The sequence below is a fragment of the Mizuhopecten yessoensis genome, unplaced genomic scaffold (genome assembly GCF_002113885.1).
Source record: "Mizuhopecten yessoensis strain PY_sf001 unplaced genomic scaffold, ASM211388v2 scaffold10603, whole genome shotgun sequence".
In the NCBI taxonomy this organism is placed as follows: domain Eukaryota; kingdom Metazoa; phylum Mollusca; class Bivalvia; order Pectinida; family Pectinidae; genus Mizuhopecten; species Mizuhopecten yessoensis.
In genome coordinates, this window is record NW_018408629.1 from 1,753,117 (window position 1) to 1,804,291 (window position 51,175).

Genomic DNA, 51,175 nt, shown 5'->3' on the forward strand with positions numbered 1-51,175 from the left:
AGGGTAAATAACGTCCATTATTATTATTATAATATTAAAATCTTTTATTATATACTATACGGCAAGGGTGGATTTGCCCCCCTTGTTCAGGATTTTTTTTGTACATAAAAAACGACTTATGCCATATTAATTTGCTTACAGCCCCCCTCCGTGACACATACAAATCTTCGCCCCCTTCCCCCGTTTCAAAATTTCTGGATCCGCCCCTGTACGGGTGGAAAATATCTGAAATTACCATTTGACTATTTGCAGCACAGAGAGGTGAATTTTGTTGTGTAGACTCGAGCACCAAAACCAGAAAATTCTTCTTATTTTGGATAGTCCACATAATGCCAATGTATGAGAAATTTGCAATTAACCGTAATACACTGACTGGCTGTTAAGATCTATATTTTATTATATTTTCCTCGAAAAGAATTTATTAACAGAAATATGCAATTAAGAGAAATATTTTATTGACAGAAATATGTTATTAACAGAAATATACACCCAAATATGCAAATAAGTTAAAATAATAAAAGAAAAAAAACTATTAAGTTATTAACAGATCTGTATGCAATTTAAGTGGAATCCACTGCACAGTGACAAGTGTAATATAGGTAAACATGTGGTCGTGATTTAATTGTTTTTATTTAATTTAAAAAATATATCTATCTACTCCAAATAATGACACGGTACTTGTTATTGTAATGACTCATTTGTTTACATTATTATAATTTTATATGATGTCACATGTTTGTGAGAGGCTGAGTATGAAGCTATATGTAATAAAAAAATAAGTGAGAAGACAAAAATGTTATATTTAAATTGTTACCGTTAATTTCATATTATAAATTTATGAGATTATGTGCAATAAAAACAATAATCTGATTATTAATATCTGCTTTCTTATTCTTATGATTAATTTTGAAAACATAGAGCAACATGGCCTAAAGTATACACGGGACGTGTCCAAGAAGGTTTAGGATATTTATATTGCTGTCCAGGACCCGGGCCGGAACCAGAGAGTGAGTCAACAGGGGAACCATCATCATCACGGCATGTGTACTTGTCAGCTTGTACATGTGGGTGCAGCTCACTGCATAGCATAGTATACATACAAGGCACATTGATTACAAATATATTGTGGACAAGTATTGACATACAAAATAGGCGAATGTTTTCACAAGAGGTTATCACCAGAACGGCACCTGACCGGTGAAGTGAAAGTGAAACCACAGACTAAAAACTGAAAAAATCCGACTCGGCTGCTTCGAGAACATTATGTTATTGACCACGAATAATGCTTTAGGTATTGCTTTTTTTCTATTTCAGGTGTGGGAATATAATATTAGAATAACACACATACCTCAAACAGTTCGTTTAATTCATGTTGTGTGAATTCGATGCTTAACAAAATTTCTATCGACAGCACTCGAGTGTTTACCAATGGCGAATAGACGGTACGAGTTATCGGCCTTGATATTGTATGACACCCGGTGAGGGCACTGCGAAATCATATTTTCCCGCCACTGGGAGTCGGCGGTCCCTTTACTTTAGGTCTCTGCAAATATCGAACTTTCTTCCGATGTGATTAATGTATACACAAATATCCCATACGTCAATACCTGTTACAAAGAGGGGGAAACGAAGACTTTAAATTTTGCTGACGTGAAGACTCATTGTAGTAACATTGGCAAACATTTTTTCGGAAACATTACATGGTCAGTGATTAGTTAGACTTTCTTCTATCAAGACGGAAATGAACAGTAGGTGTTGACGTTGTGGGTGTATGATGAAGGCAAACTGGTCAATACCGTAAAGTACCCAAAACGGGACACTTGTAGGAAAACGGCACAAGAAACTCTCGTGAAATGCAAATAAGTACTTTAATGTATGCAGTTTTCTTTCGATGATACTTTTATGACAGTTCAACTGTATATACGCTTTAAAGGTTGATGATTATCGTTTCATGGACAATTTAAAGGTAAGAACAATCACCAAAGCAAAACTTTCCTGTGCGACGCTATTAATTTTGATATCATTTTCCAAAGAGTATTTTATCAAAACTAATGCTAGTTTGGAGAAGAGATTTAATCAGAACCCCCCTTGAGCTATTTATTCTTTTCTACTGATATTGATTGTTTATCCCCAAATATCAGTCAAAATACCGAAGTGTCCCTTTCAAAGTACAGTAACGCCGGTTAAAGGTACTCTAATAGTAATTCGCGTTCTATTTATAGATCCACGAGCCCGAAATACCAATGTGTAATATAAATGAAAGTGGATAGTAGCTATTTATGAAAAATGAACAAACATTTTTGGAATTGATAGTTTAGTATAAAGAACATTAGTATTTATCCAAAAAGTGTCCCGATTTGGATACAGTGATATTAATCCCTTATGCTTAGAAATCAGTCACAGTTTCATCTTTTCTGAATATTTTGATGTTTAATTTGACTTAAACTAGTACGATATAATTGAAATTTGAAAGAGGCTTCGTTAAATGGTTCTCCATTATTATGAATACACTTTGATGTGTTAAGTTAACCTTAACTGGTATTGATGCTATGTGTTTGTTCAACACAAGAACTTATCAGTATCTCTATAATATGATACAGTGTGACATATGTACGTTAGGAAATTCGTTCAGTTCCCGTTTCCCATGGACATTTTCTAATTAAAATCGAAAGTCTTAAATCTCATTATAAATTAGTTTTATAGGCGCCCCTCCCCTTTTGTCGTTTATCTTACCAGGCTGTGGCGCTTTAGTACTTGATTGTCTTCACTGGTATTATAATATGGAGGAAACACAGTTGGTCCAATGATAGAATAAAAATGTGATGTGTTAAGTACAGGTGCGTGTTTCAAGGATATAGCGGAAAAAACAGACAATGGATCCAATTATACAACATGTAATTATATATTAACGTGATGGGATGAAATATCCTATGCACCAATAAGTTAATTGTTTTACAGTTACAGTGACAGGACATGAATAATAGTATATTGTTCTGATCCCTGATCCGACTCTAACGATCATCAGTTGGGATACAATTAATATTCCCCTTTCACATAATGAACTTGTCTTTTTATTACTCTAATTAGCTAACGAAGAATAAATAGGCCACGATGACAAATTTTCCATATTAAACAAAAACTCTACAGCAAGTCATTTATACTCAATATATACTCACTAAATAATATATTAAGCAAAACTACTGGTACTGGCTTTACCTTAACAATATTCTGCTCTGTATTCAAATTAACTTAGCGGGAGAGAGACACGAAAATGTACATCGGTGTCTACCTGATATTTTTGTGGATCGGTTCAAAAGCAATGGGCCAGGATATTCACTGTTTCCATCGTTTTGCTTCCAACAAGTATTTATCACAAGTGTTTCTGTCGTTTGAAAGCATCGGTTTTCAACAGTGTTCAAAGCTGTGTTTATTACGGTCGCACTGTCTTATTCTGAGCTACAACATTCGAAACTCCTCATGTGGACTTGGAACAGAGGAGGCTTTGTTATTAGACGCTTCTGATGAACACGTCATAACAAGGAGACTGGAACTATTGCTATATCAAAATGTTTTGTTAAAAGCTTGTGCTAGCCATTCTTGTCAGCTAGAAACAATATGTATTGAACTATCCAGCGGTGAAGCTACATGCTTACCGACCTCAGAATTGTCAAGTTCTAAGACGGTTACTACTACCCATCCATTAGTTGTAGACCCCGCAACACGTGTTGTTTGTGGTGAGCCTCCGTCCATGGTAGGAGCGAACTCACCAACGTCAACTGACAGAGAAATAGGATCAAAGGTGAACTACACGTGTAAATTTGACCACATTGTCTCAGGAAACCCAGAAATCACGTGTCAGTCCGACGGACAATGGTCAATTTCATCGCAAACGTGCACTTATTGTGATCCCGCTTATTTCACATTTGAAGAGAGTCTCAATTTCTGTTACATGGTGGAGTACACGATGAATGTGAATTATGCTGGAGCAAAAACTCAATGTAGTAACATTGGTGGCAAATTAGCAAAACTGGACACTCAGGCCAAAGTGACGTTTATGGAAACCTTAACTTCAGCAGTAGGCGACACTGCCCGTTTCTATCTGGACGGAAATGACCAATTAGTTGAAACAGTTTGGGTGTTTGATGACGGCTCTGCAGTCGATATGAGTTTGTTTGCTCCGGGAAGACCGTATCCTGATGGATCCAATAATGATTGCATCGCTTTTTTTAAAAGAGAAAATTCTTTAGTTGATCACGATTGTAGTAAAACAAAACATTTTGTGTGTGAACAGGTATAAAAACTATATGGTATTTCAGCTTGTTTATTGTTTGTGAACCGGTAAACATATACCCTATGAGTGATTTTTCTGAAGGCGTGTATTTGGAACCTATGGACTTGTTTTCCAAATTAATAAGGTGTTAACCAGTTAGTGGTGTTTTGACAGTTTGAAATTGCAGGCTGGTATTGTTCAATATGATTCAGATTTATGTTTCCTTTTGACCTTTTTTCAGAATTGATCGTCAAGGGCTATCCGCTGAACGTACTGTTGTGAAAAGTTTCTTGTTGTCTTCATATATGAACAGTTACATGATTTTAATCATCATATTGGCTAAACCAACGTGCTAAAAATCTTAGACATTAAATAAATGTTTCCATTATGATTATTAAACACGCAACAGACACAGGTGGATTAAACCAAAACAATTTTAGAGGAAAAGTCGATGAAAAAGTCGAGGAAAACCAAAAGTTAGCAACATCTCCTATACAATGGACGCACTTTAATCTTTACCCCCGAAAGCTGCCGAAAGAGTTGGCATGCAGGGATGTTGTAGTGTTTGGACCAAGGGCTGGCGCAAGATTAAATCTCTGGACAATAAAAACGGGACAATTATGGGTATAAACACTATCATCATTTTAAGGAGCTACTTTTTAATAGAAAATATCTAATAGAGAGTGAAGTAATTGTAAATAGCATTTAGACATGTATATATGTATGACATATAACTCCAAATATTGGCACGAGAACAGTGCTCCTTGATCTGACAGTACTCCACTCAATAAATACACGAAAAATGATTTGACAATCGACGATTTTTTTCGTAATTTAGCCGTCATATTAAACATATATGTCAACGGCGAAAGCCGAGACTTTTCTGGGGCGTTCAAAAAGTGCCAAAAGTTTTTCCAATATAAAGATTAGAAATTGATACATGCATAATTCTTAAAACAATTGTATTTATTAAGTTTGAAAGAAGTAAATTTTTACAATTGCTCGGCATACAGGGCACATCTTCTTTTTCACCGCTTGAAAACATTTCTTGCCCAAATTAATCAAAATATTATATTTCTTTAAAAGCCTCCCAACACAAATACATTTTAAAAACTTAAACAAAAATAATGCTATCAAAAAGATGGAAAGTATTAAATACAAAGGATGTTAATCAATTTCATAATCATTCTGCTTTTAAAAGTTATTGCATATACATTGCATTGGGTACCGTTCCGGATCCACCATTGTTGAAGAATAAATGGTAAACATTTAAGCTTGTTCTACTAACACATCAGTCAGTGCACACTTTTTCAAAATTTGGTTCTCTCAGAAAAAGTGTCTTGATTTAGAAAAAGATGCAAAGTTATAATTCAGCGTCTTAAAATTCCTTGCAGTTAAATATTTACAAAATATAAAGACCGGTGCACCAAACGTTTCACATATTTCTGACCTATACAATTATTTCAATAGGGAGGACAACAATGTTGCCATTTTCATAATATGAAGCTCAGATGTGTTCAGTACAGGTTCCTGTAGCATGGGTATAGCGGTGAATCCGACAATAAGTCCAATAACTTAAATAAGTGAATTGATATACATATAACTATACATTAACAAGATGGCATGACATATCCTAGGCATCAATAGATTTTTTAACGTTACAGCAGCAGCACATGAATTATGGTATATTGAACTGACACCTGACCGCCCTTAACGAAAATTGGGATATAATTTATATTGTCTTTCCACAAAATGAATTTGTGTATTTATTATTATGATTGGCTAACGAATAATAGATAGACCACGAAGATCCATTTTCTGAATTAGAAAAACTATTCAGCAAATCATCTATACTCAATATGGGAGCATTTAACTGAATAATATATAAGGCCGAACTCATTTCGTATATACTGGTACTGGCCGCGCCTTGACAATATTCTGTTCTGAATCATCGAAACGTTTTTAGCCAATTTCATAATATGAAAAGGCAAAGCCTTAAAAGAGCGTAGCTTTTGTTGATCTCTGATATTTACTGATTCAGAATACAACTTTCAGAATGGGATAAGATAAACTTTGTTTAAAGTCGGCTAGTCGAGGAATAACAATAAAACACAAGTTCTAATGAGATTAAGACCGACATAACAATAGGGAGACCGGGGCAAGTTCGGCCTTTTTTTATAATAAAGTCTGTTGTGGGAAATATGGCAGCACGTCCGTGTTTGAACATTATTTAACTTTCCCTGTCGGAAGATCGGATGGCCGAACGAGCCCCGCCATGGGGTAAGTTCGGACAGGCATTCGGGTATAATTATGACGTCATAAAGCATGCAACGTCAGATTTTACCGCCAAATTTACGACTTTTTATGTGTTAACTGCATGGGCCGACCTTGCCACAGTATTATTCGTCGAACATGTTCGGGCCCAAATTGATATTTCAATAATTTTTTATCGTACGACAATATTGTAGTGAGTGATTGGCTTTGCTTTTACAAATGTATGTATATCATTTGAAGCTGTCGGTGTGTTACACGTTTGACTGTAAAAAAGTAGCAAAACGTTCGCATAACTAGAAGCGAGATAATGATTTTCTTCTTCCCCCTGAAAAGTGATTTTCTCCTGTTAAGTCATTTAACATTAGAGTTTTCCTCGCCATTTTTTTCGACGTTGAATGCCCAGCCAACTAAACTGCTAATATCCTTAAAGTTGTAAATATTAGCTCAAAAACAAAAAAATATTAGGGATGGCCAAACTTGCACCGGTCTCCCGTATGTAGATTTTTTTTTATATCATTGATGATTGCTAAAGCTAAAGTAGATATTTGTTCTTGTGCGTAACCAGAGACGTACATACAACAGAGACGTAAATACTACATGGCTTAATATGTCTCTGGCGTAACGGATATGATGGGTTGGGTGGCGCAGTAGATAGTGCGCTCGTCTTCACCAAGATGGCCGGATTATATCCCGGTGACCTGCCCGACCACGCGGGTTTTCTCCGGATACTCCAGCTTCCTCCCATATTAAGAAATAAACCCTCTGCGTGCTTCCGTCAGGGCACAAAAAAGAATGATTGAGGTAAGCTGGGGGAAAACTGTTTGTTAATTGCTATAGAAAAAGTGCGTATTACATATTTGACGATAAGTCTAAAAGTATAGAGATGTTAGTTAAAAGAAATGAAATTAATAAAAGAAAACATTGTGATACTTTGATGTGACTGAAATTGTCTTTATATCGATATGAAGTCTCAATTACTGTTCCGTGCTGAAACACCGGATTGAATTTCAAATTTTGTAACTGTCACCGAGGTTTGACAGGTAATGACGCCAAATAAAATTACAATTTCTGTCTGTAACTAGTTATAAATCGGCACACGCTGTGAAAAAGTAATACGTTGCCGAAAAAGGGCGTTGCACTTCGGTTGGTTGTCTGGAAAATTATTGTTGATTTCGTCATAAATGCATTTCCATTGCTTCTTTTATAAGTGGTGATGCATACATAATGTAAAGACTATATCCAGACTTTCGTTCACATTCTCAACAAATGGAAATCAAAAGCTGATGAAATTTTAAATGATCTCTTTTTGAAGATATCTCCCAGCAGAAATATCAATAGAACCGGGTTGATGACAAAAAAATCGAGAGTAGGCTTCTGTAAAGAAGAGAACAAAAACTCCGCATTTTTACTTTTTGTGCCTGTGGAAAAAACTGAAATAAAAAAGTCTTGAAGCACCGACAAAAAGATAAATGCAACGGACATCAGTTCCAGAATTTTCCGGTTATTTTTCATCCTTCCAGAAATAATCGATGAAGGCCGATGGATTGTGACGTGCGTGTGACGTCATAGTATGATATTCTCTGAACGAAGTTTCATGCCTGTTAGTATCACATTTTATGTGATAGACATTTTTCACTCAGAATGTATATCATGTTTTATCTGAAGATTGTTTTCAATATATGAAGATATTCATGTATGGGATGAAACACAATTGTCTTTGCTTCAAGGATACACTTCCTGTTTCCCCACTGGACGTCTACTTCCAGACGAAATCAATTAAAGGCAACCAACGTGTAGCAAGGGGAAGCAACTCTGTTTACGCACGCATGTGTTACCATTAAAGAGCTTCGCTTAGCAGTGTTCAAAGCAGTGTTTATTATGATCGTACTGCCTTATTCTGAGCTATAACATTCAAACCTCTACGTGTGGATTAGGAAAAGAGGCGGCTTTATTATTAGATGCTTCTTATGATCACGCCATAATAAGGAGACTGCAATTGTCGCTATTTGAAAGTGTTTTATCAAAACCTTTGTACTGTTCCCAAATGACACACAAGCGCAAGTATTGCAACCAAATATATTTCAAATCAAGTGCAGTTATTGCAACCAAATACATTTCACATCAAGTGCAGTTATTGCAAACCAATGTATTTCACATTTGAAGAAAATATAAATGTCTGCTACATGGGAAAGGACACGACGATCACTAATGCGAGGACTCACTGTAGTAACATTGGTGGCATGTTTGCAAGACTTGACAGTCCGGCTAATGTGACTTTTTGTGGAAACCATTGCACCAACAGTTAGTTTATATCAAGACGAAAATGACCAGTCGGTGGTGACGTTTGGGTGTATGATAACGGCACATCGGTCGATGAGTCGTTTAGGAAGACTGTTTTCTAATCAATCAGATTATGACTGTCTCGTTTTCTTTAAGAACTTCTATACATTAATAGATTACCAATGCACTAAAAACGTTTTATAGCAAACATTAAACCTGTAAAAATTTCGTAGTCATTTTTTGTGAAGACATAGATGTAAAATTTAAGTGATAATTCAAAACGCATGCCGTGTTATTTCAAAATTCAAGTAACAAGCTATAAATTACATGATATTGAGGGGTGTGTTTGTTCATATATTGAAGAATTGTGTAAGTGTTGCTTTGGTTGTGTAAATATGAAACTAAACAAGCGGATCGAGGCCATAAACTGTTTGTCAAATATCCTGAAAAAAGTAGACTTGATATTTGATAAACAGTTGTCCGTTGAAGTATTCAAAATTGTATTTAAAAACAATACGTTTTATTTTGATTGTTATTTTACCAACAATGGAAAGGGGCAACAATGTATACAAAGGAAGCTTATACCTATACAACGCTTGTTCTTTGAAATGTATGTTTGGTGTTAACTTTGCAAAACAGCTCTTCTTATGTGACTTCTGGATGACTTCTGTATCATTTGGCTTCAACATAATTGATAATCTGTATTTTTCCTATCTGTGTAATGCATCGCTTCCCGATCTAATTACACAATTGATGTAGTAAAGAAAAAAATGAGTTTTTTGATAATTTCGTATAGGTTAAAGGACAGACCATTGTTCCCGATTTGCAATTAAAGCTTACTAAATCTCACAATTAATTGGATTTCCTATTTTTTTTAAATCCCGCTAAGTACCTAGGAGTAACTTTCCATACGGTCCAGCATCAAAGATATTTACCGTTTTCTGAGATAATAAGCAAGAAACTTGTTAAACGAATTTTAGTTTTTATCTGAAAGTAAACAATATTAAATGTAGCAAAAAAATGCTATTCAAAAAGCAATAGAGAAAGGTCGTGTCATTCTTAACTGAATGAAAACTAACACCAAAGATATTGAGACATGCATCATATTGTTTGTTAATAATTATAACATGAATGTAAAATGTTTATGGTTTTGAAAACAGTTCCGAAACAGAAATTGAATTCATTATGTCAGTATGTTTATAATATCTTTGATTAAAATATTTGTAATTTTTGTCTTATTTGAATGTCATTTTCACTTCAACATGTTAAGAATGTGAATTAGGACTTCTTATAAATCAAAAATATTAAGGGTTAACAAACACATGAATCAATGTTCTAAAGATGGTTTTATAAACCTATTTCCTACTCACACGCTAAACTGTGAAGATCCTGTTGCAAGAGAAATAAAAGGAAAGCCCTAAAACCCAGCTTGAATACAAACTAATATCACAATGTGTTAAATGTCTGGTACTCATTTCATTGTTAATGAAGTCGTTTTGATAATTTATTGATTTGCTATTGATCACATGATGTAACTAAAGGTGAGTGACATATAGCAGTCCGCCACAAGATTCCAAGAAAATAGCCTAGCAGTCAGCTGTATGAATTTGTTATTTACTATTTTTCGTATTGTTATGTTTGATTCCATAACTGTTTTCAAAGGAATTATACTTAATTTTATTTATTGTGCACCAACCCATCTGAAAGGAGACATATGTATAACAATATAAGACGGATCCTCCTCCTCCTCCTTCTCCTCCTCCTCCTCCTCCTCCTCCTCCTCCTCCTCCTCCTCCTCCTCATCATCATAGTCATCATCATCATTATCGTCGTGTCACCATCGTGATGAAAAACTTTATACACTGAAACTGAGTTGGGAAAAAAACCTCCAAAAAGGAAAGTGTGCCATCAAATAAAACAACAGTTTTACCTTTTTTGCTATTATGAAATATTTCTTTCGGTCTTTTATGAGGGAAATATTCCACATAAATAACATACTGTAATATATTTTAGAGAATTAAAGTTGTTCGAAACATGAATATTTGAAAATAAAATAAGTAACAAAAAGATATTTATTTGAAAGGTTACAAGCATATATGTAAAATGCCTGGAAACACTAAAACGTAAAACCCTGTTTAAAAAAAGTGACAACAAAATAAAATGCAACTAACTACGGATCGATATCACTCACATGCACCTTGTGCAAAGTCATCGATCAAATATTCACTAGTGATACGTGAAACAACAAACAGCGATAGCAAACAAACACATACTATCATTATGGACTTCGCAAAAGCTTTTGACAAAGTGTTGTCGTCAAAATTACAAAATATGTATTGCGAAATTCAAACATATAAACCCTCCTGTGCTTAATTTTGTTGAAGACAGTTAATTAGATTCATCCGCTAGTAATTGAAAATTAACTATGAATGACTTGGAGAAATCCAACCACTGAATAAAATATAAGATCCACCCTTTTCCAATATTATTATTGGCTGGAACTACTTACGTTTCTGTTTTGTCCCAGTGGTAGCAATCAAATCAGTTCAAATTAGCTTTAGCGGAGAGAGACATGGGTGTGGATATTGCTGCTTATGTGATATTTCAATGGATTGTTTTTAGTTCAACAATTGGTCAAGATATTCACTGTTTCCGTTATTTTCCTTCTAACAAGTTTATATCAGGGGTTTTTCTTACGCTTGAAAGTATTGGTTTGCAACAGTGTTCAAAGCAGTGTTTATTACGGTCGCACTGTCTTATTCTGAGCTACAACATTCAAACATCTACATGTGGACTAGGAACAGAGGATGCCTTGTTGGTAGATGGTCCTCCTCCTTTTAAACATACTATTAACAGGAGATCGGAGCTGTCGTTATTTGAACATATCTTATTAAACTCTTGTGCTGGACATTCTTGTCATCTAGGAGCGATATGCATAGAACTAAGTAGCGGGGAAGCTACATGCCTACCGACCTTAGAATTGACAATTACTGTGAAAGTGACAACTACTTATCCTATAGTTGTGGACACCACAACACGTGTTGTTTGTGGTGAGCCTCCGCACGTCGTAGGAGCGAACTCACCAACGTCAACTGACAGAGAAATAGGATCAAAGGTGAACTACACGTGTAAATCTGACCACATCACCAATGGAAATCCAGAAATCACGTGTCAGTCCGACGGACGATGGTCAATTTCATCGCAAACGTGCACTTATTGTGATCCCGCTTATTTCACATTTGAAGAGAGTCTCAATTTCTGTTACATGGTGGAGTACACGATGAATGTGAATTATACTGAAGCAAAAACTCAATGTAGTAACATTGGTGGCAAATTAGCAAAACTGAACACTCAGGCCAAAGTTACGTTTATGGAAACCTTAACTTCAGCGGTAGGCGACACGGCCCGTTTCTATCTGGACGGAAATGACCAATTAGTTGAAACAGTTTGGGTGTTTGATGACGGCTCTGCAGTCGATTTGAGTTTGTTTGCTCCGGGAAGACCGTATCCTGATGTGTCCAATAAGGATTGCATCGCTTTTTTTAAAAAACAAAATTCTTTAGTTGATCACGATTGTAGTAAAACAAGACATTTTGTTTGTGAACAGGCTTAAAAACTATATGGTATTTCAGCTTATTTATTGTTTGTGAACCGATAAACATATACCCTATGAGTGAATTTTCTGAAGGCGTGTATTTGGAACCTATGGACTTTCTAAATTAATAAGGTGTTAACCAGTTAGTGGTGTTTTGTCAGTTTGAAATTGCAGGCCGGTATTGTTCAATGCATTTCAGATTTATATTTCATTTTGACCTCTTTGCAGAATTAATCGTCATGGGCTAGCCACTGGACGTACTGTTGTGAAAAGTTTCTTGTTGTCTTCATATATGAACAGTTACATGATTTTAAGCATCATATTGGCTAAACCAACGTGCTCAAAATCTTAGACATTAAATAAATGTTTCCATTATTATTATCCACACAAAACAGACACAGGTGGATTAAACCAAAACAAAATAAGAGGAAAATTCGATGAAAAAGAATCAAGTCGAGGGAAACCAAACATTTTGCAACATCTCCTATACATTGGACACACTTTTAATAACTCAATGTTTTTGCTGTAATATCCGAGAACCAATAAAGAACCATACCACACTTTTTTTATTGCTTGCGGTTTTTTCCGACGATCGACTATAACTGGGAAGGGTCAGGTTGGTATAACCTCCGTTGACTTCTGGCCTGCTGGGCTTGGTCATATCCTAAGGATTAACAGAAACCGCTGAGAGAGTTGGTCTTTACCCCCGAAAACTGCCGAAACAGTTGGCATGCAGGTATGTTGAAGTGTTTGGCCCAAAACAGAATTGACGGAGGATTAAATCTCTGGACAATGAAAACGGGACAATTATGGAGATACACACTATTATCATTTTTAGGAGTTACTTTTCAATAGAATATATCTAGTAGAGAGTGAAGTAATTGTAAATAGCATTTAGACATGTATATATGTATGACAAATAACTTCTAAATATTGGCACGAGAACAGTGTTCCTTGATCTGACAGTACCCCTCTGGTCTGGGACGTTCCAAAAGCGCCCAATTTTTTTCCAATATAAAAATTAGAAATTGATACAGGCATCGTTCTTAAAATAATTGTATTTATTAAGTTTGAAATAAATAAATTTGGATAATAGTTCGGCACACAGGGTACATCTTCTTTGTCACCGCTTGAAAACAATTCTTGCCCAAATTAGTCAAAACATAATTTAAATATATTTTATTTAAAAGCCTCCCAACGCGTTAAAACTTTCTGAAACCTTAAACACAAAAATAAAATGCTATCAAAAAGATGGAAAGTATCAAATACAAATGATGTTGATCAATTTCATAAGCATTCTGCTTTTAAAAGTTATGGCATATACATTGTATTTGATACAAATTTCGGATCCACCATTGTTGAAGAAGAAATGGTAAATATTTTAGCTTGTTCTACTAACACATCTGTCAGTGCACACTTTTTAAAATTTCTGTCCTTTTGAAAAAAAAAGTTTTTTGTTTTAGAAATAGTTGGAGAGTTAAAATACGGCGTCCTAAATTTCCTTGGGGTTAAATATTCACACAAAAAAAAAAAAGCCATTTATCATTTCTAACCTATACAATTATTTTAATAGAGTACAACACATTTGACATTTTTATAATATGATGCTCTGAGTTGTTAAGTAAAGGTTTCTGTAGCATGGGTATAGGAGTAAGTCAGGACAATTAGTTCATTTACTTTACTAAGTGATTTAATATACATATGACTATATATTTTCAAAATGGCATGAAATATCCTTTGCACTAATAAGTTAATTGTTTTTACAGTTACAGTGACATCACATAAACAATGGTATATTGTTCTGACCCATGATCCGCTCTTAACGATCATCAGTAGGGATACAATTAATAGTTTACTTTCAAATGATGCATTTTTTTATTATTTTTATTATCGTGATTGGCTAACAAATAATAAATAGACAACGAACACCCAATTTCCAAATTAGAAAAACTATTCAGCAAGTGTGTTATACTAAGTATGGAAGCATTTCACTGAATAATATATTAGGTTGAACTTATTTCAAATATGTACTGGTACTGGCTGGGCCTTAACAATANGGGGGGGAAACAGCAGCATTAATATTACTTTACACAGGACATTACTATGGATCGTTTCAACAATGTGCCGGGATATTCACCGTTTCTATCATTTTGCTTAACAGTGTTCAAAGCAGTGTTTGTTACGATCGTACTGTCTTATTCTGAGCTGCATCATTTAAAACTCTACGTGTGGTTTAGGAAAAGAGTAGGCCTTTTTATTGAACGCTTCTTATGGACACGCCATAATAAGGAGACCGGATTGGTCGCTATTTGAAAGTGTTTTTAAAAAAACCTTGTACTGGACATTCTTGTCGATTGAAAATACCAATGCAAATCTTTGCTGTTGAGAAGCTACATGTTCACTGACTTCAGATTGTACATCTAGTGAGAAAGTGATACCTATTTATCCATAAGTTATAGACACCACGTCAGGTGTTATTTGTGGTGTGCCACGTGCCTTTGCAGCAGCGAACTCATCGATGTCTGCTAGCAGACACAAAAGGTTCCCAAATGACCAACAAGCGCAGGTATTGCAACCAAATACATTTCACATCAAGTGCAGTTATTGCAAACCAATGTATTTCACATTTGAAGAAAATATAAATGTCTGCTACATGGGAAAGGACACGACGATCACTAATGCGAGGACTCACTGTAGTAACATTGGTGGCATACTTGACAGTCCGGCTAATGAGACTTTTTGTGGAAACCATTGCACCAACAGTTAGTTTCTATCAAGACGAAAATGACCAGTCGGTGGTGACATTGTTGGTGTATGATAACGGCACATCGGTCGATGAGACTTTGTTTCGTTTCGGAAGATTGTTTTCTGATCAATCAGAATATGACTGTCTCGTTTTCTATAAGAACTTCTATACTTTAATTGATTACCAATCACTTAAAACGTGTTATAATAAACATTAAACCTGTACAATAATTTCGAAGTCATTTTTTGTGAAGACATAGATGTAATATTTAAGTGATAATTCAAAACGCATGCCGTGTTATTTCAAAATTCAAGTAACAAGCTATAAATTACATGATATTCAGGGGTGTTTTTGTACATATATTGAAGAATTGTGTAAGTGTTGCTTTGGTTGTGTAAATATGAAACTAAACAAGCGGTTCGGGGCAATAAACTGTTTGTCAAATATCCTGAAAAAGGTAGACTTGATATTTGATAAACAGTTGTCTGTTGAAGTATTCAAAATTGAATTTAAAAACAATACGTTTTATTTCAATTGTTATTTTACCAACAATGGAAAGGTTCAACAATGTATATAAAGGAAGCCTATACGTATACAACGCTTGTTCTTTGAAAAGTATGTTTGGTGTTAACTTTGCAAAACAACTCCTCTTAATTGACTTCTGGATGACTTCTGTATCGTTTGGCTTCAACATAATTGATAATCTGTAGTTTTCCTATCTGCGTTATGCATTGCTTCCCGATTTAAATACACAATTGATGTAGTGAAGAAGAAATATCGTTTTTTTGATAATTTCGTATAGGTTAAAGGACATACCATTGTTCCCTATTTGCAATTAAAGCTTACAAAATCTCACAATTAATTGGAATTCCATTTTTTTTTTAAATCCCGCTAAGTACCTAGGAGTAACTTTCCATACGGTCCAGCATCAAAGATATTTACCGTTTTCTGAGATAATAAGTAAGAAACTTGCTAAACGAATTTTAGTTTTTATGTGAAAAGTAAACAATATTAAATGTAGCAAAAAATGCTATTCAAAAAGCAATAGAGAAAGGTCGTGTCATTCTTAACTTAATGAAAACTAACACCAAAGATATTGAGACATGCATCATATTGTTTGTTAATAATTATAACATGAATATAAAATGTTTGTGGTTTTGAAAACAGTTCCGAAACAGAAATTGAATGCATTATGTCAATATGTTTATAATATCATTGATTAAAATATTTGTATTTTTTGTCTTTATTGAATGCCATTTGAATGTCATTTTCTCTTCAACATGTTAAGAAAGTGCAGCACGCTCTTGTAAAGGAAATGCATGTTATAAACGTATGTATATTTATACTACGCCTTATATAATTATTTTTACTTTTGGTAGATTGTGTAGTATATTCTCAAAATTCTTTTTGTGCCTTTCCTGGTTAAATACGATATAAAAATTGATGTGCTATTGCTTTTTGTCCAAATTGAACAGATGACAAGTACCTTGTTTATAAATACTGTTTGTGTTTCAAATGAAATTATAAGGATTGCCGTATTGTTTTCTAGTTAACTTTATCTAACCTGATATTGTGCATCCAGATGTTAACATTGACCGCTTCGGTAAGTTTTGAAAAGTTCCCGCGGTTCGGGATACCCGTCACATTTACTCATTCAGGTATTCGTTGCAAGTTTACACTGTTTGCAACGTCTTAATGATCGACAAACCCCCTTGGAAAGACATTTTCCCTCCTCCTTCATACCTGTGTCTCCGGTTCTTTTCGGTAAAAATCAGTTGTCTCCCCCTATGGTAATTTAGTATCATGCAGAATAGCACATGTTAAATTATGACGTCATAAAATACTGAATACTATTATCAGGCCATAAAAAGTACAAACATGTATATGGCGAATACTCATACGCAAAATATGCCTTCATTTATTAATATGACAGCTGTAAGCTGAAAAGTTATTAAAATAATAAGATTAGAGAAAAGCAAGCATCCCCAACCTTGGAAATGAAACAGACAAATCTCTAACACTCAAAGAGATTACAAGTAAGTTTTTTCGTACCGGGTAGGACAACCAAATAAATCAACCTTCAAGTAGGATATTTCTCTGTCATACCCTCAAGTGAAGATTTTACTAAGTACTCCAGGATAATTACATAATTGAAATATTATTTACATCGATAACATGTCAATGTTATTTAAAAAAGATGTTACGATATTACAATACATTTTTAAATCTACAACCCTTATAACTTTTCATCAATAAAGGCTAAGTTTGTTTTGAACAAGAACAGGAATTGAAAACTTATTTTTGCGAGCTTTCGGAAAAGTCTGTTTCCTTTGTCAAGCAGAGAGTGTAAAGCATTGCTTGACTAGGGCTAGACTATCTTTGTTTTACACTTATTGCTTGACAAAGGAGACAGACGTTTACGAAAGCTCGCGAAACAAGTTTTCAATCCTGTTTGTGTTCTTACAAACTAAGCCTTTATTATTCATACCAAACTGATGATTCATATTTCGAACTTTTCATCGGTTTGTTTATGAAAACTCAAACCCCATGTGACTAAGACCGACGCATGAAAATGGATAATGTGTCATTGAATATCATTCAATGTGGTAATAAATGAGCTTGGCATTATACATACCTGGCTTGGGTTACGTTTTGATGTCAACGCTGTGGCAATCGGGTATGAACCAAGTTGATGTGGTGTTTTTTTTACCGTTGGTAGCACTAATGGACGAAACGGTCATATTACTAGTACAATGTTGTTAGTTTTTTTTCATTCTGCACCGTCATCTTTCTTTTGAATATGTGTATCATGTTTTCATGTTTCTATTGAATAATATAGGAGCGGTTTTTCAAATCACAAAATCACACATTTTAAAACAAAAGTCTGTGGTAGACAATGCAATCTATCTGCTAATTATACAAAATAAATGGAGGGTGACATTTAATAGCTTTCACTACTGAATAAAATATACGACCAACCATTTTCCAATATCATTATTGGCTGAGCAAAGCCGAAATTATTAAATTATTGATATGTATCATTTCATTTGTTTACATTGGGTAGGGCTTCCGATAGATAGACCGACAAGCGAGTCCTTAATGGACGAAACGGTCATATTACTAGTACAATGTTGTTTTATTTTTCATACTGCACCGTCATCTTTCTTTGAATATGTGTATCATGTTTTCATGTTTCTATTGAATAATATAGGAGCGGTCTTTCAAATCACAAAATCACACATTTAAAAAGAAAATGTTTGTGGTAGACAATTCAATCAATTTAAAACCAGTCATTTTTACCGTTACGTGACCGACAGATTCTTTTGATGTTCATTAAAGGATTAGACTTGTCTTCTCGTCTCATCCATAAGGTGGTGAACACGTACTGGGCCTTCGATTTTACTATGACATATTCCAGGGGTGCAGAGAGCGTAAGTGAACGTAACCCCTGGAGTATCGAGATCATGTGTCACTGCGTGTAGAATTAGATCGTCTGCGACATCCAAATAATCCAGTTTTTATGTAAAATTCCAACGCATTATTGCCTTTTTTGTTGTTGTTTCTCCCGTGATAAAACATAGGAAGCGTTTAAGCAACTGTATAACTGTGTTCTTATATCAAATCCTGTGGTCAAATGATCTCCTATAGTTACTGCAGGGTGTGTGTAATGATCATAACAGGTGTTTCTGAATCAAATGAATGATTTTTGGAGTTATTCTGCTGCATAAAAAGGAAAAGATTAAATGTATGGGTGTATGGTATCAAATATCCTCCGGAAACTTTCGCGACGTATGTAGTAGATTGTTTCTTCAAGTAAATGAAGCTCATAAAAATTCCAATCTGCTGACTGTTCGACTTTTTCTTCAAAAATATCTACAGTATACATATTAACACCCCCCTCCCCTTCTTTAATTATATGGTAATTAATACATGCTACGTCCTTATTTTGATATTTCACCGCGGAAAAAAAGGGAAAACGTATTTATCGTCTTTTCGCCAGGGGCGTTTCTAGGATATTTGAAAGAGGGGGCGGAGAATCAAATCTTTATCCGAACGGAGCGAGGCGAACATTTTTTTGGACCTGTTTTTTGCTAAAATAATTGTGAAATGCACTAATGTAACGGTTTTTTTTTAAAAAAAAAGGGGGGGGGCTTTTTTTAAAAAAAAAAAAACGCCCATTACGCCCTCACCTGGACCCGCCCCTGTTCGCAACGGTTAACATATATCGTCTTTCGAAACAAAATATTGCATATTACATATTTTATATTATACAGTGATATTTAACGGGTCGATGAAAAATGAATGTTTATGTGTGTCAACGTTTTTATTTTTGACTTTTTATTGCTAGTCAAAGATGCCAATTCATTTACTTTATCAATAAAATGTGAATTGAGATATATAGTGTATTTTTATTTTTTATTTAACTTTAAAAGCCGACCACAGTTGCACGTACCTACTATTAACATTGACCTTGTTAGACTTTCAGTTGCTGGGTACGTTGGATTGGGATATAACGTACCCAGCGACTGAAAGCTGTCTAACTTGACAAGATCAATAATAGGCCTAATAGTAGTTGTGTGCCACTGTGAGTTGACAGTACATTATTGTTCGATAAGAGTTGTTCCCCCCTGAAGCAGCATTACTAAAAAAGCATGCATCATTGAAATGTTTACACTATACACTTAGACTTATTACACTTAGCCTCATATGCTATTTTGATGTATGAACCGTATTGAGTATGGCAGAGACGTGGCCTTATACCGGCGTTTCTGATTATGTCTATAATATGTAAGCTAAATGGAAATGAATTGACAGTAATGAAAACTTAGATTCCGAGATTGAAAAAGGTTGCTCGGATGAGATTTGCCTATCTACATTTTGTATCTATCCATCTATCTATTCTGCAACACTCTCTTTCGAGTATTATGTGCAGCGTACGCGTCTGTGCATGTTAAATGGTATTCCGTGGTGACCGAGAAATAACAAAATATATCAATTTGTCTTAGACTGTATTCTTTTTTAGATAAATGAAAGTCTGCTAAATAATCCGGAATGTTCCTTTTTCCCTTTTCCAGTTTAGAACACACTACGCAAATTTTGATGACGTAGAACACAATCCATGTGGTTTCGGCATGCGCCATTTCTCACGACTGAGTCGGATATAATATCGTAGCAGCTGTATATTTTCATCTTCATGAACTGCTTTATGAAAACAATATTGGATCATTTAAATACAAACATTAATATATACAAATAACTATCGGTAAGTGTGTTAAGATAGCCATAAAAGCTCGGTATATCATTCGTACAATGCACAATACGGTGAGCCGGTGTCTCTGAACTGATTAAGAGAGAGAAAAAAAGGGGGGGGGGTCGTTTTGATTGATGCAATTTAACATGCCTTTAATGCAATAACAGGGCTTTAAGTTGACCCATAACATTTATCAATTTCAGAAGTCAAAGATAGTCCACCTTCAAACTTAGGGGAACAAAACATGTCAAATAGCCGTGTCCTTTGAGACCCAAGGGTCGAAGGCGGGTGATTTTAAGGAGTCGAAAAATATTCTCAAGTGTCTGTTTGTTGAAATTCCTGAGTTCAATTTAATTTTATGTTGGTGACTTGGCACTTTATGCAATCATTTGTACTTCATTCTTGAATTTGTCCAGAGATACAGGCATATGTCGGGTCCAATACACTTTGCCGATTGAGCTACAGGGGCTTGTATAGACTTACATGATAAAAATAGCTTGAAATGCATATATATATATATATAAGTCTATACAAGCCCCTGTGTTTGAGCTATATAGCTGTAAAGACATATATTAAATAGCTCTATTGACCTATCTGAAATAGGTCTTTTTAGCTATTTTCAAGTGATTTTCTTTTTTAAGGAAAACGAAACAAAGTCACTATTAAAAGAAGATTGTATCATGAGGTTGATAACAAAAGATATTAAATGTAAGTATTCTTTTTCAAAAATAATGATTTAAAAATTCAGAAATTTTACATTTATGAAAAATGAAAATAAACATGTTACTATGCTTTTTGTAGTCAACATTACCATAATCCTTATTGTTTATGGGACTTTGCTTTACTTTAATGAAAATGGAAATCTGAGAAAATATAGCTCAATACAGCTAGAATTTATAGGTGGATATAGCTATATATAGGTCTTTATAGCTATATAGCTCAATCAGCAGAGTGGACTGGACCTGTATATGTGTTGGATAAATGAAAATTATAAAATTGTCTTCCTACCTTAGATACCGGAAGGTATGTTGTTGAAATTAAGCATAATCATGGGTGAGGAAAAATAAGTTTGTCAAATATTTCATTCTGAATGCATGTGACTTGTGAAATTATCCAAAAAAAGTGTTGTTTCCCTTACTCTGTTGTCGGTCGGAAAGGGCATTTTAGGAATTCAAGACATTTCGGTATACATACCAAGTAGTTTCTTGAAAGTTACTGAATGAAATTATAATTTGTAATTAAATATAAATTGTTTGGAGGAATTTTAGACAAAAAATTGTCTTAATTTGGTTCTGCATTCCAAAATGTCACGGTGAAGTGACTTGAGCATGTATAGCTGTAGTAGATCCCGACTCTTCCGGTAAGTCGAGCAGCCCCAAGTTTTCTAGATGATCAGAGGGTCAGTTGTTGAGGGGGTATATATATACGTATATACGTACCAACTGTGGGCACCAGGGTTTGAAATTGAGAACGGAAAGAAGAGTCATTGCACATATACACTGTACTTGCAAACTTTTTGAAAATGTCCATGGAGAAGATTCTGCATGCTCAAGATTAAAACCTCAATGTAAAGTGTTTGTACCTCCTAGAGCCAAATCACCCTTTACATGACATATTTTTAGTTGTTCTTTCAGATGAAATCATTAGATCTTATAATATAGGAATAGTTTAGCAAATTCGTTGGTTGAAAATGCTAAATTTAAGGGAAAATAGTGGGGAGTTGGCATGTACATGATTGCAGAAGTTTGAAAAAATGTTTCCGCACCTGGGAAAATATACATACAGGAAAATAAATCCTGAGCTATCTTTGTTTTAATATGATGTTTTCTTTTTGTCCTTTACTCCGTCCTGATACTGTGTGTTGATAGTGAGTTTCCTTTTTTGTGTTATATTTATTTTCATCCTCTAATTAGTCTTACTGAATGTGTTTTAATTTGTTTTTGTAATATTATTCTTTCGTTCCTATTAGTTCCCTATCCAAAATACAGCAGTATTGAAATATGTATTTGGTATCATTAACACTTAATTTAAATATCTATCAGAAGTACCAAAACATATTTCCTTTTTGTATCAAAACCTCTTATGGGTGCCAATGCAGAATGTCTACAAAATTGATGATGATGTTCCAAATTAAACAGACCAAGATTAGATTGATGGTCGTATTTGAGTGGTGGTCTATTGAGTGAAGACAAATGTACTAAAGCACAAGTTATTATTTTATATTGTAGCCAAATCATGTCAATTTGATGGTTGAAAATTTGCTAAAAGTACAACAACTTAGGTCTTCATTTTCATAATCCTGTGCATTTACCTCAATTGTAAACCATCAAGTATCTCGAACCATTAAGAATAACGGTTCTGATGACGAAACGCCTCATGTGCTGAAACTAGTCAACATAGCTTGGATTAAAGTGGTTATACCCAGCATGACGTTGTCATGGTCATCTTTTCCTTTTGAATATTCATTAAGAAGAACGTTAACTTAGATGAAAGAATCGTCTAGCAAAATGACATTGACCAGGTCTAGATCTGCTGACCATAGAAAGAGCTCCTGCTGAGACATAGATGGTAAATGAAATATATTTGAAGGATAACCTCAAGATGATGTAATTTGGAACATCATCAATTTTGTAGCTAAATAAATATTTCAATACTGCTGTATTTTGGATAGGGAACTAATAGGAACGAAAGATTAATATTACAAAAATGAATTAAAACACATTCAGACTAACAGGATGAAAAGAAATATAACAACACAAAATTGGTATTCTAATAGGATTAGGTGAACTACTATTGTCAGTCTGTATGGTATCCATTGTGGATGATTTGTTCCAACAAGCTTTAGGGACTTCGGGCATTAGAAGGCTTAACGCTCAGCAAGTTAGGAGTGGGACGACTGGTTCGCCCGTTGTCAGTATAATGTGACCGGGTGGGGTGTCCTGCTGGGTGTCTTCGGCAGTATGTTTCAGTGGGGTAGCACTATAAAGTCGGCATCAGTTCCGCGCTATCACAAGGAGACAAACACGAACATATCGCAGCCTCCCAAAATACACACACATACACTACAAGCATGCATCTTGCACACAGGGGAGGCCGTCCTTAAATGACCTTACCTGTTAATAGGACGTTAAACAAAATCAAACAAACAAACAAAAAGCATTAGAAGGCTGCCTTCCTCTACTGAACAGGGACAGACTTCCAATCTTCATATGCATAGTCTAGTTTACCAATCATGCATCAATGCATACATCCAGGCAATGATCAGTACAAAATAACAACACACACTCCTCTCTAGTTGAGTAAGAATTTGTAACGGAACAGAATATTATTAGATGAATAGATCAATGAGTTTATGAGATAAATCCAACTGCCTTCACTTTTGTTTTTTTAATATGTGTTTGATGGTTTCACAGAAATCTAGATAATCATGGCGGGACGTTTCTTCAGAGGATCTGACTCAGAGTCGGACAGTTCCAGTGATAACGATGAGCAAGCATTCGCGCCACCGAAAGATAGGCCTGTTCGGCCTCTGTAAGTAGTTGTTTTGATTTTTAAGTCTGATTAATATCTATAGAGATACAGGAGAATAAAAAGAGATCGAAAGTGGTTATAAGCATGTAATGTAGAATGTTTTCAAGATTTATGGTGACAATTTGTTAAGTGGAAAAAAATCAAACATGAACGATTCTAAATTTGTTAGTGTAAATATGTAAATGATGACATGCTTTTGTTCATAGTTCCGTTTAAAAGTGACTTCAGTTCTTTGAAGCGAAGGAGGGCTACTACTTAGTTTCGTTTAAAATTGACTTCTGTTCTTTGAAGTGAAGGAGGGCTACTACATAGTTTCATTTAATATTGACATCAGTTCTTTGAAGCAAAAGAGGGCTACTACATAGTTTCGTTTAAAATTGACTTCAGTTCTTTGAAGCGAAGGAGGGATAATTGTCTCAGAAAAAAAATGTTCAGTGAATGTGGAAATGTTTGAATGTGGAAATGTTTCGCATGTTGAATCAAGAGTTTTTGTTTCCAGTGCTTTCCAGTTGAGTGACGATGAAGAGGAACAGACTCGAGTCGTACGCAGTGCTAAAGACAAAAGGTACAATAATTGCTCTTTCAGCAAGTGTGAAAAATCTTCTCTCAAGCTTTAATTTCACAAAAAATAGACATCATCTTTTCATGCTCCACGCCCACTGGTGAAGCATATACTGTCGTCATTTTACTGGTGTCATTCTGTCTGTCCATCTACATTTGAATATTTAAATCTGTAATGATATGCAAATGATACACTATTGACATACAGATGCTAGGTTAGAGCACAAACAGTAATTGAAAACTTTTTAGTGAGCTTTTGAAATGTCTGTTTCTTTTTGTCAAGCAAAGAATACAAAGCATCAGACAATATACTTCGAAAATATTTTGTAGGTATGAGGAACTGCGAAAGATCATTAAATTAATAGGAAACCACAAAAAGATCAAGGATATGTCCAAGGTTTTGTCAGGTGAGTGTAACAGTTTTATAAAATATATAAGCTTGTAGTGATTGAACACTTGGTAAGACCTTGTTCTACTACCACTATTTGCCCAATGAGATTTTGGCATTATATGGGGAGAAACATATCAAGGAATTGTTAAGAAAAACAAACAATTTAGTAATATTAGATGTTTGCGATAACCAATGCAATTGGTCTTATAAAATTGAGGTTTCAGATAGCTGTAATTTATTAATGCCCTTTGCTGGGTATTCAATATTTAATTCACTACATTTGTGTCCATATAGTAATGGTGCAAAATTAAACTGATTTTATTTTTTTGTGGTTGATAACATTAGTCATCTTTCAATTGGGTGTTGTTCTGTTAAATCTAATTGCAATGAATATCTTTTAGTTTTTAAACTGTAAACTTTGAGACCTGCAAAGTTGAAAACCTAAAGAAAATACTGTAAATTTGCTTATATAAGGGCGTTACCAAATGTTAGCAGATTAGCGCATTGAAGATTTAGTGCATTCACAAAATATGTAATAGAGAACAGCATACATGAAGTTCAATTTTAGCACAATATTAAAAGCGTGAACAGCATTTATACAAGACTACCGCCAAAATATGAATGTTTACAGTAATTGACATTGCTTGATGTTAATTTCAGGCTTTGAGGACTTGGGTCGTGCCTATGACAAAGCAAAGAAGGTGGTTGATAAAGAAGGCGGGACTCCAAGGTTCTATATCCGGTCTCTGTCAGAGTTAGATGAATTTGTTAATGAGGTAACTTTTTATGTGTACATTTGAAACACAGTGTTTTTTCTGGAGGACTTTTTTGGGCCAAAAATGGTCTCTATTCCCAATTGAAACTATTTCCTACTGATGCCTAATTCCAAAATTTTGCAGTTTTACTGTTTTCTTACCAAAATGAGACAAATGATTGTCTCATGTTGTTGTGATTGGTTGTAGTGCTGGGAAGATCGAGAGGGCAGGAAACAGATGAGTAAGAACAATGCCAAGGGTCTGACCACACTCCGGCAGAAGCTCCGCAAGTACAACCGTGACTTTGATGACCAAATAACTAGCTACAGAGAGGTAAGTAACCAGTCTTGTTCATAAATTCTAACATTACGAGTGAACAATGTATTTCTGTCATTTCTATGCAACACTGAAATCACAATCAAAGATCATACCGTCCCAACAGAAAGATTGGTCACTAGTGGAGTTGGGTTTGGTTAAGGGCTATTTTAACTGAATATGAAAAAATAAGTAGTTTGCATTTTCCTTAATAATAAGTTGGAAGTGAGTTCAAAAATGTATTAGAATATAAGTGAAGTACTGCTAATGGGGGTCACAGACCCGGGTCTCAGCATTTTGTAAGATATGCCAATCTTACCACCATCCATTACATATTAAAAGTAATTTGATATAAACAATACTAGGCTAGTGTGGATTGATTCCCATCGCCAATACATACAATTTTATGTCAGGTGCCCCCTCTCGTATATAAAATCTTTTGAAGAAATTGAAAAATGTCAAAGTCGTGTTGTGACAAGCCATTTCAACATTTCTACACTTTGTATATGTCTGTTACAGCACCCTGATGAGGGCGATGAAGATGACGAAGAAAAAGGTAATGAACCAGAGTACATCTATATGAATTTACCAACCTAATGAAAATGGTTTAAAATAACTGAACCTTTATTAAGATACCACCTGTAATTAATAACACATAAAGGCTTTGACAGTGTTGAACCCTATTTAAATTTTCACTTGGAATGAATTGTTTCATAAAAACATTGGAAAAGTGCATGAATTATTGTGAGAAGTGGTCTAGAAAAACTTTTGCTGAGGAATGTACCTTTTTAGGTGTAGAAGCATACCAGTACTGTATTAACTGTTCCTTGGTAGTTTTGTCTCCAAGAACTATCCCAGTTAAAATTGTCCCTCGATCGAAATTTAAGCTAATATATCCTTTGAGCTCGGAACATAACAGGGGTCAAATATGTTTAAAACCTTCAAACAACTTCTCAATAAGCAAAAGGCCAAGGGTGAGGATATTTGGCCATTAACATGTTGGGATGAAGGACTACCAAGTTTGTTCAAATGAATGACCTTCGCCCATATTCAAGGTCACGGAGGTCAATATATGTTTAAATCTTTAAATGGCTTGTTCTGTATATCCAAAAGGTCCTGGGTAATGATATTTTGCCAAAAGCATACTGGGTTGGAAGACTAAAATCTTTGTTCAACCTAGTGTCCTTGTTCGACATTCAAGGTCACAGGCGTCATATGTTTAAATCTTTTAATAGGTTCTTATGAATCAAACACTGATATTCTGCCTGTAGCTGTATTTTAGTCCACTTTTAAGATTACAAGTGTGAGATTAATATCAGGTGAGTGATTCAGACCCATTGGGCCTCTTGTTTTGATGTCATGCTGATTTGATGCCAATTTTGTTATTTGTAATATTTCAATATGAAGTCCAACAGTACCAAACTCAGATGACACATGTGATGTTATTGAATTTATATTGAAATCATATCACCTTTAGTAAACTTGTAGTTATACATTGAAACAGACGACTTGATGTTTCACTAACCGTTTTTTTTTTTATCAAACATATCAATGGTCTGATTTCCTGTTTTGTAGTTGTTGAGGAGAAGGAAGTGGATACGGAGGAAGTGGCTCCAGCTCCTGTAGTACCTGAAGCCAGTCCCGTCTATCAGAAACAGGAGGTATGTGTAACATTGGCTTGTTAAAACAAATACTTAAATAACCTGAGTAAGACAGGTAACTGTAAATAAGTCCTGGGCATGTATTCATCAAAACGTTTTCATGCTCAAGCTCGGATCTTCTGTTCTAGTCCGATTATTTGTTCCAATGATAAATTAATAAAAAAAAACACATTTTATCAAAGATTTGGAAAAAAATTGGGGAGACTTTTAGTCAAATACACTTTTCAGTGTTTACTCTTAATTTGAACATGTCACATGGTTTAAGGAAGTTGCAAGAAAGTTGGTTTGAGCACAGAATCCATGCTGTTACCCAGTAGAGGTATGTTTGCATGAAGGTCTTCTTCACCTTTAGCTCATCTGGCCAAGTGAGCTTATATTATGCAGTGGTCCGGCGTCAATATTTTACTTCAAACAACTTATTCTTAATAACCACAAGGCCTAGCGTGATGATATTTGGCCAGAAGCAAACTGGGATGAAGGCCTACCTGTAGCTTTATTTTAGATCACTTTTAAGGTTACAAGTGTGAGATTAATACCAGGTGAGCGATGCAGGCCCATTGGGCCTCTTGTGTTAACATTGTATTTGTCAGACAAACAATAAGGCCCAGTTGGCCTCTTGTTTATATTTATAACTGCCACATTTTAAGGTCAACATTAATTGTAATCAATATACAATTTGGGCAGTCGGTGATAAATCATAGTTTGATAAACTGGGAATTTAAGTAATGCAAGTCTGAGGAAGTGGGATTCTACTATGCTACAGAAACTTTCCATGGGAAAGGGCCTTATGATGCTCCTAAATTCACTTTAAAAAACCTCTGATCTTTTATGTGATTTTTCCATTATAATGAATCTCTGTGTGATCTTTCCTTCAGAGAAAAATCTCTTCAAAATTGTTGTTGTTTGTATGTCATTCTAAAATCAAAATGACCGTGAAGGTTGACAGACAATTAACCTGGGAGTGGTGCACACTTTAGAAGAGTGTTCTCTTGTGTTGTTATTTAACTGCCACATTTCAAGTCAACATTTGAACTAAGTAATTTGGCACTGATATCAAATACCTTTTGTCAATGTTTGATAAAGGGTTGTAGATTTGTGCAGACAATAAGTAGAGGGATAATTAGCTACTCTGTGTTACTATACCAGATGTAGTCAGTCCCCTTCTGACAAGTTCTAAATTCCTTTTCACTGCAACTTTACAAATGAAATGTTGTCACCAAATCTTGTGTATTTTATATCTTATTCCAAAGTACTAGTAGTTTGATTGCTTCATTTTTGTTATCACATGTTTCATGATGATTCCTCTTTTCCTTATAATTAAGGGCCATGCACCAGTGCCTGTTGACTTGGGGAAAATGTCTCGTACAAAAAGCGTGATTTTGGGAAATGATTTTTTGCATTGATTTCGGAAAAATACTGTAGAACCCCACTATCTTGAACTCATGGGGTCTTGATTAATTATTTGAGGAATACATGGTATTTGACAAATCCAAGGTTAGTTCGACATCATCATGTGTTAATCAGGTGAGAAGGTGACTACCTGTTTGGCGAACAGATAGGATAAAAACTCTAAAAGGATTTTGGCAATCGGTGATTAATCAGAGTTTGATAAACGAGGAATTTATGATGAAAGTAATGCAAGTCTGAGGAGGTGGGATTCTACTAAGCTACAGAAACTTTCCCTGGGAAAGGGCCTTATGATGGTCCTAAATTCACTTTAAAAACCTCTGATATTTTATGTGATTTTTCCATTATAATGAATCTCTGTGTGATCTTTCCTTCAGAGAAAAATCTCTTCAAAATTGCTGTTGTTTGTATGTCATTCTAAAATCAAAGTGGCCGTGAAGGTTGACAGACAATTAACCTGGGAGTGGTGCACACTTTAGAAGAGTGTTCTCTTGTGTTGTTATTTAACTGCCACATTTCAAGTCAACATTTGAACTAAGTAATTTGGCACTGATATCAAATACCTTTTGTCAATGTTTGATAAAGGGTTGTAGATTTGTGCCGACAATAAATAGAGGGATAATTAGCTGCTCTGTGTTACTATACCAGATGTAGTCAGTCCCCTTCTGACAAGTTCTAAATTCCTTTTCACTGCAACTTTACAAATGAAATGTTGTCACCAAATCTTGTGTATTTTATATCTTATTCCAAAGTACTAGTAGTTTGATTGCTTCATTTTTGTTATCACATGTTTCATGATGATTCCTCTTTTCCTTATAATTAAGGGCCATGCACCAGTGCCTGTTGACTTGGGGAAAATGTCTCGTACAAAAAGCGTGATTTTGGGAAATGATTTTTTGCATTGATTTCGGAAAAATACTGTAGAACCCCACTATCTTGAACTCATGGGGTCTTGATTAATTATTTGAGGAATACATGGTATTTGATAAATCCAAGGTTAGTTCGTCATCATCATGTGTTAATCAGGTGAGAAGGTGACTACCTGTTTAGCGAACAGATAGGATAAAAACTCTAAAAGGATTTTGGCAATCGGTGATTAATCAGAGTTTGATAAACGAGGAATTTAAGTAATGCAAGTCAGAGGAAGTGGGATTCTACTATGCTACAGAAACTTTCCCTGGGAAAGGGCCTTATGATGGTCCTAAATTCACTTTAAAAAACCTCTGATCTTTTATGTGATTTTTCCATTATAATGAATCTCTGTGTGATCTTTCCTTCAGAGAAAAATCTCTTCAAAATTGCTGTTGTTTGTATGTCATTCTAAAATCAAAATGGCCGTGAAGGTTGACAGACAATTAACCTGGGAGTGGTGCACACTTTAGAAGAGTGTTCTCTTGTGTTGTTATTTAACTGCCACATTTCAAGTCAACATTTGAACTAAGTAATTTGGCACTGATATCAAATACCTTTTGTCAATGTTTGATAAAGGGTTGTAGATTTGTGCAGACAATAAGTAGAGGGATAATTAGCTTCTCTGTGTTACTATACCAGATGTAGTCAGTCCCCCTCTGACAAGTTTATAATACCTGATGCAGTCAGTCCCCCTCTGACAAGTTCTATTTTTTTTGTATGAGTGTGGTCCCTTTGGGTGCAGAGGGGCAGTACTCGAAAGGAATTTTGATGCCACATGGTAGGTGTGGTACACTGGGGTGACTACCTGTTTGGCGAACAGATAGGATAAAAACTCTTAAAGGATTTTGGCAGGCAGTGATAAATCAGAGTTTGATAAACGAGGAATTTAAGTAATGCAAGTCTGAGGAAGTGGGATTCTACTATGCTACAGAAACAACCCCTGGGAAAGGGCCTTATAATGGTCCTAAATTCACTTTAAAAAAACTCGGATCTTTTAGGTGATTTTTCCACTGAACTAAGTAATTTGGCACCGATATCAAATACCTTTTGTCATTGTTTGATAAAGGGTTGTAGATTTGTGCCGACAATAAGTAGAGGGATAATTAGCTGCTCTGTGTTACTATACCAGATGTAGTCAGTCCCCCTCTGACAAGTTCTAAATTCCTCTATACTTCAACTTTACAGATGAAGTAGTCACCAAATCTGGTGTATTATACAATACTTCTTATTTAAAAACTGACAAATCTCTTTCTCCATTGTTATAACAATATTATTACTTCACTATCAAATTCACCATTTTTAGCTCACCAGGTCTGTATCACCCTTAGGCCAAGATCATTCAATTTTGTATAAACGGTGGCATTGGCCCTCCTGGGGGAGAAAGAGGTAAAACCTTTAAAATCCTTCTTCTACCGTAGGGATAAAGGTATTTTATCGAAATTTTGTCTAGAGCATCCTTGGGCCAATGGGACTAAATTTTGTATAAACAGTGAGTGAGGCCCCTTTAGGGTGCAGAGGGGTGGGGCTCAAAAGGGGAATTTGAGGTTAAAATCGTTAAAATCCTTCTCCTTCTGTACTGTTGGAGGGATTTTATCCACATTTGAATTGGATTATCCTTTGGCAAAGGGGACTAAATTTTGTATAAATGGAGGGTGTAGCCCTTCTGGGTGCAGAGTTGCGGGGCCCAATGGGGAATTTTAGGTTTAAATTTTTAAAATCCTTCTTCCTCTGTTCAATTTGAGGGATTTCATGCGATAAGAATAATTTTGCCATGGTTGCTTTATTATCCAGGTGAGCGAAACAGGCCCTCTGGGCCTCTTGTTTTTAGAAATATTCTACTTGTTGATCTCTGTTTCAGGGTGTTGATGATGAAGATGATCTACTTAGTGACTGGAGTTCGTCAGAAACAGACTCATCGTCATCTGATGATGACTTGGAAGTGGGACCAGGAGGTTACACTCTTGCCATGTTCTTGAAAAAGTAAGGAATGTAAAATTATATTTATCTCTTTAAATATACAATGTGCTTTTGGTAAAATTGTGATAGTGTAAGCCAATGTCTGGTCAGTTCGACCAAAATATTAAACTTAAATTTTGTCAAACCTGTTCATGATCAAATTACTCAAAAGTATAGCTACTAGATTAAATGGAAGCTCAAACATAGCAAACAGTCAAGTGGCAGATATGGGACAACGACCACAGTCAAGTGGCAGATATGGGACAATGACCACAGTCAAGTGGCGGATATGGGACAATGACCACAGTCAAGTAGCAGATATTGGACAATGACCACAGTCAAGTGGCAGATATGGGACAATGACCACAGTCAAGTGGTAGATATAGGACAATGACAGCAATATATATTCATAATCTGGTAATAAGTAATGTTAAGTAGTTCTTACATTTTTTGCTTATCAATTTTCATTAAAAAAATAATTTGTTGCTTCTTAGCCAATTCAAATTCACAGGAGGTTTACTGTAAATAATTATTATGTCATAAAGTGAAAGACCTCTTAAAATGAAAAAGAACAACCCAGAAACTCTTTATTTTTGGTTCCATTGAAATATTGAATTTCTGTTTATTTAGGAAACCTGGTGAAGAAGGCGCAAAGAAAGAAGGAAAGAAGGAGAGAGCGACAAAGAAAGAGTCTCGACCCAAATGGCAACCTGTGAAGAAACCAGCTTACTCTGCAATTAAGGTGATTTATTTATAGTTCATGTCTCCAAAATCCTGAATGCCTTTTAACTTTGTTCAGGTAAAGCACAAGTATTACATAATTTATATGTTGCATAAAGTCTCGGTACCATTTTATGGATCTTCTCATTTTCAGTTGATCAGACGTTTCAAAACCATTCAACTTAAATGAATGGTGGCCATAAAAGTCATGTTCAGTTGATCATGTGTTTTCAAAACTGTTCAAGGTATCTTAAGAAAGGGTTTTCCAAAATGAAAATGAATGGTTGCAATAACGTTTAGGTAAAGTGATGAAATACAAATTTACATGATGTTGATATTTGTTGTAGATATGAACAGGTTTCACAAAATCACTCTCCCTAAGGTTGTATTTGATGAATGAATTAAGATAAATTACAAATAAACAGTCATTCTTACAAAACTATGTAAATGACATCTGTATAAATTAACGTATAATACTGATTTTAGCGCACTCAAATTTGAATGTATTATCAAATTTCAATAGATTAGCCCCTTAATACATTGGCAAACTCAGAAAATATGAAATAGAAAGCTATATATAGAAACTTTTCTTCGCTCAGTCTTAATTTAGCTCAATATTTGAAGCGTGAAAAATGTTTAAATAAGGATACTGCTAAAAAATTATGCTTTATACAGAATTGGTGCCAAATCTATGAAGACACTTGTGATTTTGAAGTCATTTATTGCACATATATGATGAAATAAACTATTTTGATATATTATTAAATAATTTTTTCTCTTTTCCAGGAAAAGACTATTATGTTTGCTAAAGAATCTGACATTACACATGAAGCTGTCGTTAAAAAGCTGGCAGAAATCATTGCTGCCCGAGGAAAGAAGGGAACAGACCGTAGTGAACAGATTGAGCTGCTAAAGGAACTCATGGCCATTGCGGATGGGAAGAATCTCGGACCAGCGATTAGCGTAAAAATCATGTTTCACATCCTGGCAGCTATATACGATTACAACCCTAACATTGCCACCTGTATGAGGACGGAGATGTGGGAAGTGTATGTATACATTTGTTTCACCTTTGAACCTTGCTGATAATTAGTCAGAACAAAATGACCAGCCACATTGACCTGTGCCTGAAATATTCATATTGGGCAGTTGTATATATTTTCAGGTATGCCAACCTGTTCGTTGTTCAGGTTATTGAGAACCATATACACACTAGTGTTGGGAATCAGTACAACATTCAATATCGATGATCGGATCTTCAAAATCATTTGATAATTGACAATTATTGTGTAGTAGGGCGAGATAGTGATAAAGAAACTTGTTGTTGCTAGGGCTCGAACCAGCGACTCTTGGCTCTCCAGCCCGATGCTCTACCGCTGAGCCTAAGGGAAATTATCTACAGCTGACGCTTGTAAGGCAACCTCATCAATGCACTTTTTTTACAATTGTTTGAAATGTACATGTACGCCCAAAATGAAGATTTGTCAACACGAGTACTGGCCATGGTCACATTGTGTCATCACATTCGAATCAGGTCCAGCATATTGATGTATAGTACTTGCTATTGTGTTTATTATAAAAGACATTAAGGTGAAAAAAAAATTAGAAGTAGACATGCATCAGTAACTTACCACTGGACGTCTTAAACGTGCATACCACTTCATCCAGACGGACGCGACCGTTGTGATATTGGTAAAAATGACAATTGATATTGAGATATAGAGAGAAAGGTTAACATTTGAAATTTAGTCAAATTGAGCGAGTAGTTGGCTATATAACTGGAAAGCTGGACAAAAATGATTTTATTAAAACAGCAGCCATTTCGCCATACACATGCACATCCTCTGCAATACTCCAGGGGTTGCGCTCACTTATACGCCCTGCACCCCTAGATAGGTCATAATCAAATCCGTATTACCATTTGTAGAAGATAAATCGATCTGCTCAGTTACAGGTAATAGATTTTTTTCTCGCACCTTTTAGTTTGAAAAAACTATTCACTTTTGCTTAAGATTACAAGTATCTCATCTGGGGCCTCAACTAAATATGACTCCTACACTACTAAAGCTACATTTGAATGTTTAAGTGTAAAAATATAGCGCGTCCTTACAAAGAAGACAACGTATTTCACAGTGTAAAATATATTTTATCTACAACATCAGATATCTAATTACATTACGTACATCAAAACAATACATGTAAAGACAAAACAGAATACGTATAATGAATATTGTCAAATTTGAGGTGTTCAAATGCGGATGAATACCTCGGTGTGTAAAAAAACCAGCGAAATGTCATGTAAAGGTACCAGACAGTTTGGACAAGATAGGAAAATCTAGCATGTGGAATGATGTGGGATATCTCTGTCTGAGGTGCGAGAAATTAAAGTCTCGGTAAGGTAGAAAACATCCTTAACTGTAAGTCTTTGATTTGATTTTACAGGTGTCTTAACTTCATTAAAAAGTTGTTGGGTGTCCTTGTCGAAAACCGGGACATCGCCATTGGTGATAATATTTTGGAGGAGAGCGAAATCCTTGATGTGAGTATTCTGATAAATTTAAAGCTACATTATAATATTTCAAAAGAGAAAAAAGTACTTGTTAAGGTAAATATGCAAGATTTACATCAGTACCAAATTTGAACAAATTTCATAATTATGTAGGCTTGGTCCATAGCATTGTGCAAAAAAGATTGGTGCCAGGTGCCATCTTGGATTTTGACAGTTGAAACTTGTTATCACGATTTCTCAAGAAACATTTGTAGGTTCTCCTGTCTCCTTAGTTACACAATAAAATCATGCTTCATTTTAAGACTGATCAGAAGAACATGATGGTTATGAGGAGGCCAGCTTGGATTTTGATTGTTTAAGATTGTTATAAACTGTTGTTACTTCTCAATAAGTACATGACGGATCTTTGTCGAACTTCATATGTAGGTTACCGCTGGTCCATAATTGTCATATGATTGTGAGACTGATTAGAAGAACAAGATCACCATCTTGGAATTTGTTAAAATATGGTATCATTATTTCTCAGAGATGCTAGAGAGAGCTTTCTCAAATTTCATAAGCTGCTTTCTTTCCCTTGGTCCTTAATATTTGTATATGATATTCACTTTTGGAACTTATCACAAGAAAAAGATAGTCGCTGCTAGGCAGTCATCTTGGAATTTTTAACGAATTACGTTTGTTTAATATCACAATTTCACTTAAAGTAATGGAGGAATAATTTATAGTTCCTATCTCAACTCCTCTTCACCCGGTTCTTCGTTATTGAGCTAGATTGATACATTTGGGATCTCGTGTATTAGAGCAGTAATTAAAATGAGCTTTTAATGGCTTGTAAAGTCTTTATTTATTTTTTTATCAAGTAATATATGAATAATGAGTCCTCGGAACAAGTAGTATATAGAGAGTAAATGTCACTCTCAATTGTGATTCAAAACATTGATTGTGCAACTATATTTTACCCTGAAAACTTCAGATTATTTCACACATATGCAAACAAAATCGCCATGGTTAAAAGTTTTATATTATTATATTCTATTGGATAAAAGAGCATTGACACAACATTAACTGTAACTTGTTTTTACAGCAATCACCGTACCGAGTACGAGGCTGTATTCTCACTCTAGTAGAGAGATTGGATGAAGAGTTTACCAAGATGCTACAAGCCTGCGACGCCCACAGTACAGAATATGTAGACAGGTAGGGGTTAAACTACAGGCATACAATGCTCACAGTACGGTATATATGGTAGACAAATCACATTTTGAGTTGAAGGAAATTTTACTTTTGTATGTTCAGCAATGCAATAAATGAGATGCACCTATGAGTTGAAACAACATTTTTGTTCTGTATACCAGGAAATGTTCGCTGCAGTTTAATTTTTCGCCTTTTTCGCCCTCCGTAATGAAGGCTAATTTATCATAACACCGAACATTTGTAAATAACATAATATACAGTTATTAAATGTGAAAGGCGAATTTAATATTGTGGGAAAATGAATTTTACTGTCAAAAGGCGAATTTAATATTGTGCGAAAATGGATTTTTTACCGTCAAAAGGCAAATTTAATTGTGCGAAAATGGATTTTACAAGGTGCAAATTTGACTGGACAATAATTTCCTGGTGGACTTTATTTTATGATTAAGGTTTTGTCCTTATGTGTTGACCCTTTAATTTATTCATTTTCGATTTACCACCCACAAAAAGTTAGTTACAAAAATACTGATCAGCTACATGTATGTCAGGTGAATTTAAGTGCTCTTAAAAGTTCACCATATCGATGTAGATAGAGAATTATCATAGCAGAAAAATAGGAGATGAACATGGAAGTAAACAATGGTGTTTGTAGATTGAAGGATGAGTCGATCATGTGTGAGATACTGGAAGAGCTACAGCAGTACCTCGAGTTCCGATCAGAACCCACCGAACCGTGCCGGGCGACGTCTGCAGAGCTGTGTCGTATCTACCTTCGCAGGGTGGAGCACACATACTACAAGGTATAGCTCTTGTAAACATGGTATAAGGTGACTTTCATCTACAGAATGCAGGATTTCTTCACTGTGACATAATAAAGGGACATTATAGGGACCAACATTGATCGGTTGCACCCATTGGTACACTTCTGGTGTCCATATTTTCATTCTTTATTGTACTGTTTGCCTTTTTGATGGTGTCTCCCGAGGCACTTTTGTAAGCCCATGGTCAGATGTGACCTGATGTCATGCTACTCTGTCCACAACGTGACCTAGGAATACAGTGGCTGAAGTGGCCACAACACAATTTTACATTCCTCAACAACAAAATACATTAGACTCTTTTCATATGTGTGTATTAAGATAGAAATCAAAATCCACATGATTGTACAAGTATTTTGAATTTGAGTATAACCTGAAGTCCACAGAGCAGATTTCCCTATCTTAGTTACAATGAAAGAGCCTTTGTTTCAAAATATCCTGTTGGCATTTTTTTTTTAATTTCATTGTAATGATCTTGTTTGACATCATGTTAAAAATTAATTTGAAAATGTTACTTCGAACATTATCATGAATTATAACAGTATATTTAACATAACTTGATTAAGATATTTGTAATGCAAATATATACAACTGTGTTTACTTACTGTATTATTATTAAGATACTTGATGAAAATTGTATTAAACATCACACTGATCAGTACTAATCTTTCTAAATAAATGTTTTTCAGTTTGATCGTACCATCTTTGATGAAGCATTTGATGTAAGTACATAATTTCTGTCTAGTGTAGAGTGGTTGACCATTCAAAATTGTATAAAATGAAAAAAGATCTCGCCATAATTAGTTTTAGTTCCTAATTTAAGATTTATTTCCTTATAATTCATGTATTTATGCCTCCACAACATAATAGATGGGGCATTAATGTTTTTCCTTTTCCAGCAGTCCATATGGCATGTAATTCAGACTTTGAGATTTAATAGCCCTATTACTCCAATACTATTGTTTAAAAGACATCACACGTCATTTATGGATGCATTTTGAGGAGTAATACAGCAGTCATATCAAGTAAAGGTCACTGTGACCTACATTTTCTGCTTCACTGACTTTGAATACACAGTTTAGCTCCATTTCTTTGGTTAGACACTGCCTTTAGCTTCAATTCCATCAGAAGCAGGGAATATTTTCTAATTAAAATAAATTAAGTCTGACATTTTAAGCCTATCTTGTGAAATGTTCACCTCGCGCATTTTCTCATATTGTTATATCCGATATTGTAGTTGATTTGGATGTAAAACTCCAGTGATTGATATGGACACTGACAGTCAGCTTCACATTACAGGGAGTGGATAAGAGTAAGCTCCTGATGGCAGAACTCTGTAAATATATTTATGCCAAGGACATCACTGATCGTCTGAGGACGAGAGCCATGCTGTGTCAAATCTACCACCATGCTCTACACGACCGCTGGTACCAGGCCCGCGACCTTATGCTCATGTCTCATCTCCAGGACAACATCCACCACTCAGATGTCCCCACACAGGTCAGGAGATACTGAATTTTGTCAATTAATATGTCAAAGAGAATGTAAATAATTATTCCTTCACAGGTCATGCGTGATAGCTATATAGGGGAAGTTAAAGAGTTCCTATTGTCACCCTGGCAAAATACCACCTGCTTCCTACTGACTCTGCTAGGGATAACTTCTCTTTAGCTCGTTTGATAGAGTGTCAGACTTGCAGATGAGAGGTGTCAGATTTGAGCCCTAGTAGAGGAATAATGACTTATGTTACAGGCTCATTTGATTTATTTCAAGTTTTTCAGTGAAACCCAAACAGGTCAGGGTCAATGAACCATCAGCTCTGAACAGAGGTCATAGGTCATAGGTTATTATGTCTCTCCTAATGTTATGTTGTCGGGCCATAACATTTTAATCGCTGTAGATATATGTGATGAAACTAAGTTATAGTTGTATCACCCCAAGGAGGTGTCCGGTTGACTGTAACCAAGTCAAAATGACCTTCACCTCTAGGTTTTAAGGTCAAATCAAGTGCAAAAATTTCAGTAAAATCTTGTCAGAGCTATAAATTTCAAACCATTGAAAATTTGTTGACGACACTTGAAGAGGGTATGCTGTAGTGCATTCCATTTAGGCCACTGTGAACTCCATCTTTAGGTCAAAGGTCAAATAAATGAAAAGCAAATATTGGCAACAATCAATTTTTCTATGGTTTGAATTGGTGGGGAGGGACTGAGGCACTTATAATTGATATGATATGGGTGATGGGGTGAAGAAAAAGCTATTAAATTTGTATAATATTAGGCACTGGGAAAAAATCAATTGTCTGATGTAAGTCACAAAAACATGCCTCCTAAGCTTGTTACCTCTTACCACCATACACATATTTCTGGTATAGCCCTGATCATATAGACAATTTGTTGTTGTCAGTATGTTGATAAAAATGTTTTGGTGAATGTTAAGTTAGAACCTAAACCTTTTGTTCCTGTAGATCCTGTACAACAGAACCATGGTACAGCTTGGTCTATGTGCTTTTAGACAAGGAATGACACGTGACGCCCATAATGCTCTTGTCGACATCCAGAGTGGCGGCCGTGCTAAGGAGCTACTGGCACAGGTAATAGCACAATTTCATTTGAATTATTTGTGGAATTTTTCATAAATACAGTTGAATCTAGTTATCTTAGTAGTACGTGTACTGGGATTTTTTTTGCCGCTGTGAAGCTTTTGTCTTTTTCCCCCTCTTCAATTATATAATGATGACAGAAAATATTAGTAATTACATGTAAACTACATACAATATATAGTTATTACATGTGAAAGGCAAAATTAACATAAGGCAAATGTAAAAATATGTTGGCAAAGGGCGAATATTTTACATGGCGACAATTTTTTCGGTATACAGAATGCTTAATAAATATGGTTCAGAGAAATTAAATCAATCATTTTGGTTTGGTAATGATGACATTTAAGAGTTATGTGAAACTTTTAGTGTTCCTTTCCTCTGCTCGTGGCATACTTTACATAACTTTATTTATTCTGTTTGTCTCACAATTTTTCTCTGGTGGTACATCAGAGGATTTTGAACTTTACATTTTTAGCATAATCTAAATAAAGAATTTTCTGTAAGAAATCATTGGTTACCTTAATATATATATAGCATCTTTCATTTTTAGCGATTATACAACTAGTGTGTTCTTACGAAACACCCAACAAATATCTATTGAAGGCTTAAAAAATATGATTGTGGTTTACATATCGGAGCATTAATCATCGTTAAACTCTGGCTTAATTACCTTAGGGATTTCTTCTTTGTTGACATTAACCCTTTCACCACTGTTGACCCTAATGGAAATCGGCCCAATCAATGCATGGTAGAGTCGACTAAAGTTACATAGGGGTGAAAGGGTTAACCTACTTAGTGGCTATGATTTCAATTAAACACAAGACTTGGTATAGTTGAATGTGAACATTCAAATGAATATGTTGAACGGTCTTACAATTTAGGATTTACACACCTTAGACAATACATGTAGAAGCCAAAAAGAAGCTTAAATGGTATATATAAGTATAAAAACACTAACTTTTGGAAAAAATATTGTAAAAAAATATAAACTTTCCATGAAATCAACACAGAAATTGATAGAAATGTTACAAAATATAAATTATGAAAGAATTACATACATGAAATAATTTCTGGCCTTCTGTTCCAACAGCCTAGTAAATCAATTATTCCTCACCACCATAAAGGTAGGGATATTGTAGTGTTGTACTGTTGTTTCTAGGGGCTGTTATTACAAAGACAACATGAGAGAACCCCAGAACAGGAGAAGATAGAGAAGCGACGTCTACTGCCGTATCACATGCACATCAACCTCGAGCAGTTAGAGTGTGTGTACCTGGTGTCTGCAATGCTTATGGAGATACCCTACATGGCAGGTATGTACAAGGTCCTCGAGGAGACAGGTTTACTTTAAAAGGAAAAAAATACATCTCCTATAGGCCAAAAAAAACAATTACTTGTGTTTTCTCTATCGTCCTCAGGAAAAATAGGGTAGGTAGGTAGGCAATTTTTTTTTTTTTTTTTTTAATATTTTTACTGTGCTTATATAGAGCAGGAGTTCTGACTTTAACAGTCAGAACAAATTAAAGGTAGAAATCCAATTAAAAGCAGCCTTACATAGCAAGTATGGATAAGGTATCACAAAGGTCAAAGGTAAGATTACCGACTAAAATAACCTCATATAGCAGTTATACAGTCATAGAGGTCAAAGGTAAGATAAAGATAAAAAAAATAGCCTCTCATAGCAGTTATAGAGGTCAGATGTAGAATTAAAAAGAAGAAAGGTACAAGAAAAAAACAGTTGGAAAAACTTTGTGGACTACAAATATGAGCTATCCTTAATTTCCCAAAACTGCAATATAAGTAAGTTCTTTATGCATATAATTAGTTATCACTTGCACAATCAATCGTTACAGATTAAAGAGAGTTTCTTACATTTTTCCATCAACAGCTCATGAAATGGATGCTCGTCGGCGTATGATAAGTAAGAATTTCCATCACGTGTTACGAATGAGTGAGAGGCAGACGCTGACCGGGCCGCCGGAGAGTATGAGGGAGCATGTTGTAGCTGCTTCCAAGGCCATGAAGACTGGTAATTGGAAAGAGTGCAAGAACTACATCATTAACGAGAAGATGAGCACCAAGGTAATCAATTGATGCGGAGTCGAGCAGGCTCACGATGTCCAGGCTCAGATACTACTGGAAACCACGTCTATACATACTCTACTGATATTCAAAGGAACATAACTTAGGCTGTGATAGTCTACAGAGCTTTGATAATGTTGCAGAAACATGTTCATTGTGACAATTTTTTACCTTTAATTATGGTCTGCACAAACGTCATTTAGACAACTTTTTCAACTCACAAATGCAGAAGGCAACCAAGTCTTATTAGTCTTTTAAGCACATTTTTTTATCACACTTTGCTGAACTTGGAAGGAAATATAGAAATAAATCTATAATTTTGTTACAAATCTATGAATTAAAATAATTTGAATCCTCTTTAATTGATTAAAGTAAATAGTGATTTTTTCAGCCTCTGAGAGTTTAGTCTATAATTTTTTAGTGTGAGGTCTTGGAATACCGTGTGAATGGGTTTATAAGAGGTATTGTGAGGTCTTGAAATATCTGTTTATCAGTTTATTTCTATAAATTTGTAGTGTGAGGTCTTGGAATACCCTGTAAATGGTTTTATAAGAGGTAATGTTAGGTCTTAAATAATCTGTTTATCAGTTTATTTCTACAAATTTTTAGTGTGAGGTCTTGGAATACCATGTAAATCAGTTTAATTCTTTACGTTTTGGTAGAGCTTGAATACCCCGTGTATTTTCAAGTTTTTCCTAAGTCACCACAAGGTTTATCTTCAACAGGAGTGTTAACACTATCTTTATTTGGTTGTAGGTTTGGGATCTGTTCTTTAAACCATTGAAAGTACAGGAGATGATCACGACTAAGATCCAGGAGGAAAGTCTGCGTACCTACCTGTTCACCTACAGCAGTGTGTACGACTCCCTCAGCCTTTTCACACTCGCTAACATGTTTGAACTTGATCGCTCTGTTGTTCACTCCATCATCAGTAAGATGATCCTCAACGAGGAACTCATGGTAAGAGAGACGAAATATATATATAATATTTGGCTGGGGGAAATGAAATATTTTTTAAAAAAAGAGAGAAAAATTAAAGATGACAGTGTTTATTAGAAGTTATTTTTCCGATTCTCCTGGTTTTAGTAAAAAACGATATTAGATATTAACAACAGAATCACTATTGTGTGCACATAGTTGTGCAGTGGTATAGTTAAGAAAAACTATGTCACGGTGGAAGTGCATTGAATTCTCCGCATTTATCTCTACAGGCATCCTTGGACGAACCTACACAAACTGTTGTGATGCACCGTACAGAGCCAACACGTCTCCAGTCCCTCGCCCTCCAACTCTCGGAGAAAGTCTCGTCTCTCGTCGACAACAATGAGAGGTTTATGGATGTCAAGCAGGGAAATCTTTTCTTCGGCAAACAAAGTAAGAGAGGATGTATAGAGACTAGAGTTACTAGGGGTGTCACAATACACCAAGAGTGTATCACGATATATTGCTATACAGAATGATTATATTGCGATACGTATCCCAATATATATTGTCATAGGAAGGATGTGCTCAATTGATCAAACTTAATCATATATAATACGGATTACATAGGTTTAAGATATTTGTCAAACCAACCATTGATTACAAAATTTGAACTATTGAAAGCCTGTTTTATGCTTATTGGCATGTCTGTTAGAATTTGTGGTCATTTGCAAAGTTAAAACACCAAGCAGATACATAAAAATATGCTTTTGAAAAATATTGAGATACAGCAAGATTTCATCTCTGTATTGTGGTACAATACGATATACCTGTGTATTGCGATATACCTGTTTTCCCATATATTGTTACAGCCCTAAGAGTTACCTCTCTTTGTAGATAGTCTTAATCTATAGACTAGTGGTGTGAACCCATTCACCCCTAAAGTCACATTTGCACCTTACCAAATCAAGGACTGGGCAAGTCCAGTTAAGATATGTAGGGGTGAATGAGTTAACATTAATATTATGTCAGACAACTAAACAATACTGTGACAATACTTGATAACCAGGATTGTGTTTCATTAAAATTACTAATACCTTAAATTCATCTTCAGAACTGGTCACAACAAGGTCCAAGTCTATTTACTTTACCTCATTCTGTTCAACTGTGAATTGAGTCAGCTGGTGTGTCTCATTTGATGTTCAATATTAAAGTAACACTTGATACAAATTCACAAAATGGCCAAAGTTCAGTTTTGGGGAAAAAACATAAAATTCACAAAATAACCAAAGTTTAGAAATCAGAAAATCATGCAATGCATGGAAGCAGTTTGCTGCAATAAAATAAATAAAACGGAGGTAATCCAATAGTATCTCATCCAATTAAGTAAAATTATTATAGAGAAGATAACGAAATAATGAGAAATGTAAATTATTTTTTAGCCCAATACGATTATGACAAACGGAGGTAATTGAGTTGAAATTTTCTCTTAAGAAAAAAACCCAGCAGACAAAATTATATAAAGGCTGAATTAGATATTTTCTATAGAAAGACTTCGTTTTCAAGAAGATTGTTTATAGCACTAAGCCTGTAGTACCATTGGTAATTAATATTCTTGTTTTTCTGTAGATGTATTGTACATATCAAAATCATATTTCAAACTGTTCTGACCCTGAGAGAATATAGAATCTATCTTCTCAACATTTCAGCTAACAAAGGTGGTTCTCTAGTTCCTGATCAAGGCGAGTTTTCTGGAAAATTCACCTCTATTTCCTTTACTGCATGAAAATTATGTAACTTAAACACCGATATTTCCAGTTAATCTTAAGTGTGTATCCTATTTTGTCTTAAACTTATTGTTCCGGTATAACTTAAAGAAGATGTAGTTGCTTCAGCTTTTATATATTTTAGCAGCGTAACTATTTACCCTCTCTCAATACAGAGTTTTGACTCGCAATTAATCTTGGAGTGGTGAGTTTCTTCACTTGGTGTGAGTTGTCTTCCCTTGCCATCTACAACCCTCCCAGAACTAGGTTACATTCACGTATCCCGGTTGAAATGGTTAAGGTGGCGCAGAAATATTCTACAATAAACGAACGCACTTGGACCGAACTATAGGCAGAGCTAAAAAATGCACAGTTTCAAAGAATAAATTAACAATTAATATATCCAGAATAATATGTTCTTCTTTCACACGTCCACTAAATTATATAGCGTATCTTAAAATCTTTATGTGCCTTGACCTTGTTTTATAAAACAATAACGCCAACTAGTAAAAGACAGCATTTTCGTTTCGGTCAGGTACGTCTGGACCCTTCAATCTACACGTGCCAAATATTCCCGAGGTTAGCCTCGGTTCAGATCTGTGCCTATCATTTTATTTCAGGTTCAACCGTTTCAAATGGTTGAACCGGATACACGAAACCCTAGTGCTGTCATCCGATATTTCACCCAACCTATTTCCATCAGCTGTGTATGTTCATGTAGGTACGATGTATGCAAGATGTTGGATCTGGTTGTAATACCTGCCTTTTTTCCTACCCTGGCCTGGTGTGGTTTTGGGTTGGAGAATTGTTTTCTATTTGTCGCTAGTTTGAACAGTGGACTCTAATAGATCCAGACACTTTTAAACCATAACATTTCTAACTACAGTACTAAATTTTCTTCATTTAATTTAAATAGTAAGGAATTGTCACAACATTCTGGAATCAGAGTAATTCAATAAAAGCATGTGATTGTAATGACGTTTTTGGATTATTAGTGTCTGTATTATCAAGGCTCCACTAGACTTTGATTTGGAATGGTACTGTTAAATACTTTGGTAAAAACATTATGGACATGCATATGTACCCCTGTTATTCTGGATAACTTGTTACATGAAACATTTAGCTGTTGTTTTACTTTTGTGGATATATAGTTACAAAACCATTTCACAAATGCAAATTTCTTAGTCTGATGGAAAGTGTTTACTGTTATACAGTAGAACATACAAGTGTACGTAATTGATTAACTCATTCACCCCTGAAAACACATTTGAACCCTTACAATTCAAAGGTTGGAATAGAATAGTTCATTATGAAATTTCAGGGGTGAATGAGTTAAAGGATAAAGTTTATTAATTTTCAAAGGGTATTAAAAAGTTTTTTTTTAACATTGCAATTAAACTGACCTCTGTATTATCTGAATATGATTTTGGGAAAAAAGGTAAGGATTTATTTTACATAGTTTGTTATGAAAAGACAGTACATACATTTGTAATATGGGACTTCCTTTTCTTTAAGGTTAACCAGAATTTCTCGATGTTCTTTGTAGGGTTGGGTCTGGGAATCACTTAATTTTTTTTTTATCAATCTTCACATTTTCTTAAACAATTTAAGATGAGATACTGTCTTCGTTAATATTTATACCATATAATGGTTATTCTATAAGTTACACACCTAATTAGATTTTGGTGTGGAAGGTTTCACTTGACCACTTTTAAGTACTTTGGTAATGAGCTTTTGTACAAGATATTTCTTGAACCATTAGAGGATTTAATTGACACCGTAGTATATATATATATTATAAAGTTAAATTCTACACATGATAAGATTTGGTTGTCGTCTTTCAAGGTTAACCCTTTCTCCACCGTAGACCATAATGGACTCATCCATATCTACAGGGGTAAAAGGGTTAAAAGGTCAAAGGTGACATTTGACCGATTTTGAAGTTTAAAAAAAACTTCGTTAAAAAGATATCCTATCCTTCAAGAGACTTAATTTCATACTTACACATTGTATACTAACATCAAGTTCTACACCTGATTATGATGGATCAGGAAAGTTAATGGATCAAAAGTCACACTTAAACACTTTTGATCTCTTGATCGGTAAGTGAGAAGTATATCTTTGGGAACCCCACTTGAATTTGTTTTATTTTGTTTTATTTGAAACATAATGTAAACTACAATGTCTGTAATTTCTATTTTTTTAGACAACAGAACTTCCAACAAGATATGTAAGTTGTGAACTGTTAATTCTAACGTATCTTTTCTTCGTCTGATTTCAGATCAGCAGTTCGGCTACCAAAATAATAACCAGAACCAAGGAGGCTGGCAGGGGAAGGGTGGTCAGAAACGTTACGATGGTGGGGGTGATAACAAAAACTGGCAGAACAAGAATCGCTACAATGATGGAGATAACAAGGGCTGGCAAAACAAAAACCGGTATAATGACAACAGGGGCGGTGATAACAAGCCCGGGTGGAAACAGTACGGAGGAGGATACAACAACCAGAACCAAAACAGCTGGGAAGGTTTGTAGATTACCACACTATCATTATACAAATCTTGTCTCGTTCAGAATTAGTTTTATACTGTAAAAGTTGTTTTAATCAGACTTGGAAATAAGAAATAACCATCCTTTCACCATATTCCAGAAATAATTCATCTTTAGAACTCATATGATATAGGGCAAAATGTTCTTGTTGTTGCACTTAATACACAAATATTTCAGAAGGAATTTTAGTGTGTCAATTTGGCTTAAGTTAGGCGTATATTGTTCTGCAACTGAGGTACATAGACTCTTATCATGAGTGTGAAGCACACATTTTTTTCATCAGCATAAAGTCACGTCATTTTAATGCCTGTCTATTGTTGTCATTGTCACAACGGTATAACTCTGTATCTATTGTCTTAATTCTGACATCACATTGACTATTATATGAGGTAGGGGTGTAACGATACAGCAAAACCCATATTGCGATATATTGCGATATTGGAGAGTCATATTGCGATACGTATTGCGATACACAGAAATAGCAGAAACTGTCAAAACGAAAAGGTAAGTACCTGAAATAAGTGTAATATTGTGTTGACCTAGTACTCATTTACAACAACAAACAATCCTGTTTAATTTATATGCATTAATTGCTTGCTTCAAGCCAAAGTGTTGCCATATATCGGACTTAGCCTTCTTATTAGGAATGATGCTGAAGCTTTCGTCCTTTTCCTCCGCCATCTTTCCCGCGACTACTTTCGTTTTCGCTCGCACTTGCGTGTTTACTGTAAACACACTACCGCTTCCGGGACAAAAAACAAAAACGTCGAGAAAGCGCCTACGACTACCTAGCTGGTTTTATTGTAATTTGCTCGTAATGTGAATGAAAAATTTCAAAATAATTCATGGAGAATAAATATCGAAAATACCGGTATATGGAAAATCGTATTGCAATACATATCGTTTCTCAGCTGTATCACAATATACCGGTATACCGGTATATCGTTACACCCCTAATATGAGGTATATGTAAAAAAAAATAAGACAGTTTTATATGCATGTAACACATCTCAAGCACACATGCAGGCATACACACACAGGGAGATATTTGCCAGGTGGCACAGGATGAGTAGTTAGAGTCTGATAAGGCAGCTCCTGCAAATTCTTCAAAATTGTATTTGTTAATTGTAGGACATTGTATATCTATATGCTGTAAAGCACTTTAGACTGGCTTATTCTAGCTAGATAGGGGGCTATATCAAATGTTTTATATATATTTATTTATTTATTTTTATACGGGGGAAAAAATATGGACATTTGTTGGTCTGATTTATAAGCAACCCTAATCTTTTTCTGGTCTAACCCTTTCGTCACTATGTAACTTTAGTTGACTCTACCATGCATTGATATGGATGAGCCCATTATGGTTTACAGTGGTGAAAGGGTTAAGCATCCCATCCCTTCCCCATAGTATGAACTTCATTGAAAAGAAAGTGTGTATTATGACCGTTTTTCTGAGAATTTCGAAGATTTTTATAATCATTCAACATTTTCCAAATCCTTACAATCCCAGGATGCTATGCTATGTAATAAAATTTATTGGCATATAAAAATGACCTAACATTCAATTTCTGTTATGTACTGGTAATTAACAAGGGAAATAAATATAATATTTGGATTTTTTAAATATTTTTCAGGTCGTCGAAATCAGCGCCAGAATAGATATTGAAATGGAGTGTTCAACTGTACAGATTTCTCGATCGTATAAGTGACATTTGCAATGCCAATTTTTTGGTGAATTATTCTTCAACATTTGTAAAATAATTCAAGCTAATTTCAAGGGGACATTTTTAGGTCACCTGAGCTTTAGCTCAAGTGACCTATTGCTATCCGTTTTCGTCCGTCGTCGTCCGTCGTCCGTCAACATTTTACATTTCAAACTTAAAGTCAAGTTCTGCTGGGCCGATTGAACTGAAAGTTGGTAGGAATGATCGCCTCATGGTCCTGTCAAAGTGTTGTTATTTTTCGGGTCGATCAGAAATCCAATATGGCCGCCACGGCCGCCATTTTGAAAACCTATTTCAAACTTAAAGTCAAGTTCTGTTGGACCGATTGAACTGAAAGTTGGTAGGAATGATCGCCTCATGGTCCTGACAAAGTGTTGTTATTTTTCGGGTCAATCAGAAATACAATTTGGCTGCCATGGCCGCTATTTTGCTACTAAGTTCTAATAGGCCGATCTCACTTAAAATTGGTCTAGGAATGATCAGCTCATGGTCCTGACAAAGTTAAGTTAACATTATACTATTTTTTACTCAAATTGGTACATATTTCAACAACAAAAATAAATACTGTAGACTCAGGTGACCGTTAAGGCCCATGGGCCTCTTGTTCTTGAGGATATTCATATTGACAGCTGAAAACTCGTCAAACGTAGCATCCTTGCCTATGATAACGTCAGCTTTGTACAGTAGGGTTGATATGTAAAGTTTATATGTAGGGGGTTAAAATATCTAATCAAATTTTGTCAAGATTGTCTTTGTAAAATATCTTTCTATTTGCTGGAAAAAGAACTTTGATGTAGTTGTTTTAAGTGCTAGATTTACTGTATACCCCCCCGTAAATGGAATGGAATAAATATCTGCGTGTAATATCATTCAATGTTATTGTATGATGTCAAAGATATTACCTATATGTATCAACCCTTTTACATGAGCTGTGGTTGCTGGTAGGCAAAACGCAAATGCGCATCTTCAGGTGAAAATCATGACAATTACTTGGGAGATTTTAATTTCGAGTCATTTACATATTTTTGTGTATGCAATCTAATGTTAAGTGTCCATTAGTTAGCATGAAAGGTTCTATTGTCTTAAACAATTGAAATAATTAATTAATGAAGATAAACGGCAATATGTGCATGGTTTTCATCATAAGAAATGAATCGATGCATATGTTGATATGAAGTGACATCTATTTATGAAAATAAATCATTACTATTATGTTGGTGTGATTGTTATGAATTCATAGATTATTTATTGTTGGACTTGTCAACTGCTGTGTATAATTGAAGTGTTTTTTTTGTCATTGTTGCATTTAAGTTAGAAATTACTGGAGCTATTCCATTTATAATTAATGTAAGGCATTTACTCTAAAACTGTATCCTTTGGTTTTCTAGATAAAAAAATATCAACACTGGGAGTAAAAGGGTCTCCAAACTCATGATGGTTGATTATCATGTTTATCTAACTTGAGTTAGTTAATTTACAAAACACAAGGTTTTAGTATTATAGAGCCAAGTAAACTTACCATTTAATTGAAATATGTTAAACAGACACATTCATGCTAGTCACCTATTAAATGGGAAGCCATTTTCATTGTAATTTGTTGGAATATCACAAAGTGACACATGATCGTATGACGCAGTAGATAGCACACTTGTAAAGACTGACATGGGTTTGACCTCGCAATCAGACATGAAAAGGTATTTGGTCACATGCCCGACCACACAGGTTTTCTCCGGGTACTTCAGTTTCCTACCAGGAAACTATATTAAGACCTTCTGCATGCTTCCATCTGGGCCAACAAGAGTTGTTTGAATAATAAATGATGAAAAACTTGGTTCGTAATGGTTGTTAAATAAAAAAAGGTTAAAATAAATATAGAAATTTCAAATGGAAAGTTTTGAATAAAATGTTAAACAAAATAAATTCTACCAAAGTAAATTTCAGTAGGAAGTTTTGTACCATCATTTTTCCACACCAAACTGTTTTTTGCGTTCACCTTGATCATCGTATTAAGATACAGTTATCCTATGTAGGACATAAGACAGACACTAAGCAAAAGTGAAAACAATTAAATGCAATTTTCAAATAAATATTTTATTTAAACGTAAGTAATAACATACCATATTTAATGGCCCTGTTTATCATTTACATATTTTATCGAAAATATCTCTTTCTCTCCGTTTTCTTATGTCGTTAATGTATTTCTACTTTAAATGCGTCGCCATTCCATAAGTCGGTATAATGCATATAACAAATAGAACAATGCATACAAAATAGAACAATATACATAAAATAGAACAATGAATACATAACAGATCAATATATACATCATTGAACAGTATAATACAAAATAGAACAATTCATACAAAATAGAACAATTCATA

The 51,175-nt window shown here is 34.9% G+C and overlaps 1 protein-coding gene across 2 annotated transcripts; it reads left to right on the forward strand.

Moving 5' to 3' along the window:
- Positions 1-20,265: 20,265 nt before the first annotated feature.
- On the forward strand, positions 20,266-50,006 carry LOC110461366 (eukaryotic translation initiation factor 3 subunit C-like). 2 transcript variants are annotated; one of them, XM_021514812.1, is made up of 25 exons: positions 20,266-20,428; positions 23,830-23,947; positions 24,447-24,512; positions 24,839-24,915; positions 25,560-25,675; positions 25,862-25,987; positions 26,489-26,525; positions 27,545-27,630; positions 31,808-31,929; positions 32,536-32,647; positions 33,412-33,674; positions 35,068-35,164; positions 36,219-36,331; positions 36,981-37,128; positions 37,836-37,868; positions 38,446-38,646; positions 39,614-39,739; positions 40,908-41,061; positions 41,637-41,830; positions 42,587-42,790; positions 43,042-43,204; positions 44,461-44,493; positions 46,799-47,044; positions 48,705-48,857; positions 49,399-50,006. In XM_021514812.1, the coding sequence occupies exons 2-24, from the start codon at positions 23,844-23,846 to the stop codon at positions 48,734-48,736; spliced, it is 2,853 nt and encodes a 950-aa protein (XP_021370487.1). In that variant the 5' UTR covers positions 20,266-20,428; positions 23,830-23,843; the 3' UTR covers positions 48,737-48,857; positions 49,399-50,006. The 2 variants fall into 2 exon arrangements, with proteins under 2 accessions (XP_021370487.1, XP_021370488.1); XM_021514813.1 differs by lacking the exon at positions 44,461-44,493 and having other exon boundaries at positions 20,267-20,428.
- Positions 50,007-51,175: the final 1,169 nt, after the last annotated feature.

Bases quoted from the DNA above. Each gene is read 5' to 3' on its own strand.
- LOC110461366 (XM_021514812.1), top strand. From the start codon at position 23,844: ATGGCGGGACGTTTCTTCAGAGGATCTGACTCAGAGTCGGACAGTTCC. The intron at 24,513-24,838 runs GTACAATAATTG...AATATTTTGTAG, and splicing joins CGCAGTGCTAAAGACAAAAG to GTATGAGGAACTGCGAAAGA. The intron at 42,791-43,041 runs GTAAGAGAGACG...TTATCTCTACAG, and splicing joins TCCTCAACGAGGAACTCATG to GCATCCTTGGACGAACCTAC.